The sequence below is a fragment of the Xenopus laevis genome, chromosome 9_10S (assembly GCF_017654675.1).
Source record: "Xenopus laevis strain J_2021 chromosome 9_10S, Xenopus_laevis_v10.1, whole genome shotgun sequence".
NCBI lineage: Eukaryota > Metazoa > Chordata > Amphibia > Anura > Pipidae > Xenopus > Xenopus laevis.
In genome coordinates this window covers 5,106,271-5,176,001 of record NC_054388.1, presented here as the reverse complement: position 1 = coordinate 5,176,001, position 69,731 = coordinate 5,106,271, and the positions used below count along the sequence as shown (strand labels likewise).

At 41.2% G+C, this 69,731-nt stretch overlaps 3 protein-coding genes across 7 annotated transcripts; all 3 read left to right on the top strand.

Moving 5' to 3' along the window:
- Nucleotides 1–8,985: 8,985 nt before the first annotated feature.
- On the top strand, nt 8,986–14,920 carry pyy.S (peptide YY S homeolog). The gene is made up of 4 exons (XM_018237839.2): nt 8,986–9,088; nt 12,523–12,710; nt 14,242–14,325; nt 14,612–14,920. Exons 2-4 carry the CDS (start codon nt 12,523–12,525, stop codon nt 14,637–14,639), a joined length of 300 nt encoding a protein of 99 aa, XP_018093328.1. The 5' UTR covers nt 8,986–9,088; the 3' UTR covers nt 14,640–14,920.
- Nucleotides 14,921–27,467: 12,547 nt separating this feature from the next.
- On the top strand, nt 27,468–42,434 carry mpp2.S (membrane protein, palmitoylated 2 S homeolog). Of its 4 annotated transcripts, none has more exons than XM_041578489.1 (13): nt 27,468–27,572; nt 29,187–29,314; nt 32,524–32,615; nt 32,897–33,049; nt 34,482–34,631; nt 35,364–35,591; nt 36,920–37,051; nt 37,162–37,267; nt 37,827–37,895; nt 38,206–38,367; nt 38,507–38,709; nt 39,749–39,877; nt 39,986–42,434. In XM_041578489.1, the coding sequence occupies exons 2-13, from the start codon at nt 29,278–29,280 to the stop codon at nt 40,160–40,162; spliced, it is 1,638 nt and encodes a 545-aa protein (XP_041434423.1). In that variant the 5' UTR covers nt 27,468–27,572; nt 29,187–29,277; the 3' UTR covers nt 40,163–42,434. The 4 variants fall into 4 exon arrangements, with proteins under 4 accessions (XP_041434423.1, XP_041434425.1, XP_018093039.1 ...); XM_041578491.1 differs by having other exon boundaries at nt 27,469–27,572; nt 32,572–32,615; XM_018237550.2 differs by lacking the exons at nt 27,468–27,572; nt 29,187–29,314 and adding an exon at nt 31,192–31,557.
- Nucleotides 42,435–44,331: 1,897 nt separating this feature from the next.
- On the top strand, nt 44,332–53,930 carry LOC108702543 (all-trans-retinol 13,14-reductase). Of its 2 annotated transcripts, XM_041578679.1 has the most exons (12): nt 44,332–44,508; nt 44,602–44,786; nt 46,067–46,249; nt 46,691–46,920; nt 47,496–47,691; nt 49,222–49,416; nt 49,821–49,940; nt 50,076–50,214; nt 50,440–50,549; nt 50,642–50,808; nt 50,887–51,046; nt 53,580–53,930. In XM_041578679.1, exons 2-12 carry the CDS (start codon nt 44,732–44,734, stop codon nt 53,723–53,725), a joined length of 1,701 nt encoding a protein of 566 aa, XP_041434613.1. In that variant the 5' UTR covers nt 44,332–44,508; nt 44,602–44,731; the 3' UTR covers nt 53,726–53,930. The 2 variants fall into 2 exon arrangements, with proteins under 2 accessions (XP_041434613.1, XP_018093564.1); XM_018238075.2 differs by lacking the exons at nt 44,332–44,508; nt 44,602–44,786 and adding an exon at nt 45,258–45,564.
- The last annotated feature ends 15,801 nt before the right edge of the window (nt 53,931–69,731 follow it).

Genomic DNA, 69,731 nt, shown 5'->3' with positions numbered 1-69,731 from the left:
CCTCCTATTGCTCCATATACCCCCTCCCTATAACTCCTCCTATTGCTCCATATACCCCTCCCTATAACTCCTCCTATTGCTCCATATAACCCTCCCTATAACTCCTCCTATTGCTCCATATAACCCTCCCTATAACTCCTCCTATTGTTCCCTATAACCCTCCCTATAACTCCTCCTATTGCTCCATATAACCCTCCCTATAACTCCTCCTATTGCTCCATATAACCCTCCCTATAACTCCTCCTATTGTTCCACTACTTTCTACAGGATTGTGACAATACAGGAAGGCTATGGGAAAGGAAAGTTGCAGATTTGCAGAAAACATTAGAAGCTTGCACAAAGGTGACTCTCTAAGCTGAGTAAGAAACACTTTCATAGGAATATGAGGCAAACGAAGTGAGGGCTAATAATTATACATTCGGCTGTTAATAGTTAATTTGGAAAAATACCAAATGATGGTTTAGTGGTCCTTTAATTCCCTAGTGGACAAACAGTGGTCTGAAGCTTCCGTGTGCTGTTTAGCAAAGAATAAAAAGCTCCAGATGACGGTGCTCTGGTTGGAAGGGAAAGCTGACAGCTGGAGAAAGAAATGATGAATGGCCACATTACTTAGCAATGTGATCTTTAAACAATTACCCTCCACATATCACCATTATACAATTAGCAGAACAAAGGAAGGGTAATTAACTGATAAATAATTGAGTGTGGTTTCTACGACAAACAAAACAGAAATGTGCGCACCCAACGGGTAGGTTTTCACTTAACATTCCGACTTGGAACTTTCCATATTTTACATACCTTGGAGCAGTCAGTATAATTAGACCCTTAAATGTCTCATGGTTTCTATTATTTCCACTTAATCCAGCACAGTCTATGTCACTGCTCTAGTGCACATATGATCGATCTCAGCTGGTAAGTCAGTAAATGTTGTTGCTGACCCAGGAACTTGCCCAGAGATATGTGAGGACTGTCTTCCTACTGAGTGGACCTCTTGCCTGTCTTGAGGAATGGAGATTTTGGGTTCCCCTCAGCAATAATGGATAATCTTGTTATGAAAATGTTATTTCCTTCATAGTGTCCTCTGTTTTTAGAACCTGGAAGAGGAGGATCAGCAAAATATGTTGGGGATTTTGTCTAGAACAGGGGTCCACAACCCTTTTTTTCCTGTGAGTCTCATACAAATGTAAAAAGAGTTGGGGAGCAACACGAGCATGAGAAAAGCTTCTGTGGGTGGTCAGATAAGTTCCCTGTGGAATTCCAGCCTGTAGGAGGCTATGTTTGGAAGTAAGTTTGTATCTTTGTTCCTTCAAAACTCGTCTCCAAGGCAAGAATTTAAAAATAAGCACTTGTTTTGAGGCCATTGGGAGCAACAGCAAATGTTGGGGAGCAACAGTCACTGGTTGGAGACCACTGATCTAGAAGATACTTCAGGCTGGACTTCAAGGGCCGGTGATCTAGAAGATACTTCAGGCTGGACTTCAGCGACCACTGATCTAGAAGATACTTCGGGCTGGACTTCAGGGACCACTGATCTAGAAGATACTTTGGGCTGGACTACAGGGACCACTGATCTAGAAGGTACTTTGGGCTGGACTTCAGGGACTACTGATCTACAAGATACTTCAGGCTGGACTGCTGGACTTCAGCCATAAATAAATGACACAGCAACTGTCTTATAATCATTTAAGGTGTTATCTAATAGGGGAAATTGCACCTATTTATGTAAAGTTGGTAAAAAGTGTTTTTTTAAAGCCTAAACTAGAAACATTTTCCTTTTCTGACACAATTCCACATCACTAACCCAAAGACAGTTCCTCCACGCTCAATAACACTTTCCTCTGCACAATGAACTCAAGCTCATTACTATAAATATTGCACTCAGGAGGTCTCCCCAATGCCTTAAACTCAAGGAACAAACAGAGGAAACAAAAGAATTAGTGTGGGAAGCCTGTCCTCTGTGTATGAGAAGCAATTAATTCAGTGAATTCTATATAGTTCACATGTTTCCCCCTTTGCTAGTCTTCTTTATTCTCTTCAACTTGTCCTCTTCAATTCCAAACCCTAGGTGCACTGCCATTGGAATACTGGGTGGAAAACAATGCATTGTGGGTAAATATTGGCAAATATGTGGGCAAATTGCACTGATTTCTACTCTTTGCCCGTTGTTATTAAATGAGGCGCAATATCTTAAGAGATAATTTATTGGACCATAGTGCAACTCCAATACACCCATGAGCATGAAGCTTCTCTATAAATGGAATATGACTGTACCCTAGAGACACAGCTCGGATTCAGGCCAAGATCCAATTACAGGTTGGCCTCCCATCTGCTGTACTTTCCGTATATACACATGGCGGGTGTAAGAATAAATATCACGGAGGAAGTACCAAGGAATCCCGTCCCTTGCTGTTTGTGTTTGGGGAAGGTCCGATATGTTTGGGACTTCAGGCAATTAGCTTAACACTAGCTTAGTAGGGAGCACCTAACCACATATAATGTGTGAAGGATGTGCCCTTGACCTGGAATGTTTACTCTCCTTCTATTTGCCTTGTGCAGACTATGCTGCCTTTATCTTCCCATATTAAGTCACAGAATAATTTCCTGTAACTCCTTCTTCTTCTTTTTATGACCTGTCCATGACAATTTCTTTTTGTCATTACCAGATTCAACAAGAGCCTCAGTCATTCTGGTGCCTGGTTGTTGCTGCTTCCCAACCACAGCCTCTTGTTAGACCGTTGGTAGGGTTGCACCACCATAGTAAGGTGGGGGCAAGGGGAATCCCATATTACAAACATGTCCTACTTGCAACCTCAGATGTCAATGGGTTTAAGCTAATAAAACTGGTCATTAATAGGTGGAGAAGTCTATAGGCGTGGGCATGTATGTACATTTCATCCGTTTCTATTTGTAGAAGAAATCAAGGTCCCGGTCCACTGAAAGATTTTCCAGCTTCTTTATACAAACAGATAATGTGAGTGGGATAACCAATAAAACCTTTACAAAAGTATCTTATCTGGACATTCAAGATTGGAGTTATGGAAAGGCCACATGTGCCTGGCGCTAGGGTGGTAGACCTTTGGGCTTAGACATTAACTGTTTCATAAAAGTCTGAGAAGTCTATTAATTTAGATTTGTTTATTTTCTATATGATTATATATGAGGCAAGGTTTGGTGCCATGAGTCTATGCCCTGTGAAGATAAGCACCATAACAGGTTGGCCAAAAAAGCATATATGGTAAATTTGGACCTCTAGTTCTTTCCCACAGTTTAATAATAAGCACTCATTTGTCTATATGACTCCTCCTGTTGCTCCATATAACCCCGCATAATGCCTCCTATTGCTCCATATACCCCTCCCTATAACTCCTCCTATTGCTCCATATACCCCTCCCTATAACTCCTCCTATTGCTCCATATACCCCTCCCTATAACTCCTCCTATTACTCCATATACCCCTCCTTATAACTCCTCCTATTGCTCCATATACCCCTCCCTATAACTCCTCATATTGCTCCATATACCCCTCCCTATAACTCCTCCTATTGCTCCATATACCCCTCCCTATAACTCCTCCTATTGCTCTATATACCCCTCCCTATAACTCCTCCTACTGCTCCATATACCCCTCCCTATAACTCCTCCTATTTTCCATATACCACTCCCTATAACTCCTCCTATTACTCCATATAACCCTCCCTATAACTCCTCCTATTGCTCCATATACCCCTCCCTATAACTCCTCCTATTGCTCCATATACCCCTCCCTATAACTCCTCCTATTGCTCCATATACCCCTCCCTATAACTCCTCCTATTGCTCCATATACCCCTCCCTATAATTCCTCCTATTGCTCCATATACCCCTCCCTATAACGCCTCCTATTGCTCCATATACCCCTCCCTATAACTCCTCCTATTGCTCCATATAACTCTCCCTATAACTCCTCCTATTGCTCCATATACCCCTCCCTATAACTCCTCCTATTGCTCCATATACCCCTCCCTATAACTCCTCCTATTGCTCCATATACCCCTCCCTATAATTCCTCCTATTGCTCCATATAACCCTCCCTATAACTCCTCCTATTGCTCCATATACCCCTCCCTATAACTCCTCCTATTGCTCCATATAACTCTCCCTATAACTCCTCCTATTGCTCCATATACCCCTCCCTATAACTCCTCCTATTGCTCCATATACCCCTCCCTATAACTCCTCCTATTGCTCCATATACCCCTCCCTATAACTCCTTCTATTGCTCCATATACCCCTCCCTATAACTCCTCCTATTGCTCCATATACCCCTCCCTATAACTCCTCTATTGCTCCATATACCCCGCCCTATAACTCCTCCTATTGCTCCATTTACCTCTCCCTATAACTCCTCCTATTGTCTAACTTGAAGTACTGAAGCCACGGAAAGCCCCGAAGTCACGAAAAGAGCCGAACTTGAAGCCCTGAAGCCACAAGTTCAGTTCTACTGAACACCAATGTGTGTTTTTTAATTTTTTTTAAACCCCTGGCCACCAATGTTTTATTTTTCAATACTCTCTGGGGCCCCAATTTTTTATGGGGGGCCCTGACCAGCAATGATTTTTTAAAAAAAACTTTTATGGGCGTCCCTGGGCATCATAACTTTTATGAGGGGCTCTGGTGCCACCTTTTTTTTAACTTATAGGGAGGCCCTGACCATCAATGGCTTTTTATAACTTGTGTGTGGGGGGTTTACAATTTTTAGTGCTGATGTCTGTGTGGTCTTTTGGGGTGGGCGGGATCTGGAGTGGGGCTTGGGGGCTGGGGTGGGTATGGGCAAATTTTGTTGTACGGGGCCTCATGATTTCTAATGGCAGCCCTGACCATATATACCCTAATTGGATTAGGCTATTCTTATCATTTTGACCTCACCTTTAGATATATATTTCATTTTGAGGGTCAGTTCTGATAGGCCACCCTGTGATCTTTAAAACCCATATTTGACCGAAACCCTATTACCTTGTCTTGCCCAGGCTAATCTAGTCAAGTACTGCTATTGTTACTTGTTACTACTTGTTACTCACTCCTGGTGCACCTGGAAGACCCAATGAGCAGATCCCTTCATTTCTGCCAGTTAATCGACATCATTCACACCATTATACTGAACGATGGAAGGGGGTGATTAGCTAAGCCTTCCTAAATCTAAAAATGGGTTTTTTAGCCACATCTCTAAACTTTACAAAAAATTTACTGTCTGAGGCGAAAGGCACTTTTTTTTGGGAGAGAGGGACGTTTATTTCTTCTGCCTGACAAACTGTCCCTTGGAGAAGGCAGTGATTTTATTTCTTGTGCCTTCTGTATAAATCTCATGGCTGGCAGTGGAGACGTTAAGTATCCAAGGACTATTTATAAATAACATTTTTGACATGGAACCTCTTAGCCCTCAGGGTTAGTGACACATCTCATCAAATAAGTCAATTACTCTGCCTTTTCTTGGGCCAATACATCATTAAAACTGAATAAAATGAGACATATCTCTTACCCAGATATCCTGGTTTTCCTATTATCTATAATAGAAACAAAGTCTAGGTGAAACCCAGTGCACATTTAAAGTGACAGCCCCTGTACGGAGTTTAATGTCCCACTGGGAGTTTAAGGAAGAAATGACCTTATGACAATGACATGTCTAGAAGTTGAAATCAAACTACAGCCTTTGAGCTGTTAAAATTACAACTCCTATCATCTTCGTAAAATAGAATAAGGCTAGAAATGCTGTATTTTGTATACTAAACATAAACATGAACTTACTGCACCACAAGCCTAATCAAACAAATGATTTATGCTTTCAAAGTTGGCCACAGGGGGTCACCATCTTGTAACTTTGTTATACATCTTTGCAAGACCAAGACTGTGCACATGCTCAGTGTGGTCTGGGCTGCTTAGGGATCGTCATAAATGATCAAAACAGCACAAGTCAAATAATATCTGCCAGAAGCCGATACAGCAAGACTGATTAATAATCAGAATATACAGACTGCACTGGGTCCTGTGTTGTCATGTAATCTAATGTGGATTTTATAGTTTTTGTATTGTTTAATACAAACTTTCTCCAACTCTGCAGAACCAGTGGCTGCAGCAAAATAATCCTCCAAATAGAATCCCAGTTTATCTGTTTAAATCTGGCTCCATGATCTTTGCCCCTGCAGCTGGAGTTGGAAACAGTAAAGGGGATGTAAAGGCAAAAATAAAATCCAATACAAATCTCTACACAGTCGCCGACTGCTCTACAGGGAAACAAACAAAGCTGCTTGAGTTCTGCATGGCTGGGAAGTAAGGCGGGGGCTCCCCCTGCTGTACATAAGTATGATTGTTTCCCTGCAGAGCAGTTAGGGACCGTCGGACAATTCCTATCCACAGCAGTAAATGAAGGGAGAATTTCACTGCATACAGTCAGGTTTCTTATAAAAACAGTACACATTTTTTAATTAAAGTATATTGGAGATAGGTTTCTTTTTCTTTAAAGAAAGTAAAAATGGGATTTTATTTTTTTGCCTTTACATTCCCTTTAAGGGCAAATCTGCTGTATACCCCGGTGAGATGCCCTAGTCAGTCTGTGGGCATTATATAATGGCATTATAGATGGGTATTATCAAATCATTAACAAATGACAGCTCTAGATTGTCCCATCATTACCCAGATAGTGTTTACCCTTTTTAGATAAACCCAAATGAATGAGTTCTGTGAAGTCCAACCATAGATGGTATAGTGTCCCACACACAGTGACTCCCAGCATTTAATGGAATAGTGACTTCAAGTGCTAAATGGCTTTTTCAGTTTACTATAATGGAATTATTTTAATTTCTAAGAAAGGTTTTCTAAAATAACTGTGCAGGAATATTAAATGGTAAAAAGATTTTAAAAATATCTTTATAAAACCTTGATGACCTCTATAACACGTGCCTCCAAAAGTTTAGCTATGGTTCATCCAAGGAAGTATTTCACACAACTTCAACGTCCTTTCTAAAACCCATCCTTCATTGTCGGAAGCGGATCTTCAGAAGGGTGGGAGATGTCATAGCCTGAAGAGCCAAGATCTATTTACACTAATAAGATGTTTCTAGCGATGGCTTACAGATGAAGCCTTAGCTTCCCATCGCACATTTTCATTTTGCCGTAAAGACATTACAAAGAATAGACATTTTGTAATAAGATCATGAACAGTTTGAAAGGTTAGCTCACAGCTTTATTTCGTGCAATGGCCTCTTAAGTCGGATGAATGTCCCAGGAATGGTGAATTGCAGGAACTGGCGAGTGGACAGATAAATGGCTTGTGTATATTCCAAGCTGAGCATTATTTAATCATGCTACCCATTCCTTCCGCTAGTATCCATTATCAAATATTTCCTGATGGCAAGACACTGAAGCCAAGATTGTAGATTGATCCCTGAGGAGAGGATTGTCAGTGTGGGCTACGTGCTATCCGATTCAAGATGAGTAATTTGACTTGCACTGACCACGAGGATCTCCCAGCCTCGCTGTAGCAAAGGGCATCATCAAGTATTGTCTCAGTCTTTGCTCAAAAGCACTGCAAAAATGAATGTATTTCTGCAGTCTGTAGACCTAAAACCATAGGCCAACCATTGACCATTAGAAAACAGGGTATTAGGTTGTGACTTGGTTCCTATTGATTGATGACACCCTTGCAATTTTATAAAAAATATGGCTACATACAATGTTTGATTCACATACGGTGACCTTGGAGGAACGATCCCAAATTTCCTTGTCTTGAAGAGTGTCCTCTGTTCATATATATCTGTATGTTGGCCTAGTATGTGCACACTAGGACTAGGGCCTCTGAAGGTCTTTGTGGAGACATTGGCTCATATATATAATTCATCCTTTGACTTGCGGGAAGTCCCGTAAGTACATGCTGAAGTTCTAAGTAGCTTTAAAGAGTAGCGATCCAAGTATAAAAGTGTCAGCCTGACAGTCTAACTGCTTGGGGGTCAGTGTAAAAGAAAGTGACCTTGAACACAATGGTGGGGCAGTTGCTGGATAAAAAAATCTGTGATGTTTATGGTGTAGAATCTGGCAGGGCTTTGCCGGACTAGGGTGTCCGGTGCTCACCATGGTTGCCGCCTCTGCCTTGGGGCCCCTCACCCCAGCCATTAGCTTTACCTCCTCTAAATGCCTGTTCTTAGAAGGGGGAGCGGGCTGAGGTTGGAGGAGGCCCAACAGATATTTTTACTTTTTTCCCTCCAGCCCAGTTCAACCCTGGGGTAGGGTCAGTGCATGTGTGAGATGCAATTCCTAGAATTGGTTTTAATTGATATTGTTTGCATATATAATGCATGTAAGTCAATATGACTAGGCCACAATATGAAGAAATACATGTGTTACTATCAGAAGAAGTCTCTGGATATAGAATATGACTAGTAAATGTGTGGGGGTCAATATGCCAGTAATTATCATTAAACCGACTACATACAACATGAAGAGAGGAGCATCTAGAACCCGGAGTGGTTTTATCGCTTGGAAAAGGGCAATATAGATAATGTCTAAAATGGGTTCAGCCATAAAACGTTAAGATTACATATCTCCTGGAAGTAAAAATGTACACACATATAAGCTACTGACACCTGTCAGGTCTATGTCCTACTAAAATGACCCCGCTCCTAGAAAATGTTGTTTTCAGGCACCCCCCCAAATTAAAAGACAGATCACCCAACTTTCAATTCAATGAATCCGTGCCTGTCCCAAAAAATAAACGAAAACAATTGCGTTGTAAAAGGCAGATGATTATATCACGTCTCTAAAGGTTAATAGACAATCTTCTCCGCTCCCACGCACACCTTTATACCCATTGGGAACTCACAATAAGCAAAACATTGATCAGTTTAGGGATGAGTGAGTATCTGGTATTAAGGGACTGAGCAGGGACGTTTGGGGAGTAGGAGGGGCTCTCTCACTTCTCCAGTATCCACAAGAGATATAAAGCCATTGATGAGGAACACACAACAGATTCTCCTGAGCAGCCTACAGAGACAGAGAGAGGGATTGAGGACTAATTGTACATCCCTACCTGACTGCAACCTTTCTTCCCTTCCATCTAACTGTGAGTATCTGGATGATATCTTTTAACAACCAATCTCATCCTCTCCATCTTCATTCTTTTCAATTGCTCTTAAGGGAAACACATCTGCTGGAGGCTTTAGGGCAGGGCTTGTTTCTTTAACACAGGCTGTAGAATTAACCATAAGACATTAGGAAATGACCAACATGCAATATCATCATCATTAAATTCTCAAGTGCCAGTTCCCTATTGCACAGAAGTTCAGCACTCACCGTTCATAGCGTGAAAGAACTTAATCCCTTTCCCTGGGCTCAGAATTCCATCACAACATAATGGACCTAAACAATGGAAACGGGGACTGGACCAATAAACTCTGATTGTTGGTTTTGGTTGGACATAATATTATAAACTTTATAAAGTGATACGTTTGCCCCCAAAGATATCTACATATCGATAAGTAAGAAAGCTGGGCTGAAACAGGGGAAGTCTAGGTGTAAAGCTGAAAGACAAGTAGGACTAGACTGCACGCTCTGTTGGTCATTGGCATTTCTAAAAAAAATAAATATCATGCTTCTTATGTCTCTACACTTTTAGATTATCCCTATTACAGGAAATATTTTTTTCCAAGGCTCAGTTGGAGCCCCCATGGTGTGTATGACCTCAATATAAATTTCTATAGACACGGGGTAGATTTATTTGAGGAAGACCCTAGTCTACGGGACTTTTCATTTTGCTCCTCTTAATCCTTTACTCAGCAACGTCCTGCATTTCTAGCTTGGTGTTTCATACAATACAAAGGATTCAACTTCTTTTCATTCTGCCGTTGAGTTGCTGGAGTATTTCATTCTATTTGTGCTTTGCTAAAAACACGAATGATGTGGTGGGCGGTGGGAAGAACTTAGCAGTCCTGCAATTCTTCAGGGAAGTCTCTGTTTGATGGCTACTCAGATATGTTATCAAACCAATTTGTAAAGGTGCCAAAGCACTTAAATGTCCATGTAGTATTAAGTATTCACTGTAAGTGGTTACCAGCTTCTTCACAAACTGGTGTCTGTTTAAACCCAAATCCAAGGTTTCTCTAATAGTCTCTGTAAAGTCTCCATATTTGGTGCAATTGGTTTGCAACTATTTCATATTTTATAACTTGCCGGAACACCTTTAAGAATCCTTTTCTTTCTTTCTCAACCCCAATTTTACTTAAATTATCTCCTGAACAAAAGGATATGGAGTTTCCACTCATAATATGTACTACCATGGCAGGATAATAAAGTGCCCTCTGTCTTGGTTGTTGTAGGAACATTTTAGCCTCCCCACATATTTATCGAAATCTGCCCATGCCTCCAATCCTCTCTATTCAACAGAATATTTTGCAGTTACTCCTTCCTTTTGTTCTTTAAAGATTCCATCAATAACATTTCTCTTAATGGCTTTCTCCAATTATTCCTGAGCCACTGAGGATTTGGTTTCAGGCCAATGATGCTGGTGTCTTCACAAGACAGAGCTGATGAGGTGTTTGTATTCATGTCTCCTGGTGGTATTATAGGAAGACTGTATAAAGAGGTAATTGTAATGTTAGAAAGAGTAAATGGGTTATATGGGACATTAGGCATAGCTGTGTAGAGGGATTATAAACATTAGGTATAACAATAGGGAAGGTTTTATGGAGCAATAGACGTAAGAAGGGTTATCTGGACAGTTGCTAATGGTTTATATAGAGTAATAAGAGGATAATAGAGAGATGTTATTTGGAAGAATAGTAGGAGCTATCAAGTATATACATAGTAATAGGAATAGTTTTGGAAAGGATTATATTTAACAACAAGGGGCGGTCACCCAACGAGCAGATTTTTCTTCCTATATGCGTATTTTTGGCAAGATATAGGTCTGTCGGAAGATCCCATACACGGGCAGATAAGCTGTCCAATAGGTCTAGAGTACCCAAATCAGCAGCTTAAATCTGCCCCTGTATGGCCACCTTTATTCTACTTAGAGGGTCATCTTTGTGCAAGCTTCTATCAAGCTATCATTTTCTGCATATCTGCAACTTTTCTTTCCCATAGCCTTCTTGTATTGTCAGAATACCCTAGAAAGTAGTGCAACAATAGGAGGAATTATAGTGACGGTTATGGAGCAATAAGAGGAGTTATAGGGAGGGTTATATGGAGCAATAGGAAGAGTTAAAAGGAGGGGCTATATGGAGCAATGGGAGGAGTTATATGGAGGGGTATATGGAGCAATAGGAGGAGTTATAGGGAGGGTTATATGGAGCAATAGGAAGAGTTTTTGGGAGGGGTATATGGAGCAATAGGAGGAGTTATAGGGAGGGTTATATGGAGCAATAGGAAGAGTTATAGGGAGGGGTATATGGAGCAATGGGAGGAGTTATAGGGAGGGGTATATGGAGCAATGGGAGGAGTTATAGGGAGGGTTATATGGAGCAATAGGAGGAGTTATAGGGAGGGGTATATGGAGCAATAGGAGGAGTTATAGGGAGGGGTATATGGAGCAATAGGAGGAGTTATAGGGAGGGTTATATGGAGCAATAACAGGAGTTATAGGGAGGAGTATTTGGAGCAATAGGAGGAGTTATAGGGAGGGGTATTTGGAGTAATAGGAGGAGTTCAAGGGAGGGTTATATGGAGCAATATGAGGAGTTATAGGGAGGGTAATATGGAGCAATAGGATGAGTTATAGGAAGGGGTATATATGGAGCAATAGGAGGAGTTATAAGGAGGGGTATATGGAGCAGTAGGAGGAGTCATAGGGAGGGGTATATGACGGAATATGGGATTGACATTGGATTGACAGTATGGGATTGGGATGATTTATAAGGAACAATATAAGGAAGAGTTATAAGGAGCAGTTATATGATATATAGAAGACATTCTACATGAAACATTACCTTTACATGTAGCACTACACTATGTAATTAAAGAAGCAGATAAGTAAAAGATACATGGGACAATGGCATCTACTGTACTGGAATGGGTTATCAAGAGCAATACCTTTTAGTTCATCAATAGGTTCTAAAGATTCTAGAGAAAGAGGTTATATAAACTGGTCATAGCTAAAGGCAGAGGTTACATGGAACAAGACTTCCAAAGAGGTAAAATGGAGCAATTCTATTGTTTTCTAACCCTCAGGGGACCCAGTTTCTTTAGAATATCATGAGATAATTGTCTAATGGATGTTAATAAAATTGAAAGCCAGGATGGCAACCCTGAACATGTTTAATACTAACTAACAACATTACCAATAGTCTGCAGATTGAAAGAGAGTGAAGGCAGAAAGCAGAAATGGGACAAGGAGGGACACAAATGGGACAATCGGAAGGGTGGAGATTCCTAATACTAATTAGACTACAATGAACATTAGTGGACAATGAAGACATGTATGCTCATAGCCTGTACTAGGGGCAATGGCTGGTTTGTCCAATTCTGAATCATGTGCTCAGTCTTCTTGCTCTTCTCCACCAGATGGTGAACTCTGTGAAGCTCTGGCCGATGATGGTGGCTGTGGCAGTGTGTGCATTTATATGTCTGGGCACCGTAGTACAAGGGTATCCCACAAAACCAGAAAATCCCGGAAATGATGCATCGCCCCAAGAGATGGCAAAATATATGACTGCACTGAGGCATTATGTTAACCTGATAACAAGACAAAGGTATGGCTATTAACTGCTAATATCTATTAAATAATCCCTAGAAACTCATCCATTCCTCTACATGGTATATGTTAAATGTTCCAGTAAATATTTTGTAAGATAGAGTGTTCTTAAATGAAATCTGATTTCATCTATGTGTTCCAGTATAATGTACTCAACCCATCTATGCCTCAGTTTTTCAAAACTAAATTATTAGTATTATAAGGCAGAGATTGTACCCTTTCTATTTTATTATAAAACCTCTTGCTATATTTCCAACATATAATGTGAACATATAATGTCTGTTATTTATCCTTATAAAGGTATGGGATCCATTACCCGGAAACCCATTATCTAGAAAGCTCCGAATTACAAAAAGGCTGTCTCCCATAGACTCCATTTGATCCAAATTTCTAAAAAAAATTACATTTTTCTCTGTAATAATAGAAAAGTAGCTTGTACTTGATCCCAACTAAGATATAACTAATCCATATTGGAAGCAAAACCAGGCTATTGGGTTTATTTAATGTTTATATGATGTTCTAGTAGACTTAAGGTATGAAGATCCAAATTACAGATCCCCAGGTCTTGAGCATTCTGGATAACAGGTCCAATGCCTGTTCACCCTGCTCGCTATTATTCTTTAAAACCCTTCCTACTGCATCACGTGATTCGCATTATAGAAATCTACCCCTACAGTGCTCCTCCCTACAGATTCCCTCTACTGCTCCTTGATAAGTCCCTGGTAAGGGCTCAACTTGAATATGGGGAGCAGTTTTGGGCTCCCGGATAGTAATGAGCTGGAGAGAGTGCAGAGACTAAGTTCAACTAAACTGGTTTAGAAACTCGAGGAAACACTGTCAAGTTTGGAGAAAAGATGCATTAGGGAACTTTATAGACATAGCAGGAGATCTTTTTTCCCAGATAAAAGATCAAAGAACCTGAGGTCCCCCTATAGACTAGAGCAGTGATTCCCAACCAGTGGCTTGGGCCCAACATGTTACTCTCCAACCCCTTGGATGTTGCTCCCAGTTTGGAATTCCTGGCTTGGAGGCACGTTTTGGTTGCATAAAAACCAAGTGTGTTGCCAAACAGAACCTCCTTTTACTTAGGGCGATCAATACCCAATCACAACTCTATTTGGTACCCCCCAGGTCATGTTTTATGGTTGTGTTGCTCCCCAACTCTGTTTACATTTGAATGTAGCTCATAAGTAAAAAAAGTTTGGGGACCCCTGAACTAGAGGAACTGAACTCCCATTTGAGGTTCTTCACAATGAGGGCAGGAAAGTCTGATAGGTCTGTATTGGTATGTAACCCTCCCTATAACTCCTCCTATTGCTCCATATACCCCTCCCTATAACTCCTCCTATTGCTCCATATACCCCTCCCTATAACTCCTCCTATTGCTCCATATACCCCTCCCTATAACTCCTCCTATTGCTCCATATACCCCTCCCTATAACTCCTCCTATTGCTCCATATGGCCCTCCCCATAACTCCAACTGAGAGTTGAAACTTTGCCTGTAACTTTTTTTTGTGTATTTCCATAGATATGGAAAGAGGGACAGCCGAGCTGATAGTCTGCTGTCTGACCTTCTTACTGGGGACTTTGAAAACTACAATAGCAGATCAAGGTAAGAACTACCTAAATACAACACGAGAAAGGACAAAAAGTGTAAATAAAATGGCCAAGGTTAATGTTCTTGGTCTTGGTTCTTGGTCTTGTTCTTGTCATCCACACTAACCAATCGTTAACATCAAAGTCACCCTCGGATAGTCCAAAAACATAAAGTCGTATTTATTCATGTTTCTAATGCAACTGACCATAGCATGTGAATGTAATAGGGGCAAGCGTGGCAAGCCATAGAATGTAAGCTCTTGTAGATTTCTCTGACTCCTGTGCTCTCTGTCTCCCTCTAGGTTTGATGACTCTTCCTACAATTGGTGACTAATCAACCCACCTGCCCCTCTCTTCCTTGGCTAATAGCTGCCCTTCCCTTCTTTTTCATGTTTCGATTATTTTTACATCATAATGCATTCTGATGGAGCCTGTGTCACATGTCCCTCTCCAGCAGGGTGTGAAGAGCAGGCTGTGATGCCCTTGCGAGATGAAACGTGTGAGTGTGTGAGCACGTGTGGGTGTGACATAATGTGTGTCTTTGTGTGTCGCCTCTCCCATGACACAAAGTTTGTGATGTTTCCAGAATTAAAAGCAAGTTTAATGGAACTTATATTGGCTTGGGTGTGTTTTCATTAATAGCCAAATATTTCTATTTATAAGGCTACAGTGGTGGACAACCCTCCTGGTTTCAAGCCTCCCTTTGGGTTCCAGCAATGGGTCAAAACATGGGAAACCATAGGAAAGTAAAGTATTGCAGAAGGATGGGCTTTTGGTTTCTAATGGTCAGGCTAAGGTCCCTGCCTACATCTCCCCAGCTTTATGGCCACCTCCCAAGGACTTTCCTATAATTGTGTAGGAGCCTTTACGATATATTACGTGTAAAATCATTATTCTTTAAATATTCCCATTTCCATGGAATGCTCAATAAGATGACGCTTACTCACTGCAGTGTAACACTTTCCGTGGCCCGGATTAGAAGCATTATGGAAATATATTATGGAACCATTTATATTATGGAATATTTTTGTTTTCTGAATTGCAACCCTTAGGGACCTTGGAAGAGCCTGAGTATTAGATAAATACACGTGGGAAACAGATGTTTATTTCTATAATTCTATCAGTTTAAACATAGGAAGTATAAGCATTATGTCATCCAGACCTTATTGAATAAATTGGACACATTTGGAAAGCACTGCTGTAAAACACAATATTGATGATACTTATATAGGAAAATGATCTGTTGTATAGCAGTTGGCCAACCCTCAATATGCCCTTCCTCTTTATCAGATAATATCAGATATTATGCCTGAAGGAACACTGAGAATACAGCATCAGAATCGTTTATCGTTTATCCAAGTCTCTGATTGTCAACAAGTTAATTGTGTTATTGACCAGCGTGATGCTCCTGGGATGAGAACTAATAATCCCAATAAAAATCAAGACTCATTTGTGCCAAACTTTCTGCTTCTTCCCCAAAAACAAGGTTCTGTTTCATTTTCCACCTCACTATCAGCCTCAAACCAGCCTACTTCTCTTGTTCCATCAAACCTTGAATTTGAGAACTTCAGAACATTTCTTATCAGCTTTCACATCCACCCACATTTGCTCTTAAAGGTCCTTGCCTAATTACCCCTGTCTTTATACCTTCTCTTTTCAATATGATCTTCTTGAGCTCCTGTTACGCAATGGACTGACTTCTTATCATTGCTTTCTAAGCACTCTAAAAACTTCATTTTTCTATCTTCGAAAAGACTCTGAATAAAGAAGTTTGATGGTGGCCAATGCAGTGGCTATTTGCCTACCTTCATTTAAAATTAGAAACGAATCCAATTACCGGGGCTATGTTAATAGATATAAGAGACTGAAGCATAATCTCCTATCGGCTTCCTGGAAGGACAATTTCTAATCATTAAAATTCATTGATCCAATCTGATTTGTTTTGGAGAGATTATTGAGGGTAAAAAGTATCATTGATTGTTCATGACTGATCACAATCAACCATTTAAAAATGACAAGTGGTAAATCTGCCCCATGTTTACTCATCATCTGGCTTTCATTCCTGGTTTTGGACTTTACAAAACCATTTCTTAAGTGAATAAATTTAGAAATTTAAAGCCAAAGTCACCAAAGCTGCAACCCACTGTTTATTATGTATAATAAATCCCATAATCCTTTGTGGCACACCTCAAAGGATCTTGAACCATGTAGGCTGCAGGAATATACTGTACACCAGGGGTCCCCAACCTTTCTTTAGGGAGCAACACAACCATCATGAACGTTCCTGGGTTGCCTATTAAGGACTGTGATTGGCTATTTGCTAGCCTCTGTGTGGATTGCCAGCCTATAAGGGGCAAATTCACTAAGCGCCGAAGCGCCGAACGTTAGCGTTACTTCGCTAGCGTTTGGCATTTTCGTTACTGCGCAAATTCACTAACGAACGCTGGCGTAGTTTCGCTAGTGTTACTTCGCACCCTTACCCCTGGCGAAGTTTCGCTAGCGACGTAACTACGCAAATTCACTAACGCGCGCAGTGTACTGAACGCTACCTTTTACGCTAGACTTCCTTCGCCACCTCAGACCAGGCGAAGCGCAATAGAGTAGATAGGGATTGTTTCAAAAAAAGTCAAAATTTTTTCTAAGTCTCAAAAAACGCTGGCGTGTTTTCTACATTATGGGTGATAGGCTGAAAAAGATCGAAAAAATTTTTGGGGCTCCCCTCCTTCCCCCCTACATTTCCTGACTCATGGCAACTTACCTAGACAGTGGGCACATGTGTAGGGCAAAATAACAATTTTTATTTGATGTTTTGACGCTTTTCTAGCCATTTGTAGTGCTGATACGTATTCCTCCATTGAAATTTGAATTTGGCGCCGTATGCAAATTAGCCTTCGCTAGCGTAACTTCGCTTTACTTAGCGAATCAACGCTAGCGCAACTTCGCAACCTTACGCTACCCCTGAGCGCAACTTCGGATTTTAGTGAATTTGCAAAGCGCTGGCGAAACTACGCCTGGCGAAGTGCGGCGAAGTTACGCCTGGCGCAACTACGAATCTTAGTGAATTTGCCCCTAAGTGTCTCTGTTTGGCAGAACATCTTGTTTTAATACAACTACATGTGCCACAAAGCCAGGAATCTAAAAATAACCACCAGCTTTGGGGACACTGGGAGCAACTTCCAAGGGGCTGGTGCTAGGATAGGAAAGAAAAATAATAACTCCTAGCATTTAATCCAAGAAAAGGTGGCAACCCTATCTGATACCCTTACCCTATATTTCTCATTCATAGAAAAACAGGAGCAAACAGTAATTTATTGTTTGTGAATCATCTTCTACCCACCCAAACATGGGGAAAATATATAAACTCCTTGCAGCCAGCACCCTGGTTGGAATCAAACCGTGGATCCCAGCACACAAGGCTTCTCGTCTTTCTGTCGTATATTTAATAGCCAACTAAACGATACGTGTTAGTGTAGTGTTGCAATAAAATGGGTACCCCTATTTTGTGTTCCCTAGAGTGAATAAAGGGGAGGAGGAACCTGTCTGCAGAATGAGAAAACTTAGGTAGGGTCATGAACTGCCCCCTAGAGTTGCCCCCTAGAGTTGCCATCTATCCAACAAAAGTCTACATGGTAGACTTTAGTTGGTTAGATTTATGTGTGTCACAGAATCTTGGAGTGTCAATCCCAGTTCAGCTACTAGAAAGTATATAATGGAATAAAAGAGTCTTCAAAGTATAACTGACATTGTGGTGAACAAACTCTCAACTTGCTTTTGGGATTGACTATAACACTGGGTTTCCTTTAAGAAATAAAAATGTTTTTTGTTGATGTTGATCACCTGAGACTCTCCTATTGGGTTTACTGTATATTCAGGTTTTGCTGGGTAGCAAGTACCTAATACATACACCACAAATGCCACCTGGTGGGCAAACTGTGGTGTTGCATCAGGTAAGGCTGATACGTGGATGGACCTACTGTTGCAACCAGCTACTTTATATTCAGGAGGAGCTGCTGCAATGCCTAATTGAGATGTTGAGGCTTGTTCTCAACTGTTTCTTGTTGTAGTTCAACTTGGAAATATTCTATCATGCAAATCTACATGGTATTAAAGATTAGGCTTAGAAGAAGGAGGAGCCGATAAGTCAGCTTTTAAATGGTCTTGCATCATTCCGCCCTTAAGCAACCTTTCCAAACCTCTAGTGTCTTCCCTTCTGACCCCACATATCTGATTTCTTTAGAAAAGTGGCATTTTAACTCCAGGGGTTCTGCTCACTTCACATACAGACTATTCGACCAGCATGAAGAAAGGTGGGAAGCCATATCATGGAGGGGTTTGAGTAGATATAAAATATGTCTACTACTCTACTAGGTTTAACTCCTAAAAAATATAGATACACACATACATAAGTACAAAACACTAACACAAACAAAGGCGCACACAAGCTTCCATGTGTATCTTCTACACCAGTCCACCTTACTGCTTATTCACCTACTTTGACTTTTCTAGACTTACCCCTCACTGACCTATAATTTATTGGCCCCTTTACAGCAACACCGTCCTCCACTCAAGGTGCTCCTGGACGTGTGGGCTAATTCAAACACAAAAAACATGGTGAGCATGCTTGAGTCCCAAAAACATGGTGAGCAAGCTTGAGTCCCAAAAACATGGTGAGCATGCTTAAGTCCCAAAAACATGGTGAACATGCTTGAGTCCCAAAAACACGGTGAGCATGCTTGATTCTCAAAAACATGGTGAGTATGCTTGAGTCCCAAAAACATGGTGAGCATGCTTGAGTACCGAAAACATGGTGAGCATGCTTGAGTCACAAAAACATGGTGAGCATGCTTGATTCCCAAAAACATGGTGAGCATGCTTGAGTCCCAAAAACATGGTGAACATGCTTGAGTCCCAAAAACACCGTGAGCATGCTTGAGTTCCAAAAACATGGTGAGCAAGCTTGAGTCCCAAAAACATGGTGAGCATGCTTAAGTCCCAAAAACATGGTGAACATGCATGAGTCCCAAAAACACAGTGAGCATGCTTGATTCTCAAAAACATGGTGAGTATGCTTGAGTCCCAAAAACATGGTGAGCATGCTTGAGTACCAAAAACATGGTGAGCATGCTTGAGTCACAAAAACATGGTGAGCATGCTTGATTCCCAAAAACATGGTGAGCATGCTTGAGTCCCAAAAACATGGTGAACATGCTTGAGTCCCAAAAACACCGTGAGCATGCTTGAGTTCCAAAAACATGGTGAGCAAGCTTGAGTCCCAAAAACACAGTGAGCATGCTTGATTCTCAAAAACATGGTGAGTATGCTTGAGTCCCAAAAACATGGTGAGCATGCTTGAGTACCGAAAACATGGTGAGCATGCTTGAGTCACAAAAACATGGTGAGCATGCTTGATTCCCAAAAACATGGTGAGCATGCTTGAGTCCCAAAAACATGGTGAACATGCTTGAGTCCCAAAAACACCGTGAGCATGCTTGAGTTCCAAAAACATGGTGAGCAAGCTTGAGTCCCAAAAACATGGTGAGCATGCTTAAGTCCCAAAAACATGGTGAACATGCATGAGTCCCAAAAACACAGTGAGCATGCTTGATTCTCAAAAACATGGTGAGTATGCTTGAGTCCCAAAAACATGGTGAGCATGCTTGAGTACCAAAAACATGGTGAGCATGCTTGAGTCACAAAAACATGGTGAGCATGCTTGATTCCCAAAAACATGGTGAGCATGCTTGAGTCCCAAAAACATGGTGAACATGCTTGAGTCCCAAAAACACCGTGAGCATGCTTGAGTTCCAAAAACATGGTGAGCAAGCTTGAGTCCCAAAAACATGGTGAGCATGCTTAAGTCCCAAAAACATGGTGAACATGCATGAGTCCCAAAAACACAGTGAGCATGCTTGATTCTCAAAAACATGGTGAGTATGCTTGAGTCCCAAAAACATGGTGAGCATGCTTGAGTACCAAAAACATGGTGAGCATGCTTGAGTCACAAAAACATGGTGAGCATGCTTGATTCCCAAAAACATGGTGAGCATGCTTGAGTCCCAAAAACATGGTGAACATGCTTGAGTCCCAAAAACACCGTGAGCATGCTTGAGTTCCAAAAACATGGTGAGCAAGCTTGAGCCCCAAAAACATGGTGAGCATGCTTGAGTCCCAAAAACATGGTGAGCATGCTTGAGTCCCAAAAATATGGTGAGCATGCTTGATTCCCAAAAACATGGTGAGCATTCTTGAGTCCCAAAAACATGGTGAGCATGCTTAAGTCCCATTGCATACCACTGAAGTTCTAAAAACCTGGCCACCAGAAGTAGGATGCCAATCTTAATCATTTTCACTTATTTATTTGGCAATTTCCATTATGAATTGGGGATTCAATTCAATTATCCTATCACAGGTACTGTATATTGTTTTGTGTTGTCCTGCAATGATACATAACAATGGCATTGCATCTTCTCTTTCCAGTTATGCAGAATCTAAGTCATATTAGTGTCTATGCTTGGGCTTTCTCAACCGTAAACATTCAGCTTATTTCATAGGTAATGTGCAACTGTTTAACTGTACAGATGACATGTTGACAGGTAGCAAGGGGGGACAAGGATAGAGGGTAACCAGCCGCAAAACGGCGGTGACTAAGAAGTGGGAAGGGCCACAAAGCAGGATAAAAACCGATATTGTTTTTCCAGGGTCAACCAGACACCATTAGACGCGAACTCATCAAGGTAAGAGCTCCCCTTGTTTGTCCCATAGAACATTCCCTTTACTCTGGGTTTAAAGCTTACAACCTTGGGAAAGTGTTGAGCTGCTTATTTAAATGTCCGTTTGTCTTCTATCACCTGACAGGAATAGGCAGGTGTGAGAGGAATCTGGGACAAAAACAGATGTTCTCTCATAGAGTCGCCAACATGGGTTCAGTTCAGTTAATTTTAAACAAGCTGAGATAAAAAGATCAGGAAAACATTTGAAATTCTAGCTAAAATCTTTTCTGTTTTTGTAACTAGACAAAAGGAATGACCTAGCTCTTTACAAACAGCGAGAACTTAGGGCTCCAGGCTCATTTTAATTTTGCTGTGATATTAGAATGTTCATCGTCCACTGTTAAATTTATAATTAAAATTTTTAATTACATTATAGGTCAAAATGATTTAGGGAAATACAAACAATTATAAAAGACAAAGAACAATGTCAGTCATCTCTGATGGCTTGAGTAAGTAGTAATATGGTGGGGAAGGAAAATTAAATTCTAGACTATTAGTAGTAGAATATGAGGCTATACTGCCTCACCTTGAATATTGTGTTTGGAGGCCCTGTCTACAGAAAGATAGCAATAAAATAAAATAATGACTTTTTGGGGAAGGTCAACTATACTTGTTTATGGTCTACATATTGTTGGATTGACATTAAACACGGGAGCAATCCCTTGAGCATGCTACGTGTGCTGGAGTTATTCTATGCTACATAATAAAGCATAACATGAGATGCATCAAAACCTAAACATGTATAGGATACAGGGGTACCCAAAAGGTAGATCGAGATCTACCAGTAGACCTGGTGATCAGTAGATCTCAAGAGACTGTCAACAAACAGCTTGTCTAGATCACCCTCCAATTTTCATGGAGCAGAATGGTAACAATGCTTTTATGGATATAGATCATAATGGGACAACATTAGTCGCATTAGTTGAGTATGGGCGCTCCTGGGTTATAAAAAACATATGTAACCAAAGACACAACATGAATTTGAGTATTTTATTCTAGCTTTCTTTTGAATCAATGATAAATATAGTAACATAGTAACTTTTCAACAGTTAGGTTGAAAAGTTTAACCTTAAGTCTATATATAACCTGCCTATCTGCTAGCTGATCCAGAGGAAGGCAAAAAACCCTCCAAACCAATTTGCTTCGGAGGGGGAACAATTCCTTCCTGACTCCAAGATGCAATGGGACCTCTGGATCAACTTGTACTATGAGCTATCTTCCATATCCCTTTTTTCCCTCACTTGCTAAACACCATCCAACCCCTTCTTATACCTATCTAATGTATCAGCCTATACCACAGGGTTTCAGGGAGACAATTCCACATCTTCACAGCTTTCACTGTAAAAAAAAAACCCTTCCGAATATTTAGATGGAACCTCCTTTCTTTTAATTGGAATGGGTGGCCTCTTGTCAGATGGAAAGACCTTCTGGTAAATAAATCATTAGAGAGGTTATATAATCAAGTGCTTTGAAAGCTTTAAACCGGATGGATCTGACTACATTAGAATTCAACTAATAAAGTCAGATCAGTGAGTTTGGACTAAGCAACTCAACTCACACTATAGGACCAACATTGCAAGAGGCAACTTCTTTGGCCAAACAGTCTGAGTTTGGTTCTTCTTTTTGTATCTTCTGAACTTGAACCTCATAAATACAAGTGATCAACTGAACTTTGTTTTGCTTGGTTTGCAAACAAATATATATCCACACATGGTTAGTCTTGAAGTGGATATATAGGTGGAGCCTATAACTGATCTTGTTTGAGGGAAACAGGCTTAGAACACAATTTACCTTTCAAAAGTATCATTTATATCACTGGCTACTTAAAGCAAACACCAATTTGACATGATTAATCTGTAGCCAGAAGCAAAACAGAGTCGCTCTTGTGTGACTGTAGACTTGCAGATAAGCAAAATGGTAAATGGCTCGATGGTGTTTACCTGTTAAGCAAAACTAAAGCCAAAACAGATTAATCTTCAGGTCTTCATACCAAATGGAAAACTATAAATACATATTTCTAGGTGACTCTTCCAGAAACTCAGCATCTTTATAAAATGAGAGACCATTGTACTATTACAGAGTTTCTTAAACCATGGGTTCAGGATGGGTCTTAGAGAAGTAAAATATTTTCCTATAATAGAATAGAAACTCAGCAAAGACTTGAGATGTCTATACAAATGTATCCTACTATGTGTCTTTACTTATGTTCTTGCTGTTGAGCAAATGGCAACACATCTGTTTAACTCTAGTATTTATCTTGGTGTCCTAAGTGACCACATGATTTCTGTCCCTAAAAAATGTCACCCAATGGAGAAAACAATATTTTCTCAAAGAGATGTAATGAGCTGAATTAATGAGAGAACACAAGATCCTCGGATGAAGAGCAGTTGTTCATTGCTCTACTGGAAGATGCAGAAGGTGGAAATCAGGACCACAAATTAACCTAATATCTGTGAGAAATGTTTTAGAAAGATGGCTGAAAAAAAAGAAAGAATGGGAGTAGGAGTTAAGAAGGTCATAGCCAATGCAACATTTTAGTCTTGTTCTTTTGGAAACCATTGAAGTCAAACTAATTGAAGTCAAACTAAACCTTCTACTGTTTACTGTAGATGACCTCCCATCTCAGCAAGTTCTTGGTTCTTTTCTTCATCATTTTGGCTGTGAGCTTTGAGTGCTCCGCAGCTCCCAGTGAACCCATGCATCCAGGAGATCAAGCATCCCCAGAGCAACTGGCCAAGTATTACGACGACTGGTGGCAGTATATAACTTTTATCACTCGCCCCAGGTAGGTGAAGAACTCCATTCTCATATCATGTAGCTTCTATACCCAACAATAAACTCCTTACTCCCACACTTACACACTGCCCAAAACTATAACTGTGTTTCCCATCAATAATAACATCAACATATGCACCACTAAGTAAAATACTTATAACCATTACAACAGCACTCAGGACTCATATATCTCCATCACTGAATATCATTGAGAAAATGATAGGCACCTCAGGACTTAAACAGGCTTTAGCTGAAAAAAACATGGAAGCAAAACTGAAGAAACCTTTTAAGCTAGAATTGGGGAATTGGGATGAGTTACGTCTAGTCTAATGCTGCATCTTCTTTTAACGGTTTGTCTGAATATCAAACCAAATCCCAATCTTGATCTCCATATTAACATTTGACTAGAAGATGACATTAGCTGACCCAGTTGAGTGTCTGTTGGGCTGAACACTAAGAATTCAGCCAAAGTTTTTCAGAAAGTACCGTGATGCAACTGAATCTTAAATCAGATAGCACATAAATCATGGTTTCCAACTATTTGGTCCACTGATTGTCTTGTCATGATAGTCAAGCGAGACCATTATTCTGGTAAGATGTCATTTACTGACCCTGACTACACCCTAAGTATTTGAGATGTTTATACATATTTTTGTTTAATTTCACTCTCCAGTCATTAGTTTAACATTTTTTTATCAAAAAGATACTCTTAAATCCAAGCTAGATAGTCTCCATTGACTGATTGTGTATTGACTTCTAGACATTTAAGAATCTACTATAAAACAATTTTATGTAGCAGCAGATTCTTTAACTCAGAATGCTTGTCTTCTCATCCCATTGTATCCATCCAATCATCTACCTATATGCTACTTCTTCATACTGATCAGGTCTACCTATGCCCTCCAACTTCCATATACCAACAATGCTCTATGGACATTTGAGGACTTCATAGGACGACATATGGAGATATGATTTATGAGAATGATAATGGGGATAATGGGGAGAATAAGTAGGAGTTTCGGGGATTCATAGTTTAAAGAAAATCACTGAATGGTTAAATGCATGTGCATAGGTTGGTACCTTCTTAGGCATCTACAAGAAAAGTGAAGAATCTTGCAATATATAAGTAATTCTCTTGTACTTTTCTTTGTAGATTTGGAAAAAGGTGGGAAGAACCTGGGGTGGAAAACAGTCACAGCTTCTAATAGTGGATGGTGAGTAATGTCTCTGTATTCCATGACGCTTTTCTGTTAGTCATCATTTGTCCACTGACCATATATCATCCTATATCATACTTTACTAATACTATTTTAATATTGGTTTCTGCCTGCTTCTTTAGTCTACTGTGCCTATAAATATAACAATCAATAAAAGTCTTACTTCTCACAGCAACTGTGAATTTGTTCAACTTCTTTGGTCTGCATCTTCTCTCATGTACCTTTTTTATTATGTTCATCTTTGCTTTCTACTTATCTTTTTTTCTTTCGAAGAGTCTACAGAATAAAGAACCCAACAGGAGAATGATCTTCTTGCTGTTAGGAGACTGCAGTGGAACATGCTGAATGGAGAAAGGAGACCCAAAACTCCTCCCTAGACAGACCTTTTGTGTTTGAAATATACCCATCTTGTAGTGTTGTGCAGAGAAACTCACTGCTTCCCTGGTGATCTGTGTAATAAAACCCAATTACAGCCTATCCTCTGACGTGTGTTTTATATAGGGTAAATACTTGTAACTACTGAAATAATGAAACAATAGTTTAGTAGACTTTGGTCAAACTGTCCAACCCATGAACCCCTAAATCTAAAGTAAGGGTGGCAGTCTAGAGAGGCCCAAAGTGGTAGCTGGGGTGCCTAGCTTGAAAGCAGAGTAATGCTATCTCTCCTAGATACTTTTTGAAGTTCAAATTGAAGGACAATTACGTTGAGATACGGTAGAGCAGTGGTCCCCAACCAGTGGCTCATGAGCAACATGTTGCTCTCCCACCCCTTCCCAGTGGCCTCAAAACAGGAGCTTATTTTTGAATTACTGCCTTGGCGGCAAGTTTTGGTTGCATTTTAAAAGCCACTGCTCTAGAATGATGCTTAAATTCAGCAGATGCACAGCTTACTGCCCATTTACATGAAACATCTGCAAATTGAACAACCACATGATATGTTTAGCGCCACAGGGCTGCTGTTCCTTCACGCATGTACAGAATAACTTTGGTATTGAGAATGACACAATACATATTATAGAGCATTTCCCAGGTGTCTACCCACCCTCTTGAAGCCCCCACCAAAAGCACTCCATAAGGGTCTGACGTGCCTTAAGCCTGTGTCTGTGGTCCTAGTTCCAATGTGGTGCCCATGACTTCCATAACCTTAATGGAGTCAAAGCTGCTCAGATAGCTGGTCTACTCTTGTCCTCTAAGACTTTGACAAGTTGTCTTAGCCTGCTTTAACATTTTTAAGTCAAAGTCACCCATGCTGGAGTTTTTCATGCAATTTCCCAAGGAATAGGAGTGATTTGGGACTTTTTGATGCTGTGTTTCGAATGGGGAGTAAACGAGGCTGGCAAAATTCTTAAAATTGATGTGGGACTCCTGGCCCTCCGAAGTGATTATGCATAACGTTGAGATGTTTATACAGTTTGCAGGAATGGAGACTTAATCCCTGTTCTGACCTGGGATTTATAAAGTGACATTTGCCAGCGTACGTACAAAAAGAGGTAAAAAGGGGCCCTGCCCAGTAGAGTTTAAAATCAGCAACTGTACTACTCCACCCAGCTTCCCTTATACCCAAGGTTTATTTTTGAAGACTTGAAGACTCCATCGAATCTTGAATCTTATGTAACCGTGTTCTTATACTGTATATGGCAGTTGTTCTCCTTTTGGGGAGGCCAAGCCTCTCTTAAAGAAGAACTAAACCCTTAACATGAATGTGGCGAAAAATGGCCTATTTTATATAGTGAACTTATTGCGCGAGGCTAAAGTTTGAGCTTGTCAATAGCAGCAATGATCCAGGACTTCAAACTTGTCACAGGGGGTCACCATCTTGGAAAGTGTCTGTGACACTCACATGCTCAGTGGGCTCTGATTGGCTGTTGAGAAGCTAAGCTTAGGGCTCGTCACTAATTATCCAGCATATAATGAGCTTCCCTGGCTGTAATATAAGCTGATGCTACAGGTTTGCTGATTATTCCATTCTGATGCTAATTGCACTGGTTTCTGTGCTGCCATGTAGTAATTATGCATAAAACATCATGTACAACATTTCTAGCTACTTCTAAAGATAGGGTTTAGTTCTCCTTAAAGCTTTATTATTCCCTACACTGCCCCTAAAATCCTCCGGCGGCTGCCATCCTCTGCTGGCCATGAAGCACAAAATCACATGTACATTCAAGCATTGTCACTGGTTATCGCCCTGATGAGCTTTTCTTTATTGCGGTAAATTATATAGAAAATAAGAATTCAGAGTTGGTAACAAAATCCCAATATTTTCCAATATGTGTCTCTTTATTACACTGGAAGAGTAGACACGTAGTGTAGGGAATGCTTGCATCCAGTGTCGTCCCTCACAGTACCCTCTACATGCACCCTTTCATATTGGTGGGCCCTAGTGCTGGCGTTGCCCCTTTAATAGCCAGTAGCATCTAAGCTGAGCCACATCTGGGTGATAGAAGAGCTATGAGGATCTAGGCACCCCAGGCCCTTTCTATCCTGCCGTCCACACTGAGAGGGTAGGTGGGAACAGTATGGATATATCCCACAAGGGTGGGCGAGGGTTTACTGTATGTCATATATGGGTGACTGGGTGCTTCATGTGACTGTTTGTCAGTTCATTACATGTAGAAAATATACTGTGATTTTTTTGAACGTTTGCACTTTGGGAATCTGTCTCTGAGGGCGGCCTCAGCTGTCAGGAGGAATAAAGAGAGTGTCCTATTAATTAGGAGAAAAGATGGCTGCTGGACCCTACCTGGTAATCTCTATGGGGGAATATAATTAAAGTCGCAAAGAGAAAAACAATTCGCACCAATAAGAATAAAAATCCATATCTCGCAATGTAATATTGTGCCTTTAACTGTTATTGCATTGCGAATTTTAATTGCGCACTCTTAAGGAGCGATTCAAGGAGTCGTAATCTTTCGGAGCAAACATAATGATTTTTTCCATACTAAGTTTTATTACATTTACTGCGCATTGACGCAAACTATAAAAATCGTAAACGATCTTCCACTGACGGAAGTGGTCGCTGGACAATTTCCGGGTTCGCAAAAGCTACATTAAATTTGCGCAAAATTTGTTCTCGCAAAGGCATAACTTTTCGCATCGCGAATAGTTTTTCCGTTACCGACTTTTATTACATTCCCCCCTATGACTCATTAGGGACGGGCGCCTGCCAAGCTCATGTCATTAATTCAAAGTCCAAGGTTTGTAAGATAACTGAATATACTGTGAATTAATTGGGCTTAAAGGGGTTGTTCACCTTTAACTTTTAGTATGATGTAGAGAGGGATATTCTGAGACAATTTGCAAACGTTTTTTATTTTTTATTATTTGTGGTTTTTGACTTATTTAGCTTTTTATTCAGCAGCTCTTCAATTTGCAAATTCAGCCATCTGGTTGCTGGGGTCCAAATTAACCACTCATTTAAATAAGAGACTGGAATTTGTATAGGGGAGAGACTGAATAGAAAGATGAGTAATTAAAAGTAGGGATGCACCGAATCCAGGATTCGGTTTGGGATTCGAATCCTAATTTTCATATGGAAATTAGGGGCAAGGAAGTATAAAATGTTTTCCCCTTCCCACCCCGAATTTGCATATGCATATTAGGATTCGGTATTCGGCTGAATTTTTCGCAAAGGATTCAGGGGTTCGGCCGAATCCAAAATAGTGGTCCCTAATAAAAAGTAGCAATAACAATACATTTGTAGCCTTTGTTTTTTTTTTTAAAATGGGTCAGTGACCCCCATTTGAAAGCGGGAAAAGAGTCAGAAGAAGAAAATTAAATGAAAATTAATAATGAAGACCAACTGAAAAGTTGCTCCATTCTGTAACACACGAAAAGTGAACTGTAAGCAAGGAGCATGCTGCAGACTAAACTTCTGCGTGGCCTTGCAATATGCATCTTCTTTCCTTGCAGGATATGGATAGTGGAGGTGAGACGGGAACTCTACAGTTTAAATACACGGTGCCTTGCAAAATTGGTTGCTATGGGCTTGCTACTATGGATACAAGTTTAGACCTGTACTATAGGGACAACAATTATGGGCAACTCATCTTCACATAATATTGTAGTGTGGGTCACACTGTGAGATGGTAACACTGTTTTGTGTCTGTTTGCTCCAGGTAACTGAGGATTTCTTGGACCTCTCCCTATTTGTGATATTCCCCCACTGTTACACCCTCTATTCTCATCCAGAAATCTCTTGGGTTCCCAATGCCTGTTGCTCTTCCTTCCCACAATTCAGACCCTGGTAAGTACAGATAAATGACGAATCATATTACAGTTCATTATAGAGGTTTCCAGCAGAGCCGCCTCCTACCAGGTTTCCCTTCACTTCTGCACTACACAAGACACAACTCTTCATTACTACTCATGTCTCTGTCTTATTCTTCTCCTTCCTTACACCTACCAGTCCTCCCTTACAACTGCACGCAGGTATCTCTACTACTTCTGCTTTTTATTCTTCTGTCTCGTTGCTACTCACAGACATCTCTACTACTCTTACAATTCCTCTTCTGTATTTCTCCCAACTTCCATTACTTATCCTGGCTCTGCTTCAGTCTAATAATTCCTCTTCACTACTTCTCCCAGCTCTCATTACTACTCCCAGCTCTGCTTCAGTCTAATAATTCCTCTTCACTACTTTTCCCAGCTCTCATTACTACTCCCAGCTCTGCTTCACTCTGGCAATTCCTCTTCACTACTTCTCCCAGCTCTCATTACTACTCCCAGCTCTGCTCCTCTCTAATAATTCCTCTTAACTACTTCTCCCAGCTCTGCTTCTCTCTAATAATTCCTCTTAACTACTTCTCCCAGCTCTCATTACTACTCCCAGCTCTGCTTCTCTCTAGCATTTCCTCTTCACTACCTCTCCCAGGTCTCATTATTACTCCCAGCTCTGCTTTACTCTCACTTATTCTTCTCTCTTGTTACTCCTTACATATCTATATCACTACTGTGCACATCTATATTATTCCCATCTCTTACTCTTGTCTTTCATTACTACTCACAGCTCATATTCACTGCCGCTTAAGTACAACTCACAGCTCTGACTCACAACCCCTGACTTTACACTTACCCTCGCTCCTTGAGTAAACCGAACACCCCTGCTACAACTAAAATCTGCGCAATCATAAAGTCAAAATATGTATTTTCAATCGAAAGTTACAAATGTGTGAATAATCATTTGTGTAAAATGGACTTTAATCCGGCCCTTCAACAGCACATTGAGCCCTATTTCTGCTCTTTATTCCATTATCTCTGCAGCATCCCGTCTCGTGTCTGCTCTAGATACTTGGCCTTTATTTTCCTGGTTTTAAAACCCTTTTATGCACTAATATTATAGGGTTAGTTGACATGCCTGCCTCTCTGCATTTTCTCACTTGCTCTGAGCCTATACATTTTATACCAGACCCTGACTCTCTCTGACAGTTCCCTCCCCCCATCCAGCCTAATGAGGCGGAGCTTGGATGCTCGCAGTAATTAATCTGCTCTCATTAACCTGCCCAATGTGTGAATTATGCATTTACTTGTCACAGGAAAGCACTCAGTCAATAAAATTGACTCTTTGAATATTCATCAGATGAAATGAGCACAACACATAGAAATACAAGATCATTGAGTCATTATTGGCCTTAAGGTTTTTCACAATTTATTTCGTCTCTATGTATATATATATATATATATATATATATATATATATATATATATATATATATATATATATATATATATATATTATAAACAGACTCTATATAGGTCTCAAAGCAGTAGAGGGGGTTAACATTCCCAGCATCCCATCTGGTACCCATACTGTGTAATCCAGGGTTACCATGGAAACTAGAGAGTGATGCTTCAAGAACAGGAGCCTTAAAAGGGCACTCATGAAGAGACGAGGATAAGCTGATGAAGAATAAGCAGATGGAATTGTAGGACCCCCCTGTTTCTACCCAGGCCCCCTGGATATGGAACCTTTTAGCTGCAACCAATCAGGGTAAAGCCTGGGGACTATCCTTTTTTTTATTGGCTAAAGAGCAATCTCGTATTTAACCCCCTAGAGGTTCTTTTGAAAGGGTCTAAAGGGATATTTTGATCTTCTCTCATTATACCGACCTCGGTTTGTGAATTGTCACGGTGTCTATCTGTACCTCTCTGAGTGGTTATCCATCTTCTTTCCTTCTGAAGTCATTATTCCCGGGAATAACTGTGTTGGGATGGGGAGGGCATGAGACGGAGAGAGAGAGAGGCAGGAGAGCAGAAGGCAGTGAAGGGGGAAAGAAGAGCAGCCAGAAGGGAAAGCGAGAGAAAGAAGAAAATGAACTGGTACTGATCCTGCAGGAAAAGCCTGGGACACTCTAGGAAGAAGTGACAATACATTGGGGAGGGACTCATAGGTTAGGGATACTGGTTTCACAATGGGAAGTCCTATAAGTGGGGTCTCTGTCGAAGGGGTTCCCCTGGATTCAGCAGAGGAGCTGGAAATACACAGAGAAGGTAACTAACTGTCAATCACCCTGCCTTCCACCAATCCCCACATATATCTTGTTCTGAAACCCACTACCCCTTGTACCTCTACCTACCATATACACCCCCAATAATTCCCAGTTTTCCCAATGTCAACTCACAACACACCAGCCTTCCTCTTCTTTTACCTAGAAACCAACCTCATATAGTCATAACGATGCTTAGTTCCTTTGTCTTCCTCATATTCCCATCCACAGTCCCTGCAGCCTTCACTGCTCAGTCTACCTTTTGCCCTGTGTAATTCCATATATGATAAACTACCAGTGCAAACAAATACCCATGCCTTCTAAATGTTCCTTAGCTATATTATCTCTGTAGAGACCAAAAAATCTCGTAGACACTACACATATGAGACAACACCACTACCTTTGGGACAAATTAATTTTATAAACCCTTATTGCTGCCCTTATGCTCACTAACATGCTGTTATCCTTTACATATGCATTTTTCATCAACCATATGAGCCTTATACGTTTATTATTCCCCGTCTATTGGTGAGGTCTTCTTCTTCTAATTCTCCAGGTTTGTTGGTTTAGGATGTATAGGCTTGTTGGTTTAGATTATAATTGAGCCAGGGCGGTCCAACTGGAGGCCAAGGGACCAGATATTAACGTCCAAGATATTTTTATGGCCCTGTGCCTTTCTATTGTCTCCATAACTGCTCTATGTGACATCATCACTGTTCTAAGACATACAGCTTCATCTATCCACTTTTGAAACATCTGACCCAACACTTGATCTTTCTTCTAACAGCTACTGCTTACTTCCCACTACTCAGATAAAAGCACTACAGTACATGACCCAAACCCCTCTTTCTGTCAGGTAGCCATAGCTTGTGTTTCTGGTACCCTGTTCATCTCCCAACTGTGAAGTACAGTAGATCCTGGAAACTATCTGATATCTCTAACTGGTTGATGTTCTTGACATGTCTCACAGCCATGCAGCGGGTTCTACATAATCTCTCAGACCTTCCTTCTTCTTCAGATCTGGATCTGATTTTCCTCAAAGGAATCATGGAGAGTCCACAGGTGAGACAACTTGAAAAAAAAAAGAAACGCTCATTATTTGTTTGTTCATGGGTCTGAGACAAAGACATAAATAGAGATGGTGTAGGGCTGGGACCACAGATCTTCCATTACTAAAGGAAAAAAGTCTACAGTAGAAGAGGGAAATGTAAAATCCAAAAACAAAATCAAAGGGTAATTAAAAATGTGGGTGATTGAGCATGTAGTGAGGAACTTTAATCTTTCATATTTGTCCTTTTTTGTTTCATCCCTATTTTCTCTTCTGTATTTCTGTATTTTCCTAGGCTCATGAATGCTTGGAGGAAACCCATCTGGAAGCTGTGAGGGAGAATAATATGCAACTGGTACAGGAGATTCTACAAGATATGGCAGGAGTAAGAGACTCAAGTGGTATAACAGCTGAGCTGCAGGCAATCCTTCAGGAACCCCACTTTCAGGTAGGCCAGTTTCCTATTTCTTTAAAGTAAACTGCTCATTTCTAAATGGACAAAAGGGACAATGACTATAAGGACAAGGGAATGGCATGTCTAACTACATTTTTCTTTCTTAACTTGGATAAGCTCTGCCTTGAGCCTTTGATGAGGATGTATTTTTTGTAGTGAATGAGGTTTTAACTCGCTTACCCAACTGCTTTGAGTAAAGGTCAAGAAGTGATTGGATGGTGCCGAAGTTTCAGATTTGCCACGAGTTCTGTTGACAATGTTGCATCATGCGATACTCAGGCAGAATGTTGTTGCATTAATAAGGAACTGTAGTATATTGACCCATAACACCTTAATTTTATAGACTATTTCACTAGTCTTCTACTTGATTGGTCAATAGTTGTTGGGGGTGTGGTATAGCTAAAGATGCTTTAATACAAAAAGCCTAGTCTGATGATATACAGGTGCATTGAACCATGGCGTTCTGCTCATGTAATCGATACTGTGCACATGTACAGCCAATAAACATATCCTCGCATTGACTGGGACATGGAATCAATGACATATTGCCCTTAGGATTTAGGCTAGATAGACAGTGAAGCTTATGTCTTGCATCAGGCAACTGTTGAAACAAATATAGTCCCTTTATAATTCTTGACTGTTAAACTTGTACCCAATTTGAGAACATGCGCACACACATGTTTTGAAGCATTACAGCAGTGGTCCCCAACCAGTGGCTCGCTAGCAACATGCTGCTCACCAACCCATTGAATGTTGCTCTCAGTGGCCTCAAAGCAGGGGCTTATTTTTGATTTCTTGCATATGAGACAAGTTTTGGTTGACAAAAAAAACAAATGTTTTCTCAAACAGAACCTCCTGTAGGCTGCCAGTCCACATAGGGGTTATGAAATAGCCAAACACAGCCCTTATTTGGCATCCCCTGGGGGTTTTTTCATGGTTGTGTTGCTCCCCAACTCTTTGAATGTGGCTAATGGGTAAAAAAGTTTGAGAACCTCTGCATTAGGGTGCGATTATGTTGATGTTGAGGGATAAAATGCTGCATTGTGGGTAAAAACAAGCTAAGTGGTTCAACTGTATTCTTAAATGACCCTTATTGTCTGTGTACATTTAAAGCTGCTAGTCAATACAGGGAAGGAGGACCAGAATATTTGTGTGTCTGAAATCAATGTATCGAACCATAGAGCCATCATGCTACCAATGCAATTGATCCATTGTTCTTTGTTTATCCTTTTCTGACCTATCCACCCCATAGAATCCAGATTCTCTGTATAAGTTATCTTTTCATTACCTTTATGCGTTTGCCTTTTTCCTTGAGACCCTTTACATTTCATACCTCCCAAAAATTGCTGCATCATTTGTTTTCCTGGTAATTGAAACGTAGTTAATTCTTCCTTTTGGAATTCAAATCCCTCTCTGTCTGGTCCAGTCCCTCTTACAGACACACGATTCTGTTGCTTCAAAGAATTATGAGACGCCTCCTCCCAGCCCAATGCTGGACCCCACCCTGAGTAACCAGCCAGTCCCACCTGATGCGGTGCGCATGGTGGGAATAAGAAAGAGCGCTGGAGAGCACCTGGTAAGTTGGTATGCTTTCTTACCCTATAGCAGTGATCCCCAACCAGTGGCTTGTGAGCAACATGTTGCTCTACAACCCCTTGGATGTTGCTCCCAGTGGCCTCTAAGCAAGGGCTTATTTTTGAATTCCTGGTTTAGAGGCAAGTTTTGATTTCATAAAAACCAGATGAACAGCCAACTAGAGTCTCGTTGCTCTCAGGCTGCTTGGATGTTGCTCCCAGTGGCCTCAAAGCAGGGGCTTATTTTTGAATTCCTGGTTTAGAGGCAAGTTTTGGTTGCATAGAAACCAGATGTACTGCCAACTAGAGTCTCCATTAGACTGCCAGTCAACTCAGGGGCTACCAAGTAGCCAATCACAACCCTTATTTGGCACCTCCAGGGACTTCTTTCATGCTTGTGTTGCTCTCCAACTTTTTTTATGTTTGAATGTGACTCAGGGGTTAAAAACGATGGGGACCCCTGCCCTATAGTATATTTGCAAGCAGATTGGTGAATTGTTCTATAAGAGACTAGGGATGAGGTTTTTTTTTGACTGGTACAAATTTGTGGCAAAAACAAAAACCTGAATCTGTGCTTCAAGTTTCTCCACATGTTTTGTTTCTCTGGGAACAACACAGAATATACGCCCGTTGACATCAATGCATATGGACAAAAAATGATTACAATGTTTTATTTCCAAAAATATGGACATTTGAAGGTCACGTGCTGTGTTTTTTGTCTGTGTCTCATGCAGGGTGTAACATTCCGTGTAGAGGGCGGAGAGCTTGTGATTGCACGTATTCTGCACGGTGGGGTCATTGATCAGCAGGGCCTCCTGCATGTAGGGGATGTGATCCGGGAAGTGAATGGCAGAGAAGTGGGCAGTGACCCACAGGCATTGCAAGAGATGCTCCGAGAAGTCAGCGGCAGCGTGGTGCTGAAAATACTACCCAGTTATCAGGAGCAGCATCCTCTGCGGCAGGTATCCTGGTAGAAAGGACATTTTTCTTTGCCAGTCCTCAACTAGAGACCCAACACCTTCTTAGGCAGGTTTAGTAAGTGCTGATCATGTTAACAGCCTCAAAAGTAAAGTCTAAAATAGAATAAGGCTAGAACTGCTGTATTTTGTATACTAAACATAAACACCTTTGCAAGACCAAGACTGTGCACATGCTCAGTGTGATCTGGGCTGCTTAGGGATCATCATAAATGATCAAAACAGCACAAGTCAAATAATATCTGCCAGAAGCCAATACAGCAAGACTGATTAATAATCAGAATATACAGACTGCACTGGGTCCTGTGTTGTCATGTAATCTAATGTGGATTTTATAGTCTTTGTATTGTTTAATACAAACTTTCTCCAACTCTGCAGAACCAGTGGCTCCAGCAAAATAATCCTCCAAATAGAATCCCAGTTTATCTGTTTAAATCTGGCTCCATGATCTTTGTCCCTGCAGCTGGAGTTGGAAACAGTAAAGGGGATGTAAAGGCAAAAATAAAATCCAATACAAATCTCTACACAGTCGCCGGCTGCTCTACAGGGAAACAAACAAAGCTGCTTGAGTTCGGCATGGCTGCGAAGTAAGGCGGGGGCTCCCCCTGCTGTTCATAAGTATGATTGTTTCCCTGCAGAGCAGTTAGGGACCGTCTGACAATTCCTATCCACAGCAGTAAATGAAGAGAGAATGTCACTGCATATAGTCAGGTTTCTTATAAAAACGATACACATTTTTTAATTAAAGTATATTGGAGATAGGTTTCTTTTTCATTAAAGAAAGTAAAAATGTTATTTTGTTGCCTTTACATGCCCCTTAAATCTAACACAAACACCTTTGTTGCAAGGTTTGGTATTAAATAAGGACCTTATTTGTACCTAGAAGCCTAGCTGAAGGAAGAATATGTAAAATTACAATACCAAAAATATATGGTTTTAGTGCTTAAATAATGTGATGACAGATTAGGAGGAACATCAGCAAGATCTATTGGTGACAGCCATAAAAGCAAAAAATAGCCAGACCCTTCTGGGAAGTTCCAATATATATGGGAAAACTCTCCTATTGTAAATGAGCAATGATAATTAATTGATCAATTGATCAACTTATTACAATATAATATCTTCTTTATTGGCTTTTATATATTCAATGGCTGTTCCCAATTGAAGGTAGAAAGTAACAACACTAATAAGCTTCCTGATTGAGGGTAGTTCTACTATGGAGTTCCATGCCCATTAGAGCTCTGTATAGCATGTATAAAATGTATTAATTTCCTTTAAAATACGATAAGTGTTACTAATTGATTCTATTACAGGTATTTGTTAAGTGTCACTTCAGTTATGATCCTTCCAGTGACAGTCTGATCCCCTGTAAAGAGGCTGGCTTGGCTTTCAGAGCAGGAGACCTTCTTCAGATTGTTAATCAAGAGGATCCCAACTGGTGGCAGGTAGGGGTAATGGTTATATATATATTGATATATGATGAGATATATATATATATATATATATAAAACATAAATGAATCTCTGTCTCTTTTCTAATTGTTATTGTCCCCCAGGCCTGTCTGGTGAAGGGTGGCACTGCAGGTTTGATCCCCAGCCAGTTACTGGAGGAGAAGAGGAAAGCATTTGTAAAACGCGATGGGGAGCTCACTCCAAACTCCAGTTAGTAACTCCTGGCTCATGGGCTGTATATCAATAGAAAATACATTTTGAGGTGGGGGTGTGTGCATTACGTAGACTATATTGAGTGAACTGAATTGTCTTCTTTAAAAGCGCCTTATTTTTTTTTCAACAGTGGTTTAGTGAATAGGGATAGAATATGCAAACCTTAAAAGAAAAAAAGGGTGCTCTTTTAAATACTTTTGCAATGATTATTTTTAGTTTCAGAGCTATTGACCTTTTTATTAACTGCCAATGTAATGAATTTTGTAACAACAGCACCACCTGCTGGTCCGTTCCTCTGACTGTACAGTCGGGGACAGATACGATCAGAAGGAAAACAGAGGCATGTTCTGATGTTCACCAAACAAATCCCATAACCTTGTGTATGTGTTATCTAGTGTGTATCTGTCTGCAGGCACACTGGGGGTCATTATAATATAATAAAATCTGGTTGTGAAAAGCGCAGTGTAGGTAGGTGCAGGTCAGTGACCCAGTGTTGCACGAATATAGGCATGATGCAATTGTAACTGTGAATAACAAAGCTGTTGTGTGCCCATAGATGCTCTATGTGGAAGTATTGGTGGAAAGAAAAAGAAGAGGATTATGTATGTAACAACAAAAAACGCTGGTAAGTTATACTGCACTAGTATATACACCTGCTCATGGAAATAACGAGTATATGCATGTAAACAATGGTAGAAATGCTTTGTGCATGAAATATATAGTATATGAGGGCTCATTTACAAATGGCAGGGCAAGGTGCACCATGCAAAGAACACACTCAATCTGCCATGACGTTCACTCTTTGCACCTGCCCGATCCCCCAGGCTCATTGCACATAGGAGATGACATGTTAAGACTTGCAGTTACCCATCAGTAAGTAGACAGAAGAATGAAATCTAAAGCATTTAACTGCAATTATGGCCATCTTTCTGCAGAATTTGACCGCCATGAGTTACTGATCTACGAGGAGGTTGCGCGTATGCCCCCTTTCCGTAGGAAAACTCTCATCTTAATCGGTGCTCAAGGTGTGGGGAGAAGGAGCTTGAAGAACAAACTGTTGACTTCTGACCCTTCAAGATATGGCACCACAATCCCATGTGAGTCCAACTCTTAGGAATAAATCTCCTACATCTAAATAGCCACTGGGAGAATAGCTCCACTGAAGTCATAGGGTGTCATGATCAAGAAGATGTCTGTTTTTGTCTGTTAATGGTCTTTGTAATCATTTGTCCACAGACACTTCGCGAAAGAGAAAAGAAGGCGAGTGGGATGGCCAGTCATATTCCTTTGTGACCCGGGCAGAGATGGAACAGGATATCAAGGCTGGCCGATATTTAGAGCACGGGGAGTACGAGGGAAACTTATATGGCACCAAAATCAGTTCAATCCAAGAAGTGGTGGCATCAGGAAAAATGTGTGCGCTGGATGTCAACCCCCAGGTCAGTTAACATTGTATCAACTCAACAATGCGTGCACATTTCCTAAAGTTACAATTATATTATATATTTATGTCAGGGGCTGTGGACAGAAGAAAGATCCGGAAGTTTAGCAATGAGGAAACGATCAATGCGTTGCCCTTAAGAAACATTAGTTCAATGAACAGAGCTTGAGCAGAACATATTGTTGCCTGTTTTTTATTTTTGTTATGTCTTGCACATATACAAGGTAAAATCTGAAATCAAAAGCAGTGTGTGAAAACATGTCCTCCTTCCTACTACAGAGAGCACACCTTAGAGCAGTGGCCCCAACCAGTAGCTTGTGAGCAACATGTTGCTTTCCAACCCCTTGGATGTGACTATGAAGATTTTCATTCATCCAGGTCATAGTATATCTAGTATAGGTTGTTGCATGACACATTGGATAATCCTATCACAACTACACAGAATCAACACCTCTGTGAGTTTCTTCAGATGTCACCTCTTTGAAGAGTTACAATGTGCCATTGTAAATGGATTAGTGGAAGAGTTTATATGCCGAGAACTTCCCACACCAGTCAGTTGAACTGAAGAAGCTGCACGGATGAGTAGTGAAACGTCTTCATTGATTACTCAGCAAGTCCAGTTGTTTTTAGATTGACCTATACTAGATATAACCCCTTGGATGTTGCTCCCAGTGGCCTCACAGCAGGAGCTTATTTTTGAATTCCAGGCTTCGAGGCAAGTTTTGGTTTCATAAAAACCAGGTGCACTGCCAAACAGAGTCTCAATGTAGGTTGACAAGCCACATAGGGCTGTCAAATGGCCAATCACAGCCCTTATTTGGCACCCCGAGAACATTATTCATGCTAGTGTTGCTCCTCAACTCCTGTTACTTCTTAATGTTGCTCACTGCTTCAAAAGGTTGGGGATCCCTGCCTTATAGTATAAGCCCTGTGTAATCTGTTTTCTACTGAGACTGAGTAACAGGGGCCAGAAGAGCCTACATTGCCCTCTAAATATCTGGACTAGTCTGTAAAGAATCTGCATTTTTGTCCCTTAGGCTGTGAAAGTTCTCCGGACAGCTGAATTTGTACCTTATGTTGTGTTCGTTGGGGCCCCTGACTTTCAGACTTTAAAATCGAACAATCTGTCAGCTGTGGAGGTGGGAATTACAAACAAGCAGCTGACGGTGAGTATAGAAGGTCTTACGTAATTCCACATTTACTGACTTCACTGCTTCCATGGACTGTGCTTTCCTGGCTATTTTTCTAAACTGTCTTCTTCTATAACCCCACAGGATACTGAGCTCCTACGCATTGTAGAAGAGAGTGAGCGTGTCCAACAAGCATATGGGCATTACTTTGACCTTACTTTGGTCAACAACGATCTGGATCAGACATTCCAGCAACTGCAGGTGGCTCTGGAGAAACTAAACTCTGAGCCACAGTGGGTTCCATTCAGTTGGGTCTATTGAACCTCAAAGTTCTTATTTTCTCAGTTTAACAACATAAAGGGCACATATACATTTTTTATATATTGGTCCATATTTGTACAAAGATTTGACATTATGGTTCCTTTTCCAATCTCTAAACTAGAAAGAGACACTGGTTTTAACGAAAGCTGTAGAGCTACAAATCCCAGGTAACTAAAAGGAGCATGGAGTTTGTCCTATATATCCAAATTTCCAACTCCCTCCCCCAAATAGGAGTGCAGCATCTTTTTCTGGATGGTAGGAAATCTATAAATTCTTCTCACCATTTTGCAACAAACCAAAATATTCTTGATGACCATTACCAAGACACCAAGCAGAAATTTAAATATTACTGTTTTTTCAAGGACGCCAGTTTATATTGAATAACAGTAGACCTATAGCGCTTGTGTAGCTGTCTGGTAGAGCATCCAAGCTTTATATCACCCAAAATATTCTTCAGGTGTCCATTTACGAGCACATATCAACAGCTCATTGGGCTATGTACGGAAGCAATATCATCATGCTGCCAATATTTAACAACTAGGGCTGGTGGAGAATTCCCATTGGCAATTGATGCCCTTAGTCCAAGTGTGGGCTCTAGTGCTAGAAACAGGTAACTAATGTGGATTCTATTTACTGTAGAAACAGATGCAATTATTAGAGGTAAGGTTGTATTAGAGGTAATCTATTGTAATCAATCAGTAGTTGGTATTTATACTACACTATATGGCCAAAAGTAGTGGGGTAATATGAATTTTTATGAAGCTGCGCCTCAGTTTTCTTGCTATTATCACCTTTACTCTTCTGAGATAGCTTTCTACTAGATGTTGGAATATTGTTGGAATTTTCTTCCATTCAGCCTCATCACACCATTAGTACGATTGGGCACTGGTGTAGGGGATCAGGTCTGACTCACAGTTAGAGTTCCAATACATCCCACAGGGGTTTGGTTTGGATGAGGTTTGATCTCTGTGCAGGCCAGCCATGTTCTTCACAGCAAAGTAGCACTGAATTGTCAAGATTATCATTGTGCGCTGTTTGCTTTCAGTGGAACAAAGGATAGAACATAGCCCTAGATCATTATTCTTCCTCCATGAAACTTTACTGTTGGCATTTTGCATCCAGGCCATAATGTTCTCCTGACATCTGCCAAACCCAGACTTTTCCATCATTTATCACTCCAGAGTATTTCCACTGCTTTAGAACCCAATGATGGTGACCTTAACACCACTCCAGCTAGCTCTTGGCATTGCACATGGTAATGTTTTTTTCTCTGATCAGCCATAAAAACCCCATGCCATGAATAGTTCTTGAGATAACATTCCTTCTGGAGATAGATTGAAACTCAGCAAAGAGTGCGCTAAAGTGACATAATTTTAGAAGGCGTTTGGATACTTTAGGCCAGTGATACCCACCCAGTAGCTTGTGAGCAACATGTTGCTCTCTAATCGCTTGGATGTTACTCTCAGTGTCTTCAAAGCAGGTGCTTATTTTTGAATTCCAGGCTTGGAAGCAAGTTTTAATTTAATAAAAAACTAAGTATAGTACTAATCAGAGTCTCCTATAGGCTGCCATTCTACACAGGGGCTACCAAATATCCAACCACAGCCCTTATTTGGCACCCAAGGGACTTTTGCATGCTTGTGTTGCTCCCAAACTTTTTTTACATTTAAATGTGACCCATGGGTAAAAAAGGTTGGGGATCCCTGCTTTAGGCCATATAGTGAACCTTTTGTCTAATGCAATTCTATAATGGAAGAAGCTGCTGTGGGTTATCAACTTCAGGTCACCAATTCACCAATTAACTTTGATCAATTATCTGTTCGTTTAGTCACTTTAAAACCTCCAGCTACATTTTAGCCTGGATTTCGAATCAAATATCCCTGCCATTGGTCTCAGAACGATCTACCTGGGACCGTATCTACTGTACCTGACTGTAGGCATACCTATGTATTTGTGTGAATATTTTCGATTTTATATTTTCAACTGATATATTTAAAGAGAAATATACTCAATTTATCGGTAGACAGTATTGTTTCTGTAGAAATGTGACTTTTGTAGTGTGGATACTTCACTGTAGGCCTTTGAGGCCTAAAATCAGAAAAACCCGACATGATCTGGTTTTCTATTCACAGCATAACACTGCCAGATATTTGTGATATATATTATACGTTGACCCAATACCTTTCAGAGAGTAATTAGCATTTTATCCTTGTATCATTTTGTGTTGTACATTTCAGCTATAAATAAAAAGTTATATATCTCTTTAAAAAAACATTATTTTTGCTTTCATTGTGGGCGGCGTGTATCCTTTGTTTTATCTTCTATTTCTTTAAAACCCTGGACGGTAGATTTATATCTTATCATTCACGCAGTGGAACACAGATCTGGTTTGATTCTGGGTGGGCTTGAGAGAACCAAGGTTTGGATTCCAGACTCACGTAATGGAAACCATGGTGGAGATTTGAGCCTCACTGACCTGATGAAGACCTGAGGTTCAATGCTTTTTAAAAGGAATCCTGGCTGAGTTCTGTAAGTTTACTAAAACCAACGCTAACTTGACTTGAAGATGGGGGAAAATAATAGGGACTTCCCTGGGTGAAAAGGTCCTGCTAGCATAGTATTGGGCCCTGTGATTACTGATGATGACCATTGTTGGTTGGGAGGACACCTTGGGCCAGAGAACCTGAGGACAAGGACTAATGGCATACAGTAAATGTTGCCAGCACCTGCACCAGTGTTATTTACAATAAGAATGCACACTGAAAAAGTGAATAATATGGGTGCTATAAAGTTATATTTGCATGCTGTTTTGTTGGAAGTACAGGGGAAAAATGTTGATGCTAGCAAAACCAATGCTAGAGGAGTGTTGGCCTGGGGTCTATGTACTTACAGGGCAGCCATCAGGGGGGGACAGGGGGGAGAGTTGTAGGGGGCCCGAGGGTAAGGGGGGCCCCGAGGGTAAGGGGGACCCGGCCAAGCTGCACTTTCTTGATTAGCCGGGCCCCCCTGCTTTCTGAGAACTGCTGACTTTGGGAAGGCAGGGTGGGAGCACAAGGGGAAGTATCTTCTGTCCATTACTTCCCCTTATTGGTCACTGAGTTTAAGTCCCGGTTGAGCTGCTCAGGGATAGGATAGCTGAGGTTTGAACTTCTCCTCCATCTCATCCAATCACCATGCAGCTTTACCAGGACTTGAAATTCTGTAACCAATAGTGGAAGAAAATGCTGTCACTGGAAGAAGATGCAGCCACCTGTGCTCCCCTCCTCCCTTCTGTAGTTGGCAGCTCACTGACAACAGGTGGGCCACACTAATGAAGTAAGGGCAACATGGCACCAAATTTTTTTTAAAACTTCAGGGGGGGCCAAGTTTTTTTACATGGACGTTTAAGGGGGGCCCTGGCCACCAATTTTTTTCCTATGTGGGGTCCTAGCCACCAATATTTTTTAATGGGGGGCCCTGACCACAAATTTATTTTTCAATGGGGGGGCCCTGACCACCAATATTTTTTTTATTTTTTTTATTAACATGTGGGAACCATAGCCAACAATGTTTTTTTTATTAGTGTGTGGTGGACCTGTGGGGTGGGTGGACCTGTAGGTGGGGCGTGTGGTGGGCGCAGCCCAGGGGGCCTAGGAATTTTTCTCGTATGGGGTCCTGCGATTTCTGATGGCGGCCCTGTGTACTTATAACAACTGATAGGTGCCCCCCAGTGAATAAGTCTGTCCTTGTCCTTAAAGGATTTATTAGTGTCAATTCCAGACTTATTTGCCCTCCTGGATCATCTTGGAATATATGGCAGGCTGAAAAATAAGTGTCCCTCATTGTCTCTGGTTTATAGTTGAGACGCCTGCTGGTATGTTCCAGGAATGACAAGGGATCTTATGAGTGTTTCCTTGTGAAATGATATATCCTTTGATATGCCTCCTGCATTTATAATAATAAATTAACAACATTTTGGTATCCAGCAGCGATTAGCCAAGCAATCATAGAAATGAACGTTGGCTCCTCTGAGCCACAAAGTCTCTGTCGGTACCATTACAAAAAGCAGCTTATTAGAGGCAAAGTCCAGCCTTTGTTTACACATGAAGCAACAATCTCAGTAAAAGGGTGCAGCAATATACGTTAGAGCAGGTCCTTTTGGTATCATATCCACAAACTCTGCGGGAACCAGCCAGAAACTATAGGAAAGAGAAAGAGCCATTTAACACCAATGCAGATGAACATGATTAGCTAGAATCAATGGGGCGGCCTAGGGACCAGGAATGAGCCCCAAACTGCTCAATCTGACATCCACATGCAACATTTTCTCTTTAAATGCACTGCTGGTTTCAACCTCCCAAATTAAGGTAAGAAAACACAGGATAAATGTGTGTCTTTAAGCAACACTACGGTTCTGCCCAACCCAATCGCCTTCTCTATTTTTCCCATTGCGTCTCAAGGAAGTTGCTGGTCGATTTGACATTTCTTCAACTCCATAGTGCTCTATGCTGGACATGGATCTGGAATCCTTCCTAGAAACCCTCTTCTGACTGTATCCCCTCTAGAGCAGTGACCCCCAAACAGTGGCTCATGATCAACATGTTACTCACCAACCCGTTGCCTGTTGCTCCCAGTGGCCTCAAAGGTGCTTATTTTCAATTACGGTATTTGCTTGGAGGCAAGTTTTGGTGCAACAAGCCACATTTACAGCCAAAGTCTCCTGTAGACTACCAGTCCCTACAGGGGCTACAAAATAGACAACCACAATCCTTATGTGGCACCCCAGGTTTTTTTAAGCTTGTGTTGTCCATCTAAATCTGAAAGCCCCTAATCTCAACTGGATTCAACACCATTGCTACTCTTAAAGTAACAGTAAGCGTTGGATGGTGCTAGCTAAGGCTGCAGGAGAAGAGGTGGTTATTGTATAATTGGCAGTAAAACATGAGAGAAAGAGGGCTGGATCAGTAGCAGTTATAGATATTGTCTGTTAAAGGATTACTCCATGGGAATTCCATTGAGGAGAAAGAACCTTTGTCCACTCAAACCTTGTGACAGGCATCATATTTGTTAATCTCTCTGCTTGCAGCTTTGGGTGCTGACGTTGTGAGTCCTTGTTCTGAGAGTTCTCACACTCCTATGTGTCTTATGTGTACCAGGCTCTCTAATGCGAATGATTGGCTTCTCCCTGTGTATCAGTAGAGGGGTTGTTGCATATTTATGATATATTCTACATTATATAGGAGTTGTGTTAGTAGTATAGTATAGTATGCTGGTGCTATGGGGGCTGCTTTTGTTCCTACCCTTGTTGGGTCTGTACCTGTGGTTCTATCATGGCTGGGGGTGTTTCTTTCAAGAAGATGCCATACAGCCTGCTCAGCCTTTGGTTACAGATAAAAGAGTGAGAGACAAAGTCATGCGCCAAGGTAAGTGCTTAGTGCCAACTGGCTTTGCTCTTCATGTGTGCATGGAACCTATTAAAGCTTTTTTTTTTTTTTTTTTTTAAATCTCTGGATTAAAGGGTAAGGGCAGATGGGTCATTCTGGATATTTTGTGAGCTAAGGAATTCCAGCTTGGCAGGCAATAAAATCACCCCCACATCTGATCATTTCTATGGTGATCTCCTGGACCCATGAGTGCACTTGTGGATCAGGTGATTGTTCCTAATCTACCTCACTTTCATGCAAATATTTCTTGACCCATGAGTGCACCAGAAATTTATGGGAGTGTTTTGTTGACTGCTGCTGAAATTCCCTTGGGTGACAAAATGCCCTCAACCTCCCCAGCTGTCATTATGCCAGTACCGTATCTTGTTTTTAGCTAAGCTAGCAATGCTTCTATTTTCTCTCCCTTATAGTCTATAACAGGCAACTTTGCATATTAATGTTCTGTTGATAAATCCATTGTTCATAACGATTTTCTCTGCAGGCTTTTCTCAGAACAAGATCCCTGCCAGCCTGGATGCAGTGGTTATTGGCAGTGGAGTGGGTGGTTTGTCTGTGGCTGCTCTGCTGGCAAAAGCTGGAAAAAAGGTCCTCGTTTTGGAGCAGCATGAGCAGGCTGGAGGGAGCTGCCATACCTTCCAACAGCATGGATATGAATTTGATGTTGGTGAGGGTTATTATTTCTTCTCAAAATCCAATTCAGTGTTGGGACCACCACAAAACAGGAGTTGCAGGTGGAGATAAACTCCATTGGCCCAAACACATTTATCTGTCTTCTAGGAAGGTATAGCAGAAGAGTTATGTTTGCAGATTGGTTGGTCTCATTCCAAGAATAATGGACATTCCACAAAGGCTATATTCCTCAAGGGTGCCCACCACAAAGGGCAATTTTGGCACCAAAGAGGCCACCTGTCATCACTTTTTAATGATGATGCACATGGAACAATGACATCTCTCCAGAGTTCATTCCATCATATAACATTATTTTGAGACTCATTATGTTTTGCTGTGGTCAAATTTCCCCATGCGCCATTGGTCTAATATGGGTTGGTTTAAAGCTTCTGCATAATACTCTGCATTATTTGTATTCTTTACATCTAATTCCCAGGTATTCACTATGTGGGACAAATGCATGAAAATGGAATGCTGCGTATTATTATGGACCAGTTGACAAATGGGCAACTTCAGTGGAACCGACTGGCTGATGAGTATGATTCCATTATGGTGGGATCCAGGAGATACACAATAAGCGCAGGCAAAAGAGAATTTCCTGAAAGGCTGAAGAAGCAGTTTCCTGGGGAAGAGGAAGCCATCGATAAGTTTGTGGCCTTAATGAAAGTAAGAAGCCATTTACATCTACTAAAATCCCAAGTGTGTAATCTAGAAGAAATGTTCTCTAGATGTCTTAATGCTGTTTTTAGACCAAAGATAAAGTGTATAAAATTGGAAAAAATACACAGTTTTAGGGCTAGTCCATACGAGGAGATTCGGGGAGATTTTGTCGCCTGGCGACTAATCGCCTCGTCTTTTGAGCGACTATCTCCCCGAACTGCCTCAGCGTTTTTCCCCATAGGCTACAAAGAAAAGTCGCTTGCGCTAATGCACACGCGGCGATGTGTTTTCAATAGTCGCCCAAAGTTGTCTCAGTGAGGCAACTTCGGGCGACTATTGAAAACGCATCGGCGCGTGTGCATCAGCGCAGGCGATTTTTCATAGCAACCTATGGGGAAAAACGCTGAGGCAGTTCGGGGAGATGGTCGCTCAAAAGACGAGGCGATTAGTCGCCAGGCGACAAAATCTCCCCGAATCTCCTCGTGTGGCCTTACCCTTCGAGTTATAGCCTGAAAAGTTGTACATCTAGAAATTAAGGGAATGATTGACTATTTGTGTGTGTGCATTTGTCCCCGATGCAGAAGGTTGCACGGCATGTTGCACTCTTAGGGGCTCTGAAGATATTCCCTCAATGGCTGTCACTGTTCCTGCTGCGCACTCGGATCCTGCACATCTTCTCCCCGATCTTCTGGCTCTCAGAGTCCAGTCACCAAGATGTGTTGAATAAACTGACCAGCAACAAAGATCTACAGACTGTCTTCAGCTATGTATTCTATGGTAAGGAGAGGATTTGGGTGCACAAGGGTTTGGGTACAAATCTCATTTATGAGCACAGTTAAGGCTATAGGCCTCATAGAGAGTCATACATCACGGTAAGCCTGAAGAGTAATTCTTACTTTGGATACTGGCCATTGATGAGTTTTCAGCCAAGCCAGTGGCGGAGTCCCAGGGACCAAAGTTTGTCTCCCAACAATGGCAAGGTCTCAACTGGAGATTGTTTAGGATGTTGCCAATTCCTTTTTTTTGTAACCTAAAACAAAGTCATCCAAATGCTGCAAATTGCCCCTTGCTGATTAATTTCGCCCCTCTATACCCCGCCATTGCCCTTCTAGACTTTAGTAATCAACATAGATGACAAAACACGTGCTGAAATCAGTTTCCATGGAATAGGTTTTGACCATTAGCTAGTGAAGCGAGAGGACTTTCCATTCAATGTGGGGATGACTAGTGTCCTTCTTGATCCATTTCCCCATAGATGAGGGTATTGTAGTTAAAAAGCAGCTGAAGGGCCATGGTTTTGAGTGTATCCCTACTGCCAGGGATCTCTCACTTTTCTAATCCTGACCCTGTTTGCATTGTACTTCTCTTACTCACATGGAGATTCTTCATAGACCTCCTAGAGCAGGGTTCCCTAACCTTTTTTACCTGTGAGCCACATTAAAACGTAAAACCAGTAGGGGATCAACACACATATGAAAAATATAGCTCCATGGTTGCAATTGGCTATTTGGTTGCACACTATGTGGGCTGGCAGCCTACAGGAGGCTCTGTTTGGCAGTACACATGGTTTTTATACAACTAAAACTTGCCTCCAAGGTAGGAATTCAAAAATTACCACCTGCTTTGAGGCCACTGAGTGCAACATCCTAGTGGTTGGGGATCACTGCTCTAGATCCTACAATTTTACTATGTACAGATGAGAAAGCACACGTTGATGCAAGCAATATGGCAGCTCTCACTATGGTCTAACACAAAAGCAGTTTTCATTCTGGCCAATGTTCTGACTTTCTATTTTAACCTGATATTTGATGTCAATGCTACCTCCCCTGCAAAGTTACCTGTCTGTATTCCTTTAATTCCCTCTAATTGGTTTGCTGCTTTCCAGATTACAGATCTGATAAATCAATTAGTGCTTGTAAACAAAACGATTTATTGTCTGTATTTCAAAGTACATGGGGCAGAGATGTCAAGGGAAGGGAACAGAGGGCAACAAAAAAAAGACTGGAGACAGGAATGGTAAGAGAGAAACAAGGCATGAAAAAATGCTAAATAATTCATATAGGGGGAGTAGCACAATAACGTTTTGTAACATTAACTATTATTCAACTAGTAGCTCAGCAGGTTCACTTAAACAATGAAGGTTCAGTCATTGTTCAACCTCTTCAATCTACTATGTTGCTATGTAGCTACTCACTGCCTTTGCAGTACATGGGCCATAGTTTTTCTGATTGAGAGGGGACAGTCATGTGATATTTCAAGGTCTATGTTGTTACAGTTGCCTTACCAAAGGATATTTTTTTCTATCAGGTGTTCCTCCCAGTGATTCCAGCTTTATGATCAACTCTCTCCTCATGCATCACTACAAGAGAGGGGCATGGTACCCTCGAGGGGGCAGCAGTGAGATCGCCTTCCACATGATCAATGTCATTGAGCGTGCTGGGGGTAAAGTGCTTGTCAAGGCCCCTGTGACACGTATCCTGTTGAGTAATGGCAGGGCTACAGGTGAGAAAGAGAGACCCATGAGTAGAACTGCCCATACAAGGCCAGATTTGGTAGGTCATTTTGGCTGGGTGGTAACTATTGAAGAACCAGACCTTGCAGCTTCTAGGGGGCCAAGGAGGTATAGAGTAACCAGTGAAACTATAACTGGTAGGCAGCTTCAATACCTGCTTACAAGGAATATTTAATCCCATAGTTTATCAGAAGAGAAGAAGACTTCTTCTGTTGAGTGGAGAAGTAGCATCTCATAATGCATGTAGCATGTTAGAAGACTCTTGCTACATTGTACTAGATGCAGAAGGGAGTTATCATCATAAACTGGGAGGGGGCAGACAGTAGGTATAGATAATAGAAGGAAGGTGGTTAAGTACTGTAATGCAAAGCGTTGAAACATTTCTCTCCTGCAGGGGTGGCTGTGAAGAAATCAGGGCAGGAGATTCATGTTTCTGCCCCCATCATTATATCAGATGCCGGTCTCTTCAATACTTATGAACGTCTCCTTCCTCAAGAGATCAAACAGAAACCAGGTATGGGAGAACGGGACCCTCTTATCTAAAACACTGTTATTCGCTTCCCTTGGCCATTTCCTAAGACGTTCATAATGCCTTTTTTATTGACATCTTCTCTCTACTTTATTCTTCTCCTTTCACTTGCCACCACAGAAGTTGCCTCCATTCTCTCCAGCCTGCAGTATGGCATGGGTTGCTTCTTGGTTTTTGTTGGTCTCCGTGGGACAAGTGAAGAGTTGGGCTTGAAATCCATCAACTACTGGATGTTCCAAGATGCTGACATCAACAGCCTGTAAGTTTTGGGACATGTCTTTTTATTTACACAACACAAGGCAGGATTCTGTACTGATTAATGGGTATATCTTGAAGGCAATTTTGACCCCAGACAAAAACATTTTTTGAGGGAACCACTCATTTGCTACTTGCATTAGATCTATTCCTGAAGACATTTCTGATTGTGAGGTGAGACAGAATTCTCTACCAATCTCTTATAGGCAATGTCTTCTTCTATCTACAGGATGGGCCAATACTCTTCTTCAACATTTGACGAGTTCTGTGAGAATGTGCCACTAATGTTTATAACCTCCCCCTCTGCCAAGGATCCAACATATAATCTGAGGCACCCTGGTAAGTAGGTGCTTCTGGGTGTTCATAGTGTTGGACCAACTCTCACCAATTGATTTCTTAACAAATTGTTCTCTTATCCCCCACCTGTATAGGTCGTTCCTGTCTGACCCTTCTGACTATGGCTCCGTATCACTGGTTCTCAGACTGGAAGGAACATCAGCCTCGGCACCGCGGTGATGACTACTACAGCATGAAGATGAAACTGGCACAAATGATGGTAGAAAGAGCACTAAAGGAATATCCACAGCTCGAAGACAAGGTAATATGTATACATATATTTGCTCTTTGACTGTCCCACTGGGTTACAATTCTCCAAGACCTTTATTTTTTATAACAGGTTGAATACATGGAAGCTGCAACTCCACTAAGTAACGAGTATTACCTGAGAGCACCAAAAGGATCAATGTATGGGGCAGAACAAAACTGCAGTCGATACCAGAGTGATATTATTGTCAAGATGCGGGCGCAGACAGCGGTGCCAGGGCTTTACCTGACAGGTAAGACTGGGGTGCAATCTATAATAGAATGACACAGGTGGACCATGCGGTTCTTCTTCAAGGGGGCTTATCTTTAATATGTAATATATATTTATTGTGCCCATTACTGATCTTTGTTGTATCCTACCAACTGTCTTTATATTAATTTAAATATTTGTAAGGGTTGAACTTGATGGACTTTTCCAAACCAAAATTTACTGCATAACTATGTCCATGTAAATCAGGTGTCCCTGAGCAACACAGGTCAGTATATGATTAAGCACGGATAGCTTTTAAAGGCACAGTGACATATTGCTGCTAAATGTGGAAAGTGTCTCTGACCAGGGTCGCACTTACATATCAGTGGCTCCTGAAAGACATCAGTCAAGGCCATCCAACCAGACTACATTACAACCCCACTATTTCCCTGCCGCCGACCCTGTCTCTAACCTAGGGGCCTGGCAGACCATTTGCCATTGCCCTTAAGTTGTTAGCTGAAGTATTGGAGATTTAACATAAACTACAGTTATCTGATAAAGGCTAAAGGTGGCCATACAATGTAAGATTTGCTTGTTTGGCCCAACAGGCGATATCATGGTAATGGGTTTTCGCATTACAATAAAGGGGATACAAAAAGTCGGAGCGAGAACAGCCGGTGTGGTCCTTGATCCAACAGAAAAAGAAAGCCTGTCCGATCGATCTGACCGATTTTTGGCCAGATGTTGCTCAGCAGATAAGCTGCAAAATCGATCTTTAAAGGACCCAAATCGGCAACTTAAATCTGCCCATGTATGGCCACCTTGAGACACACGATCAGATTCGGGGAGATTCAGTCGCCCGGCAATAAATTGGCTCTCCTTTGGGGTGATTAATCTCAACAAACTGCCTCCCTTTAGCTAGAATGTAAATTGCCAGCGGGATGGCACTCGGAGAGATTCGTTTTCCAAAGTCACCCAAAGTTTCCTCTTGAGGCAACTTCGGGCGACTTCGGAAAACGAAGTGCACCGATTGACATCCCACCGGCGATTTACATTCTGGCCGGAGTGAGGCAGTTTGGGGAGATTAGTCCCCCCGAAGAAGAGGAGATTTGTCGCTAGGCGACTAATCTCTCCGAATCTGAGCATGTGTCTCTGCCCTTAGAAGAAATACTGCAATCAATAATTAACAGACTGAAGGAAACATAATTGAATTCACATTTATTAGTTAAAAGAATACAAACTATATGGCAGTCAATAGTTGAAGGATATTATGATATAGAGGTAATAGTTGCCCAGTACAAAGGTGTTGCCTAATTATGATTCTCAGCAGTAATAGAGATAAGAAAGAACTGGGCCCCTTTTGTGCTGTTAATCAAGACTTTAAACCTTGTAATCAGATTTCTTGCCATGTGCCGATAAGAAGAAGAGTACTGATAATATGCAAATATGTAACACACAATGACATCACAGTCGTATCTATAAAGTTAATAAGCACCAGATTAAGACACAACTGCAATTGCAGCATTTGCAACCTATATACCTGGCTGTATATGATCCTTAATTCTAAGACATCAGTCGCCTCTCTGATACTGTGACATCTATGCCAAAGCCAAAAGCAAATAGTAATTAAGGGTTAAAGGGGAGAGAAAAAATTCACATAAAGTCAGTTAGATGAAAGTGATCAATGAGGACTTTTCCAATTCGTTTTTTGTTAAATTTTTTGCATTTTTTTCCTGCAAATGTAACATTTGGGGCTGATGCAAGAGCTTAGAACAATACTAGAACAATATTGTTCTGGCAGCCTAGGGGTTACAGTTATGGGATCCATTACCAGTTATCCAGAAAGCTCCAAATTATGGGAAGCTCATCTCCCGTAGACCCCCAAATTGTAATCAAATAATTCAGATTTTAAAAATTGATTCCCATTTTCTCAGTATTAAAGAAACAGTACCTTGTACAGGTATGAGACCAGAATGCTTGGGACCGGGGTTTCTGGATAGCAGATCTTATTGTCATTTGGATTTTCATACCTTAGGCTACTAGAAAATCATGTAAATAGTAAATAACCCAATAGGCTGGTTTTGCTTCCAATAAGGATTAATTATATTGTAGTTGGGATAAAGTACAAGCTACTGTTTTACCATTATAGAGAAAAAGGAAATCATTTTAAAAAATTTGAATTATTTGATTATAATGGAGTCTATAGAAGATGGCCTTTCCGTAATTTAGAACTTTTCGGATAACGGGTTTAATGGATCCCTTACCTGTACTTGATCCAAAGTAAGATGAAATGAACCCACTTTGGAGGCAAATGAATCCTATTGGGTTTATTTAATATTTTAATTATTTTTAAGTAGACAATGTATAAACAAATTACAGCAAGATCCCTTAGCTGGGAAGCCCCTGTTCCCGAGCATTCTGGATAATAGGTCCCATAGTAGAAAATGTAGTCTTTCAGCACAACCCTTTAAGACCTCCTGATCCCTAGTTTTGGATTATCCTTGTGATATGAAATATCATTGTCTTGATGGTTCCCAACCCCTTCTGCACTAGTGTGTTATTTTTGTGTGTTACAGGGCAGGACGTGTTTAGCAGTGGTCTGGCGGGAGCAATACATGGGGGGCTACTTTGTGCCTGTGCTGTTCTCAACAGGATTCTGTATCTGGATTTAATCATCATGAAGAAGAGACTTAAAAGGCAATGGAGAAAGAAAAGAGATTGATACACAGGCTCACACGCAAACCTATCCCAGCATGTGCTTATGTGTGGCCCCAGCAGCGCACAGGCAGTGGTGCATAAATGGAAATAAAAATGCACAGCAACAGTGTCGACCCCACTTTGGTTTTCCAATTTGTAGAATTAAAGGTTTCCCAAAAGGAGTCATTCCAACACATTTCGCACTAAATTTCCCAGCATCCCCAAGGAAAAGCTTGCTGGCGGCGCTAGGTGTGTTAATCCGGTTATAATTGTCTGTTGTGTAGGAGTTTTTTCAATCAAGGGTTTACGTATATGGTTTGCTCAACCCTCATTGCCCATTGGGCAACTGTTATAGAGTACACATCTCTGCACATATTGTTTAATTAAAAATGCAAATTGAATGTTATTTTGAGACGCATCACTTTGTCCTCTTCTGTTACACTACTTCTTTATTATATTCTCTTTGTTCTCTTTATTCCCGATAATTACTCCCTATAGCTCCTCCTATCAGTCCATATAGACCCACTCTATAGGTCCTCTGATTGCTTTATGCTCCTATTTTCCATATAAACTTCCGTTAACACTTTTTGCTTCCAATAAACCACCCTAAAATGACTACTTCATATTTTTACTTCATATAACTGTCCCTATGACTCCTATGGCTCCATCTAACCCTCCGTATAACTCCTCCTACTGCTCCTTATAACCCTCCCTAAAACTCCTCCTATTGCTCCATATACCCCTCCCTATAACTCCTCTTATTGCTCCATATACCCCTACCTTTAACTCCTCCTATTGCTCCATATACCCCTCCCTTTAACTCCTCCTATTGCTCCATATAGCCCTCCTTATAACTCCTCCTATTGCTCCATATAACCCTCCCTATAACTCCGCCTACTGCTCCTTATAACCCTCCCTAAAACTCCTCCTATTGCTCCATATACCCCTCCCTATAACTCCTCCTATTGCTCCATATACCCCTCCCTATAACTCCTCCTATTGCTCCATATACCCCTCCCTATAACTCCTCCTATTGCTCCATATACCCCTCCCTATAACTCCTCCTATTGCTCCATATACCCCTCCCTATAACTCCTCCTATTGCTCCATATAACCCTCCCAATAAATCCTCCTATTGCTCCATAAGACCCCTTTCTATAATGCCTCTCCATAGAGCTCCATAAACTGCCCCTATAAAAGAATTTCTGTTGATTGCTACTTTTCACTCCTTTTCATCCAGTGATTTCTCCTGAAGCTTATTATGACACTTCTAAGAATTCTCATAATGCTCCACTCGTGTTTCCTAGCACTGCAGCTGATCCATCATTTGTGCCTAAGCACATATGAAATGGCTTATTGTGTGGGTGCCATATGCAACATAGTCCCGCGTCAGCTTTCTCCTTGCCGGAGGGACAATGTTCCTTGATCCTGGATGACACTGTGGTAGGAAGGGGGGCTGGCATCACTGGGAGGGTAAAGGAAGGGTTTGGATGTCACCTAGAGGGAGAGACACAGGAAAATTTAGAAGTAAGAATTTCCAATCACCTCAAGAAATGCCAGGACTAGAGTAAGAAATGGGGAGCCTCAAGAAATATATCAAGAATGGGGCCCAACCCGTGCTATTGAAATTAAAGGACGTAACAAAAATAGTTTCAGGTGCCACCAGACCGCAAACATTCAAGAAGGCCATCTATTTTTACTGGACCCTCTATCAACATTGCAGCTTTATGAGCTAACAGGTCTATATGGCACATTTTTGACAAAGTATCAATATGTGTTTCCGATAACCGTTGATATCGGTACATCCTTCAACTCCGTGTTCCTTCAAATTTTTCTCTCAAGGGACCCAAATGAAGTCATCAAATCAGCTTTGTGGCCTAGATATTTATTTAGAAGCAGTCATGTACCTTATTGTAATTACTATTTTGTGCTGTAGAAAGAAATTTCACATTAGTAAAGGGCATCATTGGGAGTATGGCAAAGGTGACTGGAGAGAAGAGAATCTGAAGGACAACTCTTAGAATGGGGTGAGGGCCCATAACTTTCAGATTGAGCCTGGTCTTAGAAGAAGAAGGGGAGCTACTGGCCTGTATATAGGCAAAACTACTCCTCAAATTATATCTGACTGGATAGATAATGGAGCTCAGAGTGGTGGATTAGGCAGGAGAGCAAAAGTGAGATTAAGCAGGGCAGCAAAGACTATATAGAGTTTATATAAAACAATTACAGTGTAGCGAGATTATAGAGGATAATATTTGGAAGTTAGATTGAAAACCATTGCAGAGGAATGCTCTGAAGTACCCCACACACTTACTTCGCTATAGGGAGGTGGTGCCCACATATCTGTCATGGGTATTCCTCTTGGAGATGGAGATGGGGGTGCAGAACGAGACTGAGACTGGCAACCGTTATTACAGATCCCGCAGAGACAGAGCACACAAAACACTACCAGCATGCATATAAACAGGGGCCTGGTGAGAGGGAGCATGAATATGTTTAGCATACAAACAGGCAGAACTCTGGGATGGGTTGGCAAGAGGCTGCATGGTCAGTACACCAGGGAACTTTTAGGACCATTAAATGGAACTTATTTAGTTTCTAGTTGTTTTGTTAGTCAGCATTGCAGCCAAAAGCAAAATCCCATTCCACTGGATACGATATTAAAAATTATGACCATCCAGAGGCTGTGGATTACAACTCCCAGCACCCTTTCCCAGCAGACTGTCTTTAAATATTTTGCTAACCTAAAGGTTTCTATGGGTGCAGCAATATTCCTTTGACTTTCCACTTGAATGCAGTGAGCACATTATATGTGGAGAAGAACAAGCACATAGCATTACCCACCCATACCAACTGTAGTCCAGGTAGGTTTTAGACTCAGGTTCACAGCAATAAGTTCCTTCCAGGCATCTGCACAATAGACATGGTTAAATGATCAGCAATCTGTTACAGAAAGGTTATATGGTGTCATGGGTGGAATTAGCAGGATTATGGACAATAGGAGGCATCCTAAGATATAGATATATATAAAGTTAAGGGGCTATAGGGGTGAATTTAATGCAGCAGTAGAAGGGAATATGATCATATGGGGGGCAGCAGTCACCAAATCATACTTATCCTTACTCTGTGACACTGCAACGTGGTACCTGGAAGAGAAATAAACAACATAATTACTAAGCAACCGGATCATCTTATTGTCTACCCACTTAGACAATTTTATTACTAAGGCCGCTATGCATTTATACTGGAGTTTGTCCTGACTTTGTTATTTTATAACTTTTAATTGTCCTGTTTTCAGCACTATTACTTGTTACACTTCATGCACCCCTGAGCACCTGCTTTTACCTGGTTATCTTTGACATGTTTAGATCACCCAGCATGACACAAGAGCAAAGATTAACGTGTTGTTCCCCTTTGTTACATATTTGTTGTCAATTAATTTAACTGTGGGACATATGTCACTCACAACTGCTCCTTATGCAACTAAGTGTCTTCTTCCTGCAGGCTTGATATGGGGGAGCAGTACTAGAAGAAATGTTTAACCTGCTATGTAGTTCATAGAAAAAAAATCCCTCTATGTGGTCCTTTGGAAGCAATGAGCCACTTTATTGGAAAGGCCAAAGCAACTACCCCTACATCAGTACTGCCTCTGCCCTACGGACAGCTTCCCTGACAGTTTAGAGCAGGGCTACTATAACTATAACTATAACTATAGACCCATAGGACTTCTTGGAATGATATAGACATAACTTTGCTAGGACATCACACCACTAACATGGTTCACAAGGTAATTTCCAAATCTCAGAGTGGCCATTAAATGGGTTCTTTGATGACACTGCATGTAGGGTGTGGGCAGGACTGGACTGGGACTCAAAATAGGCCCTGCCATTCCTAGTACACAGAGGCCCAAACAGCCTACATCAGTTCACTTAGTAGTCACTTTCAATGGCACCTTACCGCAGCCCCTTTGGCATTTGCCAGAACCCACAGATTGTCAGTCCGGGCCTGGGTGTGGGTCACGGGTCAGTTGTAGCAGAACATATACTTTGCTTCTCTTAAATGGACCTAGGTAAGCCTTTAGCACAGCCTCAAGCACATGGTGCCCCATTGAATAACAGGTAATACTTTTTATATAGGGGGACATGGTCAGTCAATGGTCTAGATAAAGTTCACAACCAAAAAACAGACTTAAGGTCCCCATAGACGCAAAGATCTATCGTTGGTGAACGACCGATTTTAGCGAAATCAGACCAACCCGTCACATTATTGTGAAGTTAGTGGGAATCGAACGATCGTACATCCTATGATTTTTCGTCCAACATAGTCAGAAAATTGATCGGCCAGGTTTAAAAATTTTAATCGGCCCCAGTGCAATCTATCTATGTTTGCAGGGCCAAGCAGGCAGCTACCCTCAGTTTTCCTAGCAATGGCCTGAAATGGTCTTTTTAGTTGATGAACAAATCGTACATTTAACGGATCGTTTTGAGATAATCGTGGTCTGACGATAAATAAAAGATCTTTTAAAGATCTTTACATCTATGGCCAGCTTTATAGGACATATATAGTGTGCCAACACTGCATAACATCTGAATATACAATATTAGGATATATTAGGCCAGCCTTCCTCTAGTTCTGCCCTATACATGCACCCGATCAACTTTCCACTTTCTGATAAACCTATCTGCGATTTGAGTTCGGCGTGCCTAAATCAAGCCCATTGGGTGTGGAGTGGGATCTTTGACCAGTGCTATGTTGGATGTTCAGAATGTTCCCTTTGAAACATGCCAAGAAGATCGAGATCATTTAAAAATAAAATTTCCGATCAGAAACGGTTGCTATGTAATGTTCTACACATATGCAGTAAAATGCAGTAAAACATTAGTATGCAATAACGCTGACAGTAATTGCCCTTATGTAATAGAGAGCTGCCAGACAAAACCCCCATAGGGACCTGGCTTGTTCCATTTGCATAGATTAAGGCCCATGCCCAGGTTTACCTGACTACTAACCACAAACATCTCATGTTATTTTTCTAATTCACGAAAATCCCAGTCCTTATGTTGGCTTTGTGTTCATGGCAGAAGACTTCGGACCTTGTATGTCATGCAGTTACCATAGTGTCAACTACTAAAGGCCTAATTAACATTCTATAAATGGTGTCGTGTGTCATGTCGTTGCCTCATGCTGATCCTTCCATTTTTCCCAAGTGACAAAAGGGTATTTTGGTGCACTATAATTTACACAATCTGTCAATTTGACGGTCACAGGCAAAGTATAATAAACTTGGTGGGGTAGGATTGTCTACACAGCATGCCAAACAACTAACTTGGACTAAGGTTGAAGTAGGGCCCCCTACAGATAGGAAAAGCAGATAGTAGAGAGATATAACAACAGTAATGCTTTGTGTGATTGCTACCCAACCTGTTAACCTTCCTCCTGTGTCCAAAGTAAATATTTGATGTATTTAGCCATGAGAGTGTATTCTACATTGAAGAAAGCGCACATGGGTGAACTCTAACTCCCAACATGCCAGTAGTGAAAGAAACAGAGACACACTATACAACCAAAACAAAGAAATGGATAAAAAAAGAACTGGTGCTGGTTTATGGCCGTGCCCACCCCGTAAGAAAAGAGAGTAGATAAAAGTACAATGGATATGTTGTTTTACACGGCTTAGACATTGTAATTATGTACATTAGACCTCACAAGGCTTCATTATTGGGCTCCCTCCCCCTGTATCTGTGTATGGGTGATGTTATGTAGAAGTGCCTAAGGGCTGCCACCACTTACTGCTTTGATGACGTGTATAAGGCAAGTAGATAGGAGACTGAGGTAGACTTTTTTGCACTGAGAGTAGTCAGCCATGTGTATCAGCCTCTTCAACCTGCTCTTGGTCTTCACTTAATACTATTCTTCCTTTTCCTCCACTCGGTAACTTTCTCTTTCTGCTGCTGTCACAATACGTCCCTCTCAAGCCTTTCTTCTCCTCACATTCTCCCCATTTCCGCCCCTTTTCTCCACCCCTCTCTTTAATCCCTTTGCCTCAGGTCTCCACCCTCGTTCCCTGCCTGACCTTCTCCCAGTCTCAGACTGTTCACCGCCTTGTTGTCTTTGTTTGTCTGGGTTTCACCTTGCATTGCTTTCTTTGCAACCTCCCCTTTCCCTCCCATTATCTCTTCCAATAATTATTATACAGACTTTCTCCTTCTATCTGCTCCTTTTCCTGAGCATGCTGTGGGTTATTTATAATATTCAACACACTATATTACTGAGAATATTACCATGCCAAGAGCTTGAGACCCCAAAACAAATATTATTTCTGCTCTGCCCAAAAAGTGATCCCAATCTTTCCAAAATGTATAGCAAACCTGACATCTCTTGGCCGACATCTGACCTAAAACACCCAACTTGGATATCACAGACTCTACATAGGTTCTTCATCCTTTTGTTGGTGACCATGGCTGGGTGTAGACAGGTGCATGGTGGGCAGCCATTGTCCAACCTGCTATTTCCTAATATCTGAGGACACTTATTAAGGATTCTCTACATCATGGATGATGAGATGATAGTTTGGGATCTACCAGTAAGATCTTGAGTTGGTGACTACTTGATCACAGTAACCCAGCATTGCCCACAACCTGCTTCACCAGATCAAATTTTTGGGCACTTCTTATTTTAATTATCTTATTTGCCATTGTTCGTTGAAATAATATATTCTCTGATTTCTAACAGTTTAATTCAAGTAAGTGATCTTTTGCACAGCAGGGAAGTACTCGAGGTTAGTAGACCCTGATTTAATATAAGTATAATCTGGTAACCACTGCTATATGCCATTTAGCCTGCAGTTGGGGCAGTTAGAGAGACCTGTGTATTGTAGGTAACTGCAGAGCTTAATACAGAGGCAATTGCTTTTTTTACCACATGGATCCAGCTGCTTGTTTGTTAGAAGCTTTACATATCCACTTGATGGCAGCATTCTACCATATTTTAGTGTTAAATGATCTTTCGTCAGATGACTATTTTTTATGTCTACGGGAGGGGATCTGGGAGAGGGTACTATTTAGGGTATTGGGTAGGGGTTTTTATTATTGGGGAGGTTTAGTTTTCCTTTAATGTGTCTGTTCTACCTCCTTTGATGACGGATGTACCTGCACTTGCCCTTTACAAATAAGGAACTGCTTTCAGATATCATTCATCCAGATCTTAGGAATGAGTTAAGCAGCAGTTATACGTTTAACTACAATATTTCTTAATAACATTGTGTTACACACATAAGAATAATTGTCTCCCTTTCTTTGCCTTGTAACGATCAACCATGAAGTTACACAGAGAGGAATGTATAATTGATCCAGATGGTAGGGATGAGTTCTACTGACAGTTATTCTACAGAGAATGTTATCATTGGGGCAGATCCTCCTTGTTTAGGATTAATGGAATACTATAGAGTAAACAAAATGGCAGTCTGTGACCTGACCACGTGGGATGTGGTAAGAATCGACTGCGTAGGCTGAAAGGTTTATTAAAAGGAGAATCCAAATTTTACATTTAGTTCAGGCCACGAGTGACTTTACACTTGCACAAGACTTGTTTGACCTCTGACCTACTGGGGAAGCCTCATTTCATTTTTGGAAGCATTATGCCCAGACTGTGTAGATGTCAGGCCTTTTTAATTGCAGGTTTAACGTTAATTAGGCTGCTAATGATTGTGAGTAGGGGACTGGGCTGTTACGTTTGAATAAACGTCTAAAATCGTGTGGTAATTGACATGTCTGAGTTTCTTCAGAGCCCTGAAAACAACTCCATTTGGGATTCCATGCCCTGAAAAGTGCACGCTTTGCATTTTCTCATCCTGACAAGGATCAAAGCCCTGACAAGCCTGCCCACAGGTTTTGTATTTATTTTGTCACTAGTTTTTATTTAGTTTATCATAAGCATGTCCCTCAATCCCTCTCTGCTGTCTGCCGCAGCTTTCCCTCTCCTCACGCAGCAGCTTCCTTCCTGCTGAGCCCATAGGGGTGGAGACTCCTCCCCTTCCCTTCACAGAAACACTCCCCTTCCCTCACTCCCTGTCTCCAGACATTTCCAGTCAGTCATTCACCTCAGTGGGAACATGACACATCAAATGTGTATCAATATTGTAATAAATATCAATACACAGCACAGACACGGTGCAGAAAGCACATTCCCAAATGGAACAGCAAATGCAGGGCTCAGGCTCCCGCCAGTCATCAAATGGAGTTTCAAACAGACGAAAAAGCAATAGATTCAGTTTAACTGAACTTTAACTGCCGCTTCTGCCCAATGAAGCATAATTGGGGGGCTATTTGGGCCTCTGTATACTTGAAATGCCAGGGCCTATACTGAATCCCAGTCCAGCGCTGCCTTAACTGCAGCAACGACCTGCGTCTGATTATTCACCACAATTTTTCTGCTGATCAATGTGTTTATCATGTGCCTGAAATGACCCACTACAGGACTGGATGTGGGGGAGACAGGTCAGGCCCTCGGAGACGGAATGAGAAGGTGCAGATTTACAGACAAACAGAATGTCCATTGGGGGCAGCGATAGGCACTGTATTAATTACCTCAGGACTAGGGATGCACTGAATCCAGGATTCGGTTCGGGATTCGGCCAGGATTCTGCCTTTTTCAGCAGGATTCGGATTCAGCCAAATCCTTCTCTCCAACCGAACCGAATCCGAATCCTAATTTGCATATGCAAATTAGGGTCGAAAAAGTGAAACAGTGCGACTTTTTGTCACAAAACAAGGAAGTAACAAATGTTTTCCCCTTCCCACCCCTAATTTGAATATGCAAATTAGGGTTCGGGATTCGGGGGTCGGCCGAATCCAAAATAGTGGATTCGGTGCATCCCTAGTCAGGACATGTAATATCTATCTGTTTATATGGTGCCAGTGCTTTACAGAGATTATATATCATTCCCATCAGTCCCCGTAGAGCTTACAATCTAATGTTCCCATTACATTTACACACACACATTACGGGCAATTTTATCAGTAAATCTGCTGTATGTATTTGGAGTGTAGGAGGAAACCTGAGTGCCAGACGGAGACACAAACACTTCAAAGGGCACGAAAGGAACAATGACATCTCATGACAAACAGTTGCCGGGCCATTTTAAGGCCTTGGTTGGCCCGCCGAGCGAAGTCGTGGTCCTAGCGCCCGTGCAGCGCACACTGCTTTCCTAATGTGGCTGGGTAGCATGTCGGGACTAATATTTCACCGCCCTAGGACCGGGCCTTTGTGGCCTCGCCACCAATCGGGGCCTACTTGGGAAAAGTGTTTAAATGATGCCCACTTTCCTAAATTCCACACAAGCCATAACCCAAACATGCCGGTATAATTACTACAGAAAATGTATAATATTAACCCCAACTGTGCCAGTATAATCACTGTAGAAATGGCCAATGAGCACTCGTTTATCCAAGGCAAGCAAGTAAGATGACTAAAAAAATGGCCAATGGACACTCAATTAACTCCAGCTCTTTATCTAGGGATGCACCGAATCGACTTTTATGGATTAACTCTCTAGCTCTTTATCTAGGGATGCACCGAATCCACTTTTATGGATTCGGCCGAATCCCCGAATCCTTTGCAAAAGATTCGGCCGCATACCGAACTGAATCCGAACCCTATGCAAATTAGGGCTGCAAATTAGGGGTGGGAAGGGGAAACGATTTTTTACTTCCTTGTTTTCTGACAAAAAGTCACACAACTTCCCTTCCCGCCCCTAATTTGCACATGCAAATTAGGATTCGGATTCGGTTTGGCCGGGCAGAAGGATTCGGCCGAATCCTGCTGAAAAAGGACGAATCCTGGCCGAATCCCGCACCGAATCCTGGATTTGGTGCATCCCTATCTTTATCTCTGCCTGTCTGGTTTGCTTAAATCCATGTGAAAAAAATCCAAAATGGCTGCACATGTCACATTGGAAAGGCCAGCCATCTTGGATTTCCAACACAGTTGGGGTGAGGAGGGCAGTGGCGGTGGCATGGAGAGTAGGATGGGAAAAACATTTTTTAAGGACTTTTAGTATGAGATAGAGAGTGATTTTGAGGTGGAGAGAAATTTGCAACTCACTAATTTTTCATTATTTGTGTTTTTTTCTTAGTTATTTAGCTTTTTATTCTGCTGCTCTCCGGGTTGCCGTTTCAGCAGTAACCCTAGCAACCATGTATTGATTTGAATAAGAGACTGCAATAGGAAAAGGAGAGGCCTGAACAGAAAGTGGTTAATAAAAAGTAGCATAAACAATGAATGTGAAGCCTTACAGAGCGTATGTTTTTAGATGGGGTCAGTGACCCCCATGTGAAAGCTGGAAAGAGTAAGAAAAAAGCGGCAAATAATTCAAAAACTATACAAAAAAGAAATAATGAAGATCAATTGAAAAGTTGCTTAGAATTGGCCATTCTATAACTTACTAAACATTAACTTAAAGGTGAACCACCCCTTTAATTATCTGGAGGGAAAAAATGAAAGGTTATTACATCAGCATATAAAACGGCTTTACTTTTAAACTACGTCAACACAAGCCTAGTAATATCATCCAGCTGTTAGAAGGAGGGGTTTTGTTCTGCTCGCTTCCAGCGCTGGTTTACATTATTTCAGGAACCAAAAACAATCCCCCCGCCCTAATAGCAATAATGACTTTATGAGGCTTATTTGACCCTAATGAGGCACATCAAGAAAATCATTCGCACAAATGTTCTTGGTTGTTAAGTTCTGAAATAACATTTCTATTTGTACATAATATGTAAATATTGGAAATGAGGCTTAACCACATGTTTCGGAAATTCCTTCGCTGGTGGGAACTGATTTTTTAGACAGTAAGAGCTTAGGTCCTGAGTTTTGGATAGGAAATAATGGGTTTACATGTGTACGCTTATAACACAGTCTGCTTCTGAAGTCCAAACGGTGTTCTATGATATTCTGAAATATTATTATTAAAGGGTAAACCCACACAAATATAACTTTAGCTTTTTTGAAAAGTAAACATATTTTCAAGCAACTTCGTAATATACATCAATAAAAAAAAATGCAGACTTTTCATGATTTTTAATGGTTTAACAGTTAACTAAGCCTAGCCCCCTGCTCTCCTGCTGATCTGTCTGACTACTTTGCTGAGCTGTCTGACTACTGTTACTTTGTATCAACAGCCATCTGTCCTCAGCCTGCATCCTCCAAACCCCACAATTCCCTGCACACGGGATTTCAATAAATAACAGAGCATCCCAGTGCAATGCATTGTGGGTTATGTAGTTCCTGCATACTGTCTGTAAGCTGTGGAGTAGTTGTTACACTTTGTAACATCAATGTTTAGTCCCTCCTTCCCTGCCAGAATTTTAAATGATGCAGAAAGTGAAGAACTGTTACACAGCTGGATTTCAGCATAGAAAATGCCATTTATTCATACTTTTTTTTTCTTTAAATCAAATTTTTTATTGAGTTTTCCATAAACGTAACAGAATTTGTTATGCAGTTCCCCTTTAACTAGATTACTATTAGTTATTGCTAACTAGAGGCTGCTAAGGACCACAATTTAAAGGCGTGGTTCACCTTTAAGTTAACTTTTCTATATTATAGAATGGCCAAAATCGAATCAACTTTTCAATTGGCTTTCATTTTGTATTTTGTTTTAATAATAATTAGCCTCTTTCAAGCTTTGAAATTAGTTTTTGAAGTATTTGCTTTCTGGGGTCACTGACCCAATCTAAAAAAAAAAAGAAGCTCTGTAAGGCTACACATTTATTGTTAGTGCTATTCATCTTTCTATTCAGGCCTCTTCTATTCATATTCCATTCTCTTATTCAAATCAATGCGTGGTTGCTAGGGGAATTTAGATCCAAGCAACCAGAGTGCAGAAATTGCAAACTAGAGAGCTGCTGAATAAAAAGCTAAAGAACTCAAAAACCACAAATAATAAAAAAAATTAAAACCAATTGCAATTTGTCTCAGAATATCACTGTCTACATCATACTATTTTAAATGGGGAAAAAAACCCTTTAAGTCCCTATCCCCATCTCACAAATTTTAAGGCCAGTGGCACAAGTCTGGCCTCGCTGTACACCCTATACCCAGGCCCCCTTTTACCATGATCTGCCTCTCTCATGTTAAGCTAGGCAAATAGCTAACTAATCAGTGCCGTAACTACCAGGGGTGCAGAGGGTGCAATTGGGCCAGGGGTCGCACCCCCTCAGGGCCCCCCGGCAGCTCGCCCTCCACTGGAATCCGGCCAGGAAATTGCGTCCCACACCAGGGCCCGCCCCCCTCTAGTTACGTTTCTGTAACTAATTAAAATAATTGGGATACATTATTGTTTACATTGAAGGTGCAGCTAGTCTAAACAGAAATACATTTTCACTGTAGAGAACGATGGTTTCTTTAATGGTTGAGTAAAAGGTTTCAGCATGCGATGGCTCTGTAAAAAATAGAGCTACACATACTCGCCTTAAAATGTTTTTCCATGTGTTCTGTGTTATAGAAAATGGCCCCATTTCCAATTACACAGGATAATTGAGATTTGCCTGTAGAGGGAAAATGTGAAAGAGCAATAATGTTTCAATATAACTTGTGCTCTCTTAGGGCAGAGATACATGCTCAGATTCGGGGGGAAATTTAGTCACCCGGCGATAAATCACCTGTTCTTCGGGGCAACTAATCTCTCCAAACTACCTCTCGCCGGCTAGAATCTCCCTGAACTGCCTCTCACCTGGCATTTGGAGCAATTAGTTTTCCGAAGTCGCCCTGAAGTTTCCTCATGACGCATCCAGGCCCGGATTTGGGGAAAGACCACCAAGGCCCAGGCCTAGGGCAGCAGGATTTTAGGGGGCGGCATGCTGCCCAACCACACCCACATTGGTTCAGAACCCCTGGGGATGCGCAGGAGATATGATAGTTTTTTAAACTTCCCATGCAACAATTCCCATTGGGCAGAAAATTTGCGTGGATAAAGGGAAGGGGATGACGAACGACAGCAGGCCTAGGGGTGCCCTCTATGTAAATCCGGACCTGGAAACAACTTTGGGCAACTTCGGAAAACAAAACACACCTAGGGTTGCCACCTTTTGCAAAATTTTTTTCTGGCTGGTGGGGGGCGGGTACAAAAGGTGTGACGTCAAAGGGGGTGGGGTTGTGTCACAAAGGGGGCAGGGCCACAGCGCGGCCAGGACAAAAACCGAAGGACAAGGTAAGTTTACAGGGGATAGGGGGCGGGCCGAGGGGTCTTTTTAAGGGTATTACAAATTTAACGGTAGCTACATTGCCGGTAAATTTGTAATACCGGCCCCGGCAGGTGTTTTACCGGCTTGGCCGGTAAAATACCGGCCGGGTGGCAACCCTAAGCACACCATTTGCCATCTTAACAGTGATTTACATTCTAGCCAGCAGGAGGCAGTTCAGGGAGATTAGTCACCCTGAAGAAGATGAGATTTGTCACTGGGTGAATCTGAGCGTGTGACTTGCTTATAAATCGCACTGAGGCATCCGCCATGATGCCGTCCCCTATCCCCACTGCTCTTACATTTGACGTGTCAGAGAGGGGCCGCATTGCTTTTGGAGAGAACGTAATTCCACTCTATGCACTAGAAGAGACGAATTTCCAGTTTATTATCCCGGAATTTTACTCTTAAAGGGTACTTGTTGCTAAAAAATATTATCCCCAACCAAAGGTGCACCCTTATAAAGCCCGCACTCTGGTTGGGGGTAACAGTAGTTTTCTTTTTAAAGAAAAAAAGCACTAGGATGGTGCAGGCCGGAGAGCTGTTAAAACAAACACGGCACATGAGTTTGGCTGCAAAAAAGACTGGAACGATGTCAGCACATTACACGGAATTCTGCAGAAAGGTTTTTATTTTAAATGCACGCGGTAACTCTTTCTTCCTTGTCTTTATTTAATATGTTACAGGAATTTTAGAGTAAAACATAATGACAAAGTGAGCGGAAAAAATGTCTAATGACTAAAATCCGAGTGACTTTGATGTAATAAGAATCATCTTGAAACAATAAGAATCTGAGCTAGACGACAAACACAGAGACGAGCACTAAGTCTGGCCACTCAAGTTCCGAAATCCTGAACATGATCTGCTCCCTGGTACAGCTTATCTTATACGCACACTTATTCTGCATGCCAGAAATATCATCTAGACTTATATACTGTATATATATATAATATCATTTAAAGACAAACATAGGGGCATCTCTTTAGGGTTTCTCATTCCTTGTAGTTGGACATTATATAAATGAATGGCTGTGGAATTATTTCCCTGTACTAAATACAATAAAAATATGGGACCTGTTATCCACAATGCTCGTGACTTCAGGTTTTTCCGTAATTTGGATACCTTAAAGAGGGGGGATGCTATAGAATGTCTAATTCTAAGCAACTTTTAAATTGGTCTTCATGTTTTTCATTCTTTATTGATTTTGAATTATTTGCCTTCTTCTCCTGATGCTTTCCGGGGGTCACTGACCCCATCTAAAAAAGAAATGCTCGGGAGGCTACAAATTGATACTTTTTATTACTCCTCTTTCTATTCAAGCCTCTTCTACTCATATTCCAGTCTCTCATTCATATCAGTGCATGGTTGCTAGGGTACATTGGGCCCTAGCAACTGGATTGCTGAATTTACAAACTGGAGAGCTGCTGCATAAAAAGCTAAATAACTTAAAAAAAACACAAATAATAAAAAATGAAGACCAGTTGCAAATTGTCTCAGATTATGACTCGTCACGTCATACTAACATTAAATAAACCCAATAGGCTGGTTTTGCTTCCAATGATTAATTATATCTTAGTTGGGATCAAGTACAAGCGACTGTTTTATTATTACACAGAAAAGTCAGTTTTAATCATTTGAATTATTTGATTATAATGGAGTCTATGATAGATGGCCTTTCCATAATTCAGAGCTTTTTGGATAATGGGTTTTTTAGATATACAGATCCCATACCTGTACTGTTTTATTATTACAGGGAAAAAAGAAAATCAGTTTTAAAAATGTGGATTATCTGAATAAAATGGAGTCTATGGAAGGTGGCTTTTCCGTAATTCAGAGCTTTCTGGATAACGGGTCTCACACCCGTACTTCCTCAAAGCAGCAGCAGGAAAGTGTATAGAGCTCAGCACACCGAAATCCCAATGAAAATGAAACTATAGTTAAATGCTGGATTAATCTGATCTCACACTAGAGGGCAGCAAATACTGAGTTTGGCTCAATATTGAATTCAAAAGGTAATTTGTGGGTGCAGCTGTTTTTTAGTTAATCTTAGTGCAAGTATAAACGGCACTATTTTACATTTTCCACTTTTTTATACAGGTACGGGACCTGTTATCCAGAATGCTCAGATCTGTAATTTGGATCTTCATACTTTAAAACAACTAGACAATCATGTAATCATGAAATAAAGCCAATAGGCTGGGTTTGCTTCCAATAAGGATTAATTATATCTTAGTTGGGATCAAGTACAATCGACTGTTTTATTATTACACAGAAAAAGCGAATCATTTTTAAAAATTTGGATTATTTGGATGAAATGGCCTTTCCGTAATTAGGAGCTTTCTGGATAATGAGTTTCTGGATAATGGATTCCATCCCTGTACAGTATAAAAACCATATGTTTGCTTTCTAGTCTGTGGGGTCCCTAGCAACCAGACGTCGTTTTATCTTTCACGTTGGAGATAGAGGCAAGTAGATAGCGCAAGCAGCAGCTAAACAATATGGGCAACACTGTGCAGAAATTCTCGACCCGCACCCGACCCTTTATAGACTCGCTCCCTCGCCGCAATGAAGTCACAAAAGGGGCGGGCCTGAACCCACCCGAGCCGTGAGTAAACCTGCAGGTCCCGCGGATTTCAGGCTGGTCCGCACATCACTAATTCAGATCTCTGCCTGCCCAAAATCTTGTTCCCAAACCAATGGGATTAATTTGAAATTGCTCCTCACTTTCCTGCCCCATCTCTTCTGGGAAGTTTCCCTCTAGATGTTGGAACATTGTTATTTGCTTCCATTTAG

Bases quoted from the DNA above. Each gene is read 5' to 3' on its own strand.
- mpp2.S (XM_018237550.2), top strand. From the start codon at position 31,479: ATGGGAAGTCCTATAAGTGGGGTCTCTGTCGAAGGGGTTCCCCTGGAT. The intron at 38,368-38,506 runs GTGAGTCCAACT...ATTTGTCCACAG, and splicing joins ATATGGCACCACAATCCCAT to ACACTTCGCGAAAGAGAAAA. The intron at 38,710-39,748 runs GTCAGTTAACAT...TTTGTCCCTTAG, and splicing joins CGCTGGATGTCAACCCCCAG to GCTGTGAAAGTTCTCCGGAC.
- pyy.S (XM_018237839.2), top strand. From the start codon at position 12,523: ATGGTGAACTCTGTGAAGCTCTGGCCGATGATGGTGGCTGTGGCAGTG. The intron at 12,711-14,241 runs GTATGGCTATTA...GTATTTCCATAG, and splicing joins AACCTGATAACAAGACAAAG to ATATGGAAAGAGGGACAGCC. The intron at 14,326-14,611 runs GTAAGAACTACC...GTCTCCCTCTAG, and splicing joins AACTACAATAGCAGATCAAG to GTTTGATGACTCTTCCTACA.
- LOC108702543 (XM_018238075.2), top strand. From the start codon at position 45,408: ATGCTGGTGCTATGGGGGCTGCTTTTGTTCCTACCCTTGTTGGGTCTG. The intron at 46,921-47,495 runs GTAAGAAGCCAT...TCCCCGATGCAG, and splicing joins AGTTTGTGGCCTTAATGAAA to AAGGTTGCACGGCATGTTGC. The intron at 50,550-50,641 runs GTAAGTAGGTGC...CCACCTGTATAG, and splicing joins ATATAATCTGAGGCACCCTG to GTCGTTCCTGTCTGACCCTT.